Source organism: Scardinius erythrophthalmus (genome assembly GCF_964197995.2).
Source record: "Scardinius erythrophthalmus genome assembly, chromosome: 3".
Taxonomy (NCBI): Eukaryota; Metazoa; Chordata; class Actinopteri; order Cypriniformes; family Leuciscidae; genus Scardinius; species Scardinius erythrophthalmus.
This window is the reverse complement of record NC_138223.1, coordinates 48,780,654-48,852,742: the sequence shown is the minus strand read 5'-3', so window position 1 is coordinate 48,852,742 and position 72,089 is coordinate 48,780,654. Positions and strand designations below refer to the sequence as shown.

At 38.1% G+C, this 72,089-nt stretch overlaps 2 protein-coding genes across 4 annotated transcripts; both read left to right on the top strand.

Annotated features, from left to right (window-relative positions):
• The first annotated feature begins 44,148 nt into the window (after positions 1-44,148).
• On the top strand, positions 44,149-45,547 carry cldn31 (claudin 31). The gene is made up of 2 exons (XM_081361191.1): positions 44,149-44,250; positions 44,871-45,547. The coding sequence occupies exon 2, from the start codon at positions 44,890-44,892 to the stop codon at positions 45,541-45,543; it is 654 nt and encodes a 217-aa protein (XP_081217317.1). The 5' UTR covers positions 44,149-44,250; positions 44,871-44,889; the 3' UTR covers positions 45,544-45,547.
• Positions 45,548-48,527: 2,980 nt separating this feature from the next.
• On the top strand, positions 48,528-68,379 carry slc25a10b (solute carrier family 25 member 10b). 3 transcript variants are annotated; one of them, XM_081361183.1, is made up of 13 exons: positions 48,528-48,946; positions 52,568-52,687; positions 57,414-57,528; positions 61,813-61,861; positions 61,956-61,997; positions 62,084-62,127; positions 62,211-62,281; positions 63,286-63,378; positions 64,281-64,358; positions 64,458-64,514; positions 66,373-66,462; positions 66,548-66,708; positions 66,846-68,379. In XM_081361183.1, exons 1-12 carry the CDS (start codon positions 48,854-48,856, stop codon positions 66,599-66,601), a joined length of 906 nt encoding a protein of 301 aa, XP_081217309.1. In that variant the 5' UTR covers positions 48,528-48,853; the 3' UTR covers positions 66,602-66,708; positions 66,846-68,379. The 3 variants fall into 3 exon arrangements, with proteins under 3 accessions (XP_081217309.1, XP_081217311.1, XP_081217310.1); XM_081361185.1 differs by lacking the exons at positions 66,548-66,708; positions 66,846-68,379 and having other exon boundaries at positions 48,546-48,946; positions 64,435-64,514; positions 66,373-66,396; XM_081361184.1 differs by having other exon boundaries at positions 48,547-48,946; positions 66,373-68,379.
• The last annotated feature ends 3,710 nt before the right edge of the window (positions 68,380-72,089 follow it).

Below are 72,089 nucleotides of genomic sequence, written 5' to 3'. Positions count from 1 at the left end.
ATATATATATATATAAGGATAGATGTAAACAAAATCTTAAAAGGTCATTATAAGCCTTCTCTTTAAATAATTTTATTATGCTTTATTAGTGACACATTTGGGAAGAGAATATATTCCAAATCTGAAAATACAGTATGAGAACAATTAACTGCACAATTACTAGAAATGTTTACCTTGGATATTGTACAATTTGCAAGCAAAATTTGTGGAAAAAAACAACAAACCAGTTATATATTGTCCTTGCATTTTTGTGGCTCAGTCACACACCTGAATGAAAGGCTCATTACGTATGCAGCCTCATTATGCGGGCCCCATTGACTCCACAGGTGTGAATCACGCCCACCCGCATATGGCCTTTCCAAACAAAAAGTGTGGTAACACTTTAGAATACTGTATCTTACTTACTGCATAACTAATAAGGAATTATTGAGGAACTAATAGATAATTATTTATTAACACTTAAGTCACTACTGTTAACTACTAAGGAAGATGTGTTACCTAATTAGTATGTAATAGAATTGTATGATTGTGTTAAGTTTCAGTTAGTTAATCAATAACTAATGAATTATGTCATAACTCTTGAAGAACTATTATTAATTATCTATTAATTAATGTGCAAGAAAAATAACTAAGAAGTAACTACTAATGAACAGTCATACACAGTAGTCACTACAATAAAGCGTTTTATTTTAGCAGTGGAGTGGTGGATGAAGTACACAAATCAAGTACTTGAGTAAAAGTACAGATAACCCAATACAATATTACTCCAGTAAAATGATAAACTATTGGCCTATTCATTTTCAAAATTACCTTAGTAAATGTACAAAGGTAATTACTTGAAAAGTAAAAAGCACTGATCAATGTTTTTTATTTTATTTTCTAGCCAGTTTTAGTCATTCTTCAGCACTAATAAGAAAGATAAGTGCAGACATTTACTAGGCTATATATTGATCTGCAAATAAGCAAACTTTTTATTTAATTAGCAAAATGTATCATAATGTATGATAACTTATCTATTTTACAAAGGTTTAGATAATACCGTTAATAATGTGTTTTTTACAGTAAGTTTGATTTGAGTCAGAAGTATGTGGTAATTCTGTATTAATTACTAATGAGTTTCCTTTATTCTCACTTTAGAATACTGTTCCAGGTTCCAAGTAATTCCTGAAGAATTATCTAATAATTATTTGTTAATTACCAATTAATTTCCTTATGTTCACTTTAGAATACTGTTTCAGGTTATAAGTAGCCTAATTCCTGGATAATTATTTGATAATTATTTATTAATTACTAATGAGTTCCCTATATTCTCACTTTAGAATACTGTTCCAGGTTCTAAGTAATTCCTGAAGAATTATCTAATAATTATTTGTTAATTACCAATTAATTTCCTTATATGTTCACTTTAGAATACTGTTTCAGGTTATAAGTAGCCTAATTCATGGATAATTATTTGATAATTATTTATTAATTACTAATGAGTTCCCTATATTCTCACTTTAGAATACTGTTCCAGGTTCTAAGTAATTCCTGCAGAATTATTTGATAATTATTTATGAATTACAAATAAGTTCCCTATATTTTCAGTTTCCCTCAGTCATTGCCTCAAACATGAATTTACTCAATGGCATTCTATGCTGAGGAAAACAGACACACACTGTACTGTATATAAAATATAAAAACTAATCTGAGGTTAGTTTTGTATGACTGTTCATTAGTAGTTACTTCTTAGTTATTTTTCTTGAACCTTAATTAGTAGATAATTAGTAGTAGTTCTTCAAGAGTTATGACAAAATTCATTAGTTATTGATTAACTAACTGTTACTTAACACAATCATAAAAATATATTACATACTGATTAGTTAACACATCTTCCTTAGTAGTTAACAGTAGTGAAGAAGTAGTTAATGAATAATTACCTATTAGTTCTTCAATAATTACTTATTAGTTATGCAGTAAGTAAGATACAGTATTCTAAAGTGTTACCAAAAGTGTTTTACAAGATTTAAATCAATGTATTGTGTTATGTGAATGATTAGGCAGGATGATTTTCACATAATTTTGAAGAAAAAATTCTAGGCAACGTCATCCATTTGTCAAAAGTCTTATTTACATATATTTAGAATGTGTTTTATGGCCTTATTTCAGAAACTTTAGTTTTTTGTTTTTGAAAAAACCATGCATAAACATTATTCTATCAAAAATACAAACATGTACATGCAAGTTGTTCATATATTATGGTAGCCCTGTTTGTGCTAAATAGAGTGAATATACACCTTTGCCATTAATATGTTTATAAGCAACTGAAAAAAGCACAAATGTCAGGGCATGTCAGAACATCTCAAGGACCCCAAAAACCCCTCAGACCCCAGAGGGTTAAGGCCATCTTGCATCCAAGACCTGGCCATGTGCCCAAGGTGCCTTCCAACATGGCAAGGTCTACAGTCCTGCAGGCATTTCATCCTCCACCATATGTGTCGGCAGAAGAAGAGAGACTCCACGTGCTTTGTCCTGTCAGAGCACTGACTATTTACCTTGAGAGGTCCTCTTCTTGGAGGAGGTCGGACCAACTGTTAGTGTGTTTTGGGTCACCTAAGAAGGGGATCCCTGCATCCATTTATGTCATAAATCATTCAGCCTAATTCATTCCTCTACACTCTCAGAAAATAAACAATCAGTAATTGGATTGTTCAGGCTATTGCCTCGGCCTACAAGGTGCGCAATTTGCCTTCACCTTTGGCCGTAAGGGCTCATTCTACTAGAGGCATGGCGTCCTCTAGGGCCCTCCTCTCGGGAGTGCCCCTCCAGGAGATTTGGGAGGCAGTCGGTTGGGCTAGCCCACACACTTTTATCAGGTTTTATAATCTGAACCTCCCTAGTACGCCTGGCGCACAAATGCTCTCGTCCTAGCTTAGACCAAACTGAAACACATTAGAGTTAAACCTCTATTAATTCTAAATAAAACCTTATGTAGTAGACGTCTGACAGAAATAAAGTCAGTCTGGTTAGTAATAAGTGAAGCTGGTAATGCTGTTTGTGGAGTTGTTTAATCCTCCTCTGCTGAGATCTTCACAGATTTAATGTCTTCTTTTCTCTTCAGTTGATTTCATCTGAGGATGTGGCTGAAATTACTCCATATTTAATATACACAGGTTTTGTGGCTCAGATAAGGTCCAGTTCTGGTTTATTTCTTTGCTCTTGGCTGACATGTGGCATTGCTATGCAGAGGTGTAAAGTCCAGGTTCAGAAAGTAAAAGTCCTCCTCAGTATTTTGTTCCAATCACCTGGATTTGCTAATTCAGACAGGAGAGAGAACTAATTAGTGAAATCAGCTGACTGAGTTCATGGGTGGAATAAACATATGGCAGGACTTTTACTCTTTGGCCCCTGGATTACCCACTTCTGGTCTCTGGTAACAATGCAACATGATCAGAGCAATCCAGGATTTATATAGCATGAGTTCTTTCAGCATTTTAATTAGTCTAATCTGGAGTATTTAATATGAATAACAAAATCTGTGTACAGTAAGTTTCAAAAACACATCATTGTGAAAGTGTAGCACTGTGATAATCATTTTACCTTGATTCCTTGATTATCTTGCTTTCATAATCATTGGAAGCCAAAATGAAAATCGAAATCAATTACGATTACAATTAATCGCACAGCCCTTATCTCCCCACATGACAGCTCTACTATTTATGGCACATTTTGTTTTTTTTCTCGCCGTTTAAGTTTCAAACTCTGTTTTGCTCTGTTTGTTCCTCCTCAGGATATGGCCTTTTTACTCTTGGAATTTTTTTTTTCAACATTCATGTGGATTAAAGGAGCAAACATTCAGCGTCAGAGTTAAAGAAGTGTATCGTGCAACCCTCCACAACCCCAACTATATTTTAACGTTAGCTTAGCTGTCCTTAGTTGCTAGGCCCCAACATGCTTGCAAATAACTTATTTGAAGACTGAGGTCTCCGCGTTGACGGCATTGTGTTGAGAATATAGATAAACTCTTATCAGGGAGTTTTGAACAAAGTTGTGCAGGTGACCGATTTCATGATACTAACCATTCGTGAAGTCCTGGTAAACTCAGTCAGCCGTCTTCTCCATCAGTAACATCTGTCAATGATGACATTTTCATGGGAATAAAATATTGATAAACACTCAGTGTTTATTTACACAGAGGATTCTTCACTTTTCAACGTAGAAAGTGTTCATTTAAACACTTCAAATGCGGTTTATATGGGAGCCACTGGCTGTGTTAATTTAACTAATGGTGTTAATTGCCGGATTTCAGTTTTGCTGTGTGCCGCAACCATATCACCCTGTAGCCCAAGACTGGTCACCCACTGAATCTGAGCAGGGCTGAGTCTGTCAGTATCTGGATGAGAGACCTGGGAAAACTAGGTTGCTGCTGGAAGAGGTGTTAGTGAGGCCAGCAGGGGGCGCTGCTCAACCTGTGGTCTGTGTGTGTCCTAACGTCCCAGTAAAGTGATGGGGACACTATACTGTCAAAGAGCACCGTCCTTCAGATGAGACATTAAACCGACATTAAACTCTCTGTCGTCATTAAAAATCCCATGGCACTTCTAGTAAAGAGTAGGGGTATAACCCCGGTGCCCTGGCCACATTCCCTCCATTGTCCTTTATCAGTCATGGCCTATATATACTGTATGCTATATATATATATATATGCCTCATTCATACATTCATTCAGTTAAATTATTTCTGCTTTGAATTGATGTGTTATTTAGTTTATTTTGAGCTTATGGCTGGAAGGGTATTTGTACAGATTACATTTGCTTTAGGAACCAGATGATGTTTCCCATTGGTGCCGTAACCCGTCCCGACTGCTGCATCACCGCAGGACTCCATTCACTTTTCAATTTCATTTTCACTGAAAAAAATATAAAATATAAAATGTTTGATATGCCTCAATAAACAAACACACACACACACACACACACACACACACACACACACACACACACACACACACACATGTCTGGTTTACTATCTTTGTGGGGACTACATAGAGGTAATAGTTTTTATACGGTATAAACTGTCTACCCATCACAGAATATATACATGTAATATAAAATGTAAAGATGTTTTATGGGGTGAGAAAACTTAACATAATTCAAGATGTATTATTTGGAATCTGGAATTACATATATATGTATATTTTTGTATATATCTGTATATATTTTGTATATATTTTCCCATTAGTGTTATTGTAACTATTGTTACGTTATGTTTATTTTTCTTTGTGTTAGGTTATTTACGTTGCTGTTTAATTTAGTTAAATTGGGTTTTGTTTGTTATGGGCCTTGGGTCTCTCTGACGAGAATACCACTTTATTAATTTATCTTTTTTGTTCAAATTAATTCTACTTTGTTATATCCCAGATAGCAACATTGCTTCTGCCCACATCTGGCACACATGGAAAGATGATCTGGCCCACATGCTGCGGTCCTTGGGCGGCTCACTCCTGTTTGCCAGATCTGGACCACAAGTAGGCCATAGCAATGCCACATCACCTGATCTCATTTCACTTTAGCTTTCTTTGCTGCTGCAAATGTGTTTGACAAACACACCGTCATACACAGCAAAAACTCCAGTGTTAAATTAACACTCCTGGGAGTGTATATGAGTCCACTCTCAAAAGTGTAAAGTGTTAAAATATGAGTGTTAAATGAACACTCAAGAGTGTTAAAGTTAATGAGGCAATCAAGTGATTAATTTAGTGATGATTGAGCATTATTGAAGACACCTGATGTTAACAAGCAGAATCACTGAAGGAGAAAATCACAAATTGTAAGTTACCGTTATGGCGATCAGTGTTTGCTTTAGTTGGGCTCTAGACCATTATATATTTACTTTAGATTTAGTTTGTCTGCTGATATTGATTTATAACAGTCAGATGAACAAAGAAAAATGTGATCGGATGGTGTTGGTTATGTTTTGACATAATCATGTTGTGATCCTTAAAACAAAACTTATTGAGATAGTTTGGTTTAACTTGTTAATTACAGCAGCTCTGTGATTCTACATTATAATTTTCAGTATTTTTCATATAATCCACAAATATTTCATAACCTTTGTTCTGATCAAAAAACTTTCTAGTAAATTTATTTAAAACACAGACATCAAGAATCAGCCTGTGAATCTCAACAATGGTGACAATAATAAAGCATGTTGCAGTGGCTGCCACCAATCACAACTCATTAATGGCTCCCATCATGCATTGCGGTATGAATAAATTAGGATCTGAATTGTCTATGTAATGTACTTTTCCTAATTGAATATTCTGCTCCTCACCATTGTTGAGATGTATAGACTGAATCTTGACATCTGTATGTGCCTAAAAATATGATTTTATTTTTTTCAAATCAAATTTTAAGATATCCTTTGTATTACATCTAAAATTCTGGATATTTATGCAGATTCACAGTTATGCTGTAACCAACAACATAAATCTAAGTCAGAATCAGGGTCTTAATGAGTTCAGTGATCAAGTTCAAATGATGATTGTCATAATATAACCAACACCATCAGATCACTTTTTTTTTCTTTGTTCATCTGGCAGTTATAAGATATAACAGTCAAACAAAATCTAAAGTAAATGTATAAGGGTCTAGAGCCCAACTAAAGCAACCACCCATCACCATAACGGTGGCTTACAATTTGTGATTTCCTCCTTCAGTGATTCTGCTTGTTAACATCAGGTGTCTTCAATAATGCTCAATCATCACTAAATTAATCACTTAATTATCTCATTAACTTTAACACTCTTGAGTGTTAATTTAACACTCATATTTTAACACTTTACACTTTTGAGAGTGGACTCATATACACTCCCAGGAGTGTTAATTTAACACTGGAGTTTTTGCTGTGTAGCAGCCAGAAAAGACAAAAGATATAATAAGAGTTAAGAGCCCAACTAATGGAAACACTAATCACTGTTATGGTGACTTCAAATGAAACACATTAGAGTTAAACACCTGTTAATTCTCAATAAAAGCTGACAGAAACAAAGTCAGTCTAGTTAGTAATAAGTGAAGCTGGTAATGCTGTTTGTGGAGTTGCTTAATCCTCCTCTGCTGAGATCTTCACAGATTTAATGTCTTCTTTTCTCTTCAGTTGATTTCATCTAAGACTGTGGCTGAAGTCAGTTGTAGTTCTTGTGTTTCTGCTCGTCTATTTTTCTGTTCTCTTCTTTCTTTCAGTGATTCTGCTTGTTAACAGGCTTATTAAGGCTGAGATGACTCCATATTTAATATACACAGACTTTGTGGCTCAGATAAGGTCCAGTTCTGGTTTATTTCTTTGCTCTTGGCTGACATGTGGCATTGCTATGGCCTGCTTGTGGCCCAGATCTGGCAAACAGGAGCGACCCGCCCAAGGGCCGTCATTCCACGCTGCATGTGGGACAGATCATCTTTACACGTGTGCCAAATGTGGGCCAGATCATCTATACACGTGTGCCAGATGTGGGCCAGATCATCTTTACACGTGTGCCAGATGTGGGCCAGATCATCTTTACACATGTGCCAGATGTGGGCCAGATCATCTTTTCACGTGTGCCACACAGCAAAAACTCCAGTGTTAAATTAACACTCCTGGGAGTGTATATGAGTCCACGCTCAAGAGTGTAAAGTGTTAAAATATGAGTGTTAAATTAACACTCAAGAGTGTTAAAGTTAATGAGATAATTAAGTGATTAATTTAGTGATGATTGAGCATTATTGAAGACACCTGATGTTAACTAGCAGAATCACTGAAGGAGAAAATCACAAATTGTAAGTTACCATTATGGTGATTGGTGTTTGCTTTAGTTGGGCTCTTGAACCTTTTATGTTTACTTTATATTTTGCTTGTCTGCTGTTATTAATTTATAACAGTCAGATGAACAAAGAAAAAATGTGATCTGATGGTGTTGGTTATGTTTTGACATAATCATGTTGTGATCTGAAAAACTAATTAAACTAACTCTAAACATATTGAGATAGTTTGGTTTAACTAGTTAATTACAACAGCTCTGTGATTCTACAGCATATGATTTTCAGTATTTTTCATATAATCGAAAATATTTAATAAACATTATTCTTATCAACAGACTTTCAAATGAATTTATTGAGAAACACAGACATCAATAATCAGCCTGTGAATCTCAACAATGGTGACAATAATAAAGCATGTTGCAGTGGCTGCCACCAATCACAACTCATTAATGGCTCCCATCATGCATTGCGGTATGAATAAATTATGATCTGAATTGTCTATGTAATTTAATTTTCCCTACTTGAATATTCTGCTTGTCACCATTGTTGAGATGCATAGACTGAATCTTGACATCTGTGTGTGCCTAAAATAAATATTTTTTTTTTAAAAACAACTTTTAAGAAATCCTTTGTATTATATCTAAAATTCTGGATATCTATGCAGAATCACAGTTATGCTGTAACCAACAATATAAATTTAAGTCAGAAATAAGGATCTTAATGAGTTCAGTGATCAAGTTCAAATGATGATTGTCATAATATAACCAACACCATCAGATCACATTTTTTCTTTGTTCATCTGACTGTTATAAATCAATAACAGCAGACAAGCAAAATTTAAAGTAAACATATAAGGATCAAGAGCCCAACTAAAGCAAACATTGATCGTCATAACGGTAACTTACAATTTGTGATTTTCTCCTTCAGTGATTCTGCTAGTTAACATCAGGTGTCTTCAATAATGCTCAATCATCACTAAATTAATCACTTAATTATCTCATTAACTTCAACACTCTTGAGTGTTAATTTAACACTCATATTTTAACACTTTACACTCTTGAGTGTGGACTCATATACACTCCCAGGAGTGTTAATTTAACACTGGAGTTTTTGCTGTGCAGATGTGGGCCAGATCATCTTTTCACGTGTGCCAGATGTGGGCCAGATCATCTTTTTACGTGTGCCAGATGTGGGCAGAAACAATGTTGCTATCTGGGTATCATTTTCATTTGGGCTGTGGGTCCTTCTTAACTGAGTTATTGTTATTTACTTTTGTGAATCACAATAAATTTATATTATAATTTATTGTATTTGCCATGGTCCTTTTGATCTGACGGCCTGTGGAATGTTTCTTTAACTTATTGCGTCTTACCCCTAGCGGACGTAATACTGTTAAATGGCCTGTTAAAGGAGTCAGCTTCACTCATGATTAGATGCAGATATTGCTTTCATTTGTAATAAACATTTATTAAAGTTTCACAAGCTGAAGGGAATTTAAGAAAATGTTAATTTTGTAGGAAGCAGTGATAAATATAGTAATTATAAAGATAATGTTACTCACATTTCTGGACAGCATTCACAGCTTAATCCCAGATTGTCATAGATGTCTTTCAAAAAGTCCAAACATTTGCAGCACGTGTCAACCTTTCCTTCCACATCCACACTGGTGCTGTCGTGACATCTGCAACTGCATCCGTTAGCGCAGTTGTCCTGGCAGTTCTCACATCCTTCTCTGCTTTTCCCACAACCCATGACTCGCAAATTTAACTTCACAATCTGAAGCAGTGAGCAGATCTGGAAAATATTCTCAATATATGAGTGATCAGAATGTCATTGAAGTAAAAGGTCCTTAAGGAGGACAATCAGCATGTGTGTGTCTGACCAACCTTATATTCCCAAACTTTAGGCCTATTTATAATTATCACATGGGTTCAGGGAGTTCACAGACTTGCCAACCCGATGGTGATCATTAAGTCGAATCTTCATTTCGATAATGTACTAACATGTTTGGTTTCAATGTAAAGGAACATCATGTTTAGTTAACATTCCTATAGGCATTTTTTTCTCAGTCCAGTTTACAATCACATATCTTATGGGCTGTAACTGACAGTAAGTTTATTGCACACAGAAAAAAACAAGCAGAATCACCAAAGGGAAAAAAAAAATCACAAGTTTAAGTCACCATTATGGTGATCCGTGTTTGCTTTGGTTGGGCTTTTGTCCCGTAAATCTTGAAATTTAGATTTTTTCTGGCTGCTGTAACTTAGTTATAACAGCCAGGTGAACAAAAGAGAGAAGGTGATCTGATGGTGTTGGTTATGTTTTTGACCTGAATCACTGAACTCATTAGATCCTAATCCCTGATTTAGGTTTACTTTATTGATTATAGCAGCACTGTCTTGGTACAGCATAATATTTTAGCATTTGCAATCTAATTCAATGGATTTCTTAAAATTTGTTCTGATACAAAACCCTTAAAAAAATTATTTAGACCATTTTTAAAAACCTGCACTTTGAAACACATTTTTAAAACTGTGTTTTCAGGCACCCAAATTCTGCTGTCATGTAAATGAACAGCCAAACAGATAAATGTTTTTATGTTTTTAGTTGAAAATGGTGTTGTGTAAACAGCCTCTTACACTGGGGTTTTGCTGTGTACCTTTTAGGAAAACGTATTGGAAACAAAAAATAAAACTTTGTTGAGAACCACTGAGAACATGACAAAAAAAAAAAAAATTATATATATATATATATATATATATACATATATATATATATATATATATATATATATATATATATATATATATATATATAATCTAGCTGCGGTATTCAGTATTAACTAGATGTATGTGAGTGTCATATTAGGTTATTTAGTTTACACTGACCTGTATATTTTGATGTTGTCGTGTCTTTTGCAGTCACTCAGAGTCTCTCAGCATTTGTCTGACTGTACGAACTGAATAAGAGTAACTGAAGGTGTATGAGGAAATGCTTTTGTTTTTGATTACGTTCTGTACTCTCCGTTACCTCTTAACACGTACCTCTTGTTGATTATGTACATTATGCAAATAAAGTTACAGTCAAATAATGAAAAATAACAAATGAATTTAAAACTGAAATTCAACAAACATCAATGCTACTTAGTTCACAATATGAAATGATTGTTTATTGTCATAAAGCCAAAAAGACCAAAATGAAAATAAAAAAAACATACTCTTTAATTTCTTTAGATTGTAAATCTAGAGATAGATCAACTAAAAATGCCTTGAGGTAAATTTCTGTAGGTTTTAGGAAATTAAGTCTCACAACATTCTTGAGCTTTGAGGGTTTCAACAAATGTCTTTGGCTTTGTCTGGATATTTCATTTGATTTTGCAACCGTGTCTATTTTGTGATCAGCCTTTTTTGTTGCAGTTACGAGCTGAACTTTAACAGTATGTTTTTCATTTAGTTCCCGAGATCAGTTACACTGCAAAAATGATTTTACTCTGTATTTTTGTCTTGTTTTCAGTAAAAATTTCTAAACATTCTTAAATCAAGACACATTTACTTGAGAAGCAAAGTGACTTAAGATATTAATTCTAGTTTTCTGAAAAATGAATCACATGATGTGAGTTTTTGCAAGGCGTTTTCAGGACTGGCGTTAAGTTATTTCTTATCAAGTGAAACAATATTCATCACAGTCAGAATTGTAGTTGCACAAAATATTTAAGAAAACTTAAATTTTACACATTTAAGTTTGAATTTATTTAATTAGCAGATTTAAATGGTAAACTGTAGAAGCATGTCAGAAATAATCATTACATCAACAGAAAAGCCTGTTTATGGATATGTTTATCATGTTTGTGAGGATAGACATTCCTCAGCTAACAGGGATCGTTCTCATAACTTTGGCTTACACAAAGTTCTCTCATAAGAAATTAATTTAAACAAGTTGAACAAGTTTTGAACTAGTTTTGAACAAATGTTCTTCCAGTAATGAGTGTTTGTGCATCATTATTTGGTCTTTAACAGGGGCGGACTGGGACCAAAAATCGGCCCTGGCATTTTGGCCCAGACCGGCCCACCACCACATAAGATCACAAATACCACCCGTCCTTGCGCTCCCCTGAATATGTATACCAACTCCTACTCTGTAAAACTACTAACACCATGTAATGTGTAAGCAAGAATCAGTGAGAGTTGACACATTCAAAAAATTGGTGTTGAATAAATTGTAAACTTACCCAATCAAAAAGGATGCATGTGAAATCTTAAAAAAATCCTTAAAAAAAATCAGGAGAGGACATATTGTCTGTGTGTGTGTGACAGAGAGAGAGAGAGAGAGAGAGAGAGAGAGAGAGAGAGAGAGAGAGAGAGAGAGAGAGAGAGAGAGAGAGAGAGAGAGAGACAGAGAAGTATGGTAAAAGATTGATCAGTGATTGATAAAAGTAGCAGTTTATAAACTGACATGAGAAATGATTGATCCGATGATCACTGTTTTCCAAACAAATTGGTGTTGAATAAATGTTAAACTCAGAAAAGTCAAAAGGAGCCCTGTGAACCCCTTAGATGAATCCTTAAAACTCAAGACTGTGACAGAGAGAAAGTAATTATGATAAATTATTGATCCTAGGATAAGTGTCTTTAGCATTAGATAAACTGCCAACTTACCAAGTAAAAAGGATGCAGGTGAACTCCTCCTCCAATAAAGAACAAGTGATGGCATCCTGTGTGTGAGGGAGAAAGAGAGAGAAAGGAAATACACACGATAAATGATTGATCAAATGATAAATGCTTTCCAAAGTATAACACTGAATAAACTGTAAACTCACTTAGTCAAAAGGATGCTTGTGAACTCCTTGGATGAACCTTTAAAAACAAAAGAGCATTGTGTGTGTGTGTGTGTGTGTGTGTGTGTGAGAGAGAGAGAGAGAGAGAGAGAGAGAGAGAGAGAGAGAGAGAGAGAGAGAGAGAGAGAGAGAGAGTAGTAGTAGTAGTTATGATAAATGATTGCTCAGATGATCAGTGTCTCCTATAGATAAAAGTAAAATTGAATTACTGTAAACTCACGGAGTGAGAGAGAGAGGGAGAGGTTCAGGCTTAAAGGGGGGGTGAAATGCTATTTCATGCATACTGAGTTTTTTACACTGGTAAAGAGTTGGATTCCCATGCTAAACATGGACAAAGTTTCAAAAACTAAGTTGTACGTTTGAAGGAGTATTTTTGTTCCAAAAATGCTCCTTCCGGTTTGTCACAAGTTTCGGAAAGTTTTTTTCGAGTATGGCTCTGTCTTACGTAAGATAGGGCGGAATTTCCTTATATGGGTCCTAAGGGCACTTCTCCGGTAAGAGAGTAAGAGAGCAAGAGAGTGAAAGCAGTTCGCCATCAAAGCGCCCTGCCCGGCTTTTGGGAAGTCAATGTCACCAAAGAAGTGTGTTTTTGGTTGCCAGGGCAAGACAACCCTGCACAGATTCCCAAAGAACCCAGCGTTAAGGGACCAGTGGATGGAGTTTGTTTTCCTGAGCATAAACGGAGTTGTGTAAAGACTGTTGTTCCCTGCATTTCGACGATGATTGTTTTATAAACAAAGCCCAGATCTACGGATTTGCAGATCGTCTAATGCTTAAGGATCGAGCAGTCACAATGATAAAGGTTCGCGGTCGTGCGTTGGAACCAGACGGTGAGTAAAACTGTTTGTTGAACAAATGTCTCTGTGTGTTGTCACTAGCTTGGCGCGTTAGCACAGCTAAGCTTCGCCCACAGGGCCCGCCCCCAGCCGCTCGTTTTTTTCCGGAAAGACTCGGTACAGCCTATCTTTATGTTAAAAATTTAATAAAACAAAATACTTTTTGGAGATATGAGGGATGCAATATTACTCTATAGGTACTCAAGATTAACAGGAGATTGAGTGAAAATGAGCATTTCACCCCCCCTTTAAAGGAAACATAAGACAGCTGCTACATTGCAATGCATATTTTCATAATTATTTCAAAAACATCTTACCTTATTAAGCTACAAGAGCAGCTTTCTCAATAATTCACTCTTCTCAGCGACCCTATCGAGTCCAATGCCATGAGAATGTATTTTTCAGTGGCCATCATCATAAATGCCTCCAGTTTGTTTGCTGACAAAGTGCCCCTAAGTCTGCTTTTGATGAATTTGAGTGTTGAGAACGTTCTTTCACAGGCCACCTGTAAACTGTAAGCAGGAACTTATATGCATATCCACCTGACAACATGTTGAACCGCCTGAGTATTTCATTGCAGCACAGAATTGAGTGGTGTACATTGACCTCGTACGCTCTCTCTGCATCACTTAGAGGCTCATCTTGAGCCATCTCTTCAGCCCTGCTTTTTTTTTTCTTTGCTCTTTTCTGAGGCAATGCAGTCTCTACCTTAATGTCTGTTCCTTCCTCCCTTTCTTCAATGTTTTTATTTGTCCATTTCACAAACGTGTCCGCCGCTGCCTTCACACTTGAGAAATCCCTTGCTATGCGTTTGAGGCTCTCTTGTGTGGAAATCATCATTCGATGGGTCCATCCTTTCTGTCTGGAGGTACTCGGAGAGTGAAGTGGTTTGGTCAAATGGCCAAATGGCTTCCAGTGTGAACCATACATCAGTGAAAAGGCCATTCTCTGGCTTTCCAAAATGTCCAAACACTTTTTTGAGTGCCTCATGTTTGGCCCACACTGTTAGACCTTACCGGGTTTTTTTACAGTAAAATACTGGCAACACTGTTGCCAGTAATTTACTGTAAAAATGCACTAAAATTCGAGTTAACTAATTACACTTGCAGAAACCGACTGCCTTAAATTGACCAACTGTCATTTAAATGTATTAACTAGAATTTATAAATCATTAACAACGTGAGCAAAGTATTGCTGTGAACTTCTTTAATTTGAAACCACAAAAAAACTTTGGTAAATAAAGAGATTTCCACTGGACCAGCAACTACACAGTCACCGCCTGTTAAATAAAGCAACATGCAGCATATCATCAATGTTTGTAGATCTTCTCCTGGACTGAAGCTCAGGCTCTACTCTTCTGCACAATGGTGACCCAAAAAATACATTTTACAGTAAACTACTGGCAACAGTGTTGCCAGTATAAACCTGTTTTATAACTTACAGTTTATTACTGTAAAATACATTTTGTGGGTGTGTCTTTTTATCTTGCACTGTTAACCCTTTCAACCCCACAGGGAAATCCACACTACAAAGAGTAAAAGGTGATTGTTGAGCATTAGTGATGAACACCTGCTGTTAGAACAGAAAATAGAGAAACACAAGAACTACAACTGACTTCCAGCCATTACACATTATTACACTTATTATTAACCAGCATGACTTTATTTCTGTCATACATCTACAGAAGTTGTTATTGAGATGTTTAATTGAAAATGTTTGGTTTGAAGTTACCGTTATAGAGATCAGTGTTTGCTTTAGTTGGGATGCTGATGCTAAAACATTAGTGTTCCTTTTGCTGCTTGAGCTGCTTTTTGTGCAAATCACACTTGTGTGCACACAGAGTTAGTGAATGATTGCGGTTGTAATGATTGTGATGACAGAATCATTATAGCCTGTTCATTCACTAAGGAGTTCATTCTCACTCGTTCAGAGTTTAATCCTCAATCAAAAGTGTTACATTACCACTACTGTGGAACCACAACAATAAATTACAATGACTCTTTTTTTTTAACACATGTGTAAACAAAAGAAACAGAGCTACACTTTCTTTCAGAAACACAGAGATATCACAAATTAGCACATGAATCTCAACAATGGTGGCAATATTTTTATTTTATTTTTATTCATGCAGCAGTGCATGCTGGGAGTTTTATACTATCCTGGAACCCAGCATGCATTGCGACATGAAACTTTTGATTGTCACCATTGTTAAGATTCATGTGCTGATTGTTGATGTGTGTGTGTGTGTGTGTGTGTGTGTCTGAGTAAAGCAGGAGTTAAAAATGTTTTAATGCTCTATATGCTTACGATTTTCTTCATTGATTACAGAAATATTGATTTCATGTTGTAGATTCACTGATATACGCTAAATATGAAATACCCAACAATTCAAAGAATATATACAGAAAAGATCAAAGAACATGTTCACAGACATGTGCAGGATAATTGTGACATCATCACAAATGCCTAAAACATCTGATGATCTTCCTCTTGGCTCTTTCTTGCCATAACAAATGTGTTTTATAAACTCACTGTTACAACAGTCAGAGAGAGATGAATGGTAAGAAGTCAAGGGACAAGACACCAACTAAAGCAAATACTGATCTCTATCATGGTGACAACAAACTTTATTATTAACTAAATCTCTGTTAATTCTCAACAAAAACTTTTGTACATGTATGAAAGAAATAATCGTAAACTGGTTTCACACTCTGTGGCTGGAAGTCAATTGTAGTTTTTGTGTTTCTCTTTTTTCTGTTCTTGTTTCTCTGTCCTTCAGTGATTCTGCTTATCAGGTGTTCATCAGTGTCTCAATTCACTCACTTCTTTTCATTCACTTTGTCAAGGGGACTATATTAGTGAACTAATGTAGGGAATAGTGAATGAGGTTATAGGGTGTGATTGGGAAAACAGCCTCTGAGTGTCGATTTTGAGCACTGTTAATTCACAGTATATTCCTGTAGGCTAGTTTTATTTTCTACGGTATATTACTGTTTTAATGGAAAATGGTATGATATTGTCAGAATCTGGCCTTTTTTTACAGCAAGGGTTAACAGTGCACCATCTTGTCTCACCAATTGGAGAGAGGCGCCTGTGGCTTTTTTCTTGACTTTGCTTCTCCCACAAATTAACCCTCTGGTAAGACTCCCTGATGAACACCGCTATGTCGTTTAGAAAATTAAACAGTGTTCCACTTTCAATGACTGTCTGAGTAGTGTCAGCAAGCACAAGATTGAGTACATGTGCATAGCACCACACATGCACATGAGTGGGAGATTGGTAGGTGCGGAAGTGCGGAAAATCCTTTGTATTGGCCCTGCATATTGGACGCCCCATCAGTTGAATTGCCTATACATAGGGCCTTGTCTAAACCAAGTTGCTCCAAGACCTCTGAGAGTAGGTTGACAAAGTATTGCCCAGTGGATGCTTGACACCTCACTAAAGCCACAAGCCTCTCATGCACAGTGTCAGTAACATATCTCAAGATCACTGAGCATTGATCCTGAGTAGTTATGTCTTGTGTGGTATCCAGCTGAACAGAGAACATTCCAGCTTTCCGGACATCATTAGCAATGAACTCTTTAATAAGATGCCCAATGGTATCAATTGTATAATTGATAGTGCTTTTAGAAAGTAGGGTGATTAGTGACCCTCTATCCCTCGTTCCACTTGATTGGTGCATTTTTTTGCTCTTCTCTATACAATCATTGAGATGCTCTTTGAGGCAGATATCACACTTCCCTAACAAATGATTAATTCCAAGAAGTTACCATGATCTATGGAGCTAAGACATCTGATTTCCAGCTAACATGCTGCTGATGTCTGCTTTGGAGCACCTCAAGAAAAAAGCTTCGGCACAGTTTTGATGTGCTACACTTTTTTCATGCTCCTCTGTGCGCTGGTGCTTATGTCTCCATTCTGACATTCCAGTCATAAATATGCTGGTGTCAGTTGTCTTCCGAAAAGCCATACACACATAACAAAACAATGCATGATGTCTCTCGGAATATGTGAGCCACTTCCTGTTGGTTCCGTATTTACACGTGATTACCTTCTGCACTACAGGTTTTTTGCTATCTGCTATCTCAACCTGGCTCAACAAGAAATGAGGAGAAACTAGGGTGATTTTTTTTAACATAACGATGCAATCAGGTCCAGCATTATTGGATCCTCTGACAAAGAGGTACACAAAACTGCACTGGCATAACAATATGATGTAGGAAACAGACAAATAATTGCTCATTTAGTAAACAAATACAGCTGTGTATATGTCTCAGTTTCATTTCTGTATACTGTCAATGAACACCTACCTAATAAATAAGGAACAATAGGCTACTGCAAGCTGATTCACTGTATGTTGATGAATGATGATTCTAAATAATCCCTAAAAAGGTCTATATTATTTATGTTAAGTCACTTATGTTATACTGTAGCCTTCTGATGCAATATATATATATATATATATATATATATATATATATATATATATATATATATATATATATATATATACAGTGGGGAGAACAAGTATTTGATACACTGCCGATTTTGCAGGTTTTCCTACTTACAAAGCATGTAGAGGTCTGTATTTTTAGCGCAATTTTCCACCGGACAAAATTGCGATTGTTAACTCATGATTTCTGTTCTGTCTGTGCGCACCAAACTTGTACTTCTATCTACTCCTCAACCAGACCACCTAGAGACTTCGGGTTTTCGGCATTATGTTAAGGAAGGTCTAATCTCGGGAACGCACAAAAAAAATCCAGGAAAAGATTTACTATCTCTTACGCCGCCTTCACACTGGCAGTTGAAATCAGCTCTGTAATACGCAATACGCCCCCAGCGGACGTCGTACACAACGGTGAAAAGCGTCGGAAGCACTGATCTATATAGAATGACATTATATATATATGTCATTATATAGATCAGTGGTCGGAAGCCTCGGAAGCGAGTATATTTAAATATTGAATTATTTAATTGTATTAACTGCCCTAATAACGTTAAAACATCATGAAAATAAAAAAATGACATGACAACTAATCGTTATAAAATCATTATTTATTTTATTAAAAGTTAAGAATCCAGGTTTGTTTATCAGTACCATAGCAACGCTAACTTCCGTTGGGATTTTCGGATAGAAACCGTCCGTAGCCTTTCGCAAGAGTTCAATTTTTTGAACGCATCCGGATGGCCAACGGACACGATTTTTTCCGCACCGCACTCGTTCGCACCTGGTTCGGACCCATTCGCATGCGGTCTGCGAAATCTCCATAGGAAATGAATGACTTCCGGTCGTTTCGCTGCCGTATCGGAGCTGATTTCAACTGCCAGTGTGAAGGCGGCGTTTGTGTTGTGATCCCATGACGTCAGAAAATTGCGCTAAAACACTCACTGAGTTTTTATTACTTGTTTATCATAGGTACTCTTCAACTGTGAGTGACAGAATCTAAAACAAAAATCCAGAAAATCATGTCACCGGTCGAGGGTGGGCGCCAGATGACCAGCCGCTTCAACCCCCGACTCACGTGCCATCGCGAGGAGCCGACACCACAGAGAACACAGGAGGCTAGGGTTAGGGTTAGGGTTTTTATTGAGTCTTTATTGAGTAAAGCACATTAAAACAAACTCGGATGCAGCCGTCGTGCCCCTCCCCCTCACAGAGCTTGAACAGGGGAAGTAATGATTTCACAGCGGGGCCAGCTCTCTTCACAGGGCTCAGGCGGACAGAGAGGAAGCAAGGAACTTCACAGTAGAACTGGCTCTCTTCACAGGGCTCAGGCGGGCAGAGAGAGGTAAGGATTTCACAGTAAAACTGACTCTCTTCACAGGGCTCAGGTGGGCAGAGAGAGGTAAGGATTCAACAGCGGAGCTGGCTCTCTTCACAGGGCTCAGGCGGGCAGAGAGAGGTAAGGATTTCACAGTAAAACTGACTCTCTTCACAGGGCTCAGGTAGAAAGAGAGAAGTAAGGATTCAACAGCGGAGCTAACTCTCTTCACAGGGCTCAGGCGGGCAGAGAGACGGTGAGGATTCAACAGCGGAGCTGGCTCTCTTCACAGGACTCAGGTGGACAGAGGGAGGTAAGGATTCAACAGCGGGGCTGACTCTCTTCACAGGGCTCAGGCGGACAGAGAGAGGTAAGGATTCAACAGCGGAGCTGACTCTCTTCACAGGGCTCAGGCGGGCAGAGAGAAGGTGAAGGTTCAACAGCAGAGCTGGCTCTCTTCACAGGGCTCAGGTGGGCAGACAGAAGAAAGGACTCAACAGCGGAGCTGGCTCTCTTCACAGGGCTCAGGCGGGCAGAGAGAGGTAAGGATTCAACAGCAAAGCTGACTCTCTTCACAGGGCTCAGGCGGGCAGAGAGAGGTACGGATTCAACAGCGGAGCTGGCTCTCTTCACAGGGCTCAGGCGGACAGAGAGAGGTAAGGATTCAACAGCGGGGCTGACTCTCTTCACAGGGCTCAGGCGGGCAGAGAGAGGTAAGGATTCAACAGAACTGATACTTTACAAACCCAAGCAGGTAATAAGGGAAAGAAGATCAGGATTTCACCACTAGTTGACTTCCTTAATAGGCCTCAAGCAGACAAATATACGGACGATGTTTCCACAGCCAGGACCGATTCCCCAATGCCGCCGCAATACACTTCCACTCGTGTTCCACTGTAACCCACACAAATCATCACACGTGATTATATCAATATACAGCACTGCAAAGTCTCATCACTCACAGAATAGGGCGTTGGCATGGGATCTGGTTCACTGTGCTTCACTACAGTCTCCTCGATTTTTCCCAATGAAGCGTGGGACCTTCAAACCTTCTCCAAAAAGACAATTTTATATGCCATGAAGTCTCATCACATTCTCCAAGATATTCCTCATATCGTAATTTAAACATAGAAAATTTAAACATCCTTCTCCAAATGACAACGTGTCCAAATCGCTGTCGCGTTCACTCTCTCCTGCACCTGTTTTGAATTATTCATTTATAATTCTCCGTCTTTGCCTGGAGTTCCCGGAACCGGAGTCTTCCGGGTCCCATACCGGAAATACTTCCCCTCGGAAACCTCGGCCGCGATTAAAGGTTCCGCCTCTCCTATATTCGTCACCCCGTTGACAATCACATTGTATGATTTTTAAATAATTACTTTGCATTTTATTGCATGACATAAGTATTTGATCACCTACCAACCAGTAAGAATTCTGCCTCTCACAGACTTGTTAGTTTTTCTTTAAGAAGCCCTCCTGTTCTCTACTCATTACCTGTATTAAAGCAACACTATGTATTTTTTCAACCTTCATAATATATTTCCAAGACCCTTGTGATGGTACATCGACTTACAATAGGTTGAATGACACGTCTGCCATAGCTTGACGGGGTCTGTATCGCTTTTACTGGCACTACGTAACTTCGGCAACCCGAGCACAAAAAGAACTACAAAATTCGACTGCTTTACGGCATATGTCACTTCCCCCACCACTTCCTCAAATACGGATGTGAGAGGCTAACCAGCGTTTGTTTATTGCTTGATATTATAATATTGACGAAAAATGGCTATTACCTACCACAAAAACATTGAATTGAATTAGCATTCTGTAAAACAGTAGCCAATAGGCTACTATAATGACGCTGGCTTAAAAACGTGAGCTACGCGATCTTTTGGCATTTGAAAAAAAATAAAACCCATGAAATTATATTCATATAACATGCTGAAATATATGCCAATGTACCTGGGATGAATACATTTCACACGCAATGCAGGCAGTCTGCCCAAGACGTGAGAACTCCTTCTGCAGAGTTTGGGGGTATCGGCTTGTCAACAAATGCACGTGTATCCCCTGGTGTAACCAAGACAGATTTTACGACAGTAGTAGAAGACAATACTGTTTCCCAACTGTAGGGGGACCCCAAGAGCAAAAGTTACCTGGTGTTGCTTTAACTGCACCTGTTTGAAATCGTTACCTGTATAAAAGACACCTGTCCACACACTCAATCAAACAGACTCCAACCTATCCACAATGGCAAAGACCAGAGAGCTGTGTAAAGACATCAGGGATAAAATTATAGACCTGCACAAGGCTGGGGTGGGCTACAGGATAATAGGCAAACAGCTTGGTGAGAAGGCAACAACTGTTGGTGCAATTATTAGAAAATGGAAGAAGTTCAAGATGACGGTCAATCTCCCTCGGTCTGGGGCACCATGCAAGATCTTACCTCGTGGGGCATCAATGATCATGAGGAAGGTGAGGGATCAGCCCAGAACTACACGGCAGGACCTGGTCAATGACCTGAAGAGAGCTGGGACCACAGTCTCAAAGAAAACCATTAGTAACACACTACGCCGTCATGGATTAAAATCCTTCAGCACACACAAGGTCCCCCTGCTCAAGCCAGCGCATGTCCAGGCCCGTCTGAAGTTTGCCAATGACCATCTGGATGATCCAGAGGAGGAATGGGAGAAGGTCATGTGGTCTGATGAGACAAAAATAGAGCTTTTTGGTCTAAACTCCACTCGCCATTTTTGGAGGACGAAGAAGGATGAGTACAACCCCAAGAACACCATCCCAACCGTGAAGCATGTAGGTGGAAACTTCATTCTTTGGGGATGCTTTTCTGCAAAGGGGACAGGACGACTGCACCGTATTGAGGGGAGGATGGATCGGGCCATGTATCGCGAGATCTTGGACAACAACCTCCTTCCCTCAGTAAGAGCATTGAAGATGGGTCGTAGCTGGGTCTTCCAGCATGACAACGCCCCGTAACACACAGCCAGGGCAACTAAGGAGTGGCTCCGTAAGAAGCATCTCAAGGTCCTGGAGTGACCGAGCCAGTCTACAGACCTGAACCCAATAGAAAATCTTTGGAGGGAGCTGAAAGTCCGTATTGCCCAGCGACAGCCCCGAAACCTGAAGGATCTGGAGAAGGTCTGTATGGAGGAGTGGGCCAAAATCCCTGCTGCAGTGTGTGCAAACCTGGTCAAGAACTACAGGAAACGTATGATCTCTGTAATTGCAAACAAAGGTTTCTGTACCAAATATTAAGTTCTGCTTTTCTGATGTGTCAAATACTTATGTCATGCAATAAAATGCAAATTAATTACTTAAAAATCATACAATGTGATTTTCTGGATTTTTGTTTTAGATTCCGTCACTCACAGTTGAAGAGTCCCTATGATAAAAATTACAGACTTCTACGTGCTTTGTAAGTGGGAAAACGTGCAAAATCGGCAGTGTATCAAATTTACTGTGTATATATAGATATTGAATAAAGTTATCAAACAGTCTGCACTGCATAAATTATAAATTACATATAGATTAATCCTTATTAAAGCTACGAAAGTTATTCAGTCAATAGCAGTAAGTAATTCTCTCTGTCCCCTTTGTTCTTTGATTAATTTTACTGACAGACAGCATCTCACTCGTGTCTCACTCTCTCACAACTCTTTACGTAAATTTTAGACTTTATTTACCTTATTTTCCACGACAACAAGGGTGACGCCATTACGTTCGTTTTGTCATCTTACTTCCGGATGAGAGGGACTTCAACTTCCGGCTGAAAGGACGTACTCTAGTTTCTAGAAGTAATTATATAGTTGTAACGGTAAAATATGTCAAGTATTATATAGCTGCCATAACAATTGGATTAAGAGGATAGAACAATTTTTATGTAAGCAGGCCAGCTACACTGTTAAAAAAAAAAACTGTGAAATTTACGGTAAAAAACCGGCAGCTGTGGTTGCCAGTATTTTACCATAGATAAAAATATGGTGGCAACCTTTTATGTTTTACAGGACTTAAATTTACGGGCAAAAAAACACAATGTAAAAAAAAAACTGTGAAATTTATGGTAAAAAAACATCAGCTTGGTTGCCAGTATTTTACCGTAAGAAATATGGTAGCAACCTTACTTTGGACCTAAATTTACAAAAAAAAAAAAAAAAAAAAACAGCGGGATTTAAATGTGTGGTAAAAAACATCAGCTGTGGTTCCAGTACTTCCATAAAAAATACAGTACAACCCTTATATTTCATAAACCGATAAACATTATCATTCAATTTCACTAAAGTACTAAAGTCTGCTTTATATCTTTGTAATATACTGATAACCACCATAATAACACACGTGGTAAAAAAGAAAAGCACATGATGATTTAAAGTATACCATTAGTTTTCCATAAACTGAGGCACATGTTAATGTAAAGAAGGTGCACAGTGTCATACACACAAATACAAAACACCATCATGGTGACACACACAGGACTCCAAATAATGCCATAAACATTCATTAATCAATATATGATGTAATATAAACCCCAAATTGTATACTGATAACAAAAACTAAGAAGAATTCCCAGGGAATTCTGGGAATGTCAATTTAGAGAAACAAGAAGAAAAAAACAGAACAGAAAAAAAGAGAAGCGACGAGCAGAAACACAAGAACTACAACTGACTTCAGCCACAGCCTCAGATGAAATCAACTGAAGAGAAAAGAAGACATTAAATCTGTGAAGATCTCAGCAGAGGAGGATTAAACAACTCCACAAACAGCATTACCAGCTTCACTTATTACTAACCAGACTGACTTTATTTCTGGCAGACGTCTACAGAAGTTTTTATTGAGAATTAACAGGTGTTTAACTCTAATGCGTTTCATTTGAAGTCATCATAACAGTGATTAGTGTTTCCATTAGTTGGGCTCTTAACTCTTATTTTAAACTTTTGACTCTTTTGGCCACTGTAATAGTGTCAAACACATTTGCAGCAGCAAAGAAAGCTAAAGTGCAACACGATCAGGTGATTATGGTTATCTGGCTTTCCACGTGTCCCAGATGTGGGCCGGATCTGGGCCGACACAATGATGCTATGTGGGTGCTGCTCCTTTACACACTGCCACTCCTGTTCCCACTAATGCCACTCCTTTAGCCTTAGTCAACATCCTCATTGTTTCATCCTCCCTTATATTTTCTTCCTCTTTCCTTATCCTTTCTTCCTCTTCTAACTTCTTTCTCTCTTCTTCCTCGCTCTGCTTCTTCTCTTCTTCCTCTATTTTATTACTCTGTGTTATTGAACACAGGATAACCGCCTTTACACTTTCTAACTAGCTCATTAATCTGCTTGTTTTTTTTAAGAAACTCCTCTATAGATGTTTTTAACTGATCTCCTTGTAGTAGTATAGGATTTTCCCTTTGTGTCGGTTACCCTTATATGGAAATGTGTAGATGGTATAATTAAGGCCTGTGTATTTTAATGCGTAGACATGAGGCACTAGAACGTAGGCTTTGTCATGCCCGCCCCTCTTCCGGTCTCCAGTGTCACTATAGTTGAGGAAGGTGGCGGAGGTTATGCGTGGTTTCGTGTGTTTTAAAGTGTCTATAGGATGCGTGTTCTTTCTATTTTGAAGTGGTTGCTGTAGCCGTTCCGGTGACGTATCCTGGGAGTTGCGTCGAGCACTCCCTAAGCACTACCTAAGCTTTTAGGTATGTAGGCTATCGCAATGTGTTATGATGTTTCTGTTTTGCTTAGTCGCATTTAATGTTTGTTAGTGTGTGTTTTTAGTGGAACATTCGTGATTGCATGCAAACACCTTGATATGCATGATTTTCTTAGGGGTATGTATGAGTTAGTGTTTGCTTTATATTCCTTGATTGGAGCATTTCTTTGATCATTATGTTTTGTTTTGCAGTCTCCAGCGTATCACGTGGTGGTTGACTGCAGGTAGCGCTGCTGTTTCCCTTAACTTGGGTTATTTTTCCTGTTTAGAAATTTTATTATGATTGTTTTCATTAGGTTATTTCTGTACTGAAGTTTTGATTTGATCAGTGTAACTTGGGCCGTAAGGACCGAGAAGTGAGACCTATCACTTCTGCTACTAAAGATTGCTTTATTAATAATCTTCCTGATCAGTTTCATCATCTCAGCATCCCAGATAGCTTAGAAGAACTAGATATTACAACAGAAACGTTTAACTCTCTCTTTTCCAGCACTTTAGACACAGTTGCTCCGTTGCGCTTAAAGCTAGGGTAGGTAATCCTGTTCAGAAAAAAAAAACATTCCAAATTTGTTTAAACTGTCTTTATATACCAATACATAATTAAAATGTAAGTACTCTGAAAAAGAAAGTATAAAAATCGAGTGTCTGTAGACCTCTCACGACTGTTGTAAACACAGGTCATTATTTCCATTCACTCCACCCCCTCCCTTCTGGGCTCCTTCCAAAGCCACGCCCCCAAAACACATGAACGCGACGCCAAATGCTCAGGCTCAGCTGGAAGACGCATTTATTTACCTGAGACGAGTTGAGAGGAACGAGAGCAGTGCATGCAGTGACATGTCAGAATCACATGTAATAAAATACCTAACTTTATCAGTATGAATATATACAAATAAGATGGCTTTTAGTACTCACTATCAAGCTAGCATATCGATACTGGTAAAGTTTAAAATATATTTTGTTTGATTCGGTAACGAGCTATATTTAGGCTATAGGTAACGAGCTATATTTATAAGGCAAAGCTAGGTTGCATTGATACACGTTTTTCCATTACCATCAGTTAAACTGTGATGAAGGTGAATTTCGTGTAAGAGTCATAACATATACGCTGTTTTGCATGTAAGAGTTTCCATGATGAAAACATTGTTGACTCTGATGAGGACTAACGTTACACTCCGGTGACAAGTACCGCATCGTCGGTTCGAGGACAGGTCCACTCCGGGGTCGGGGACGAAGCAGAGGAGGTCGTTCAAGAGTGCGGGCAGGGTCCGAGGAAGTAGTTTAGCAAAGTAGCAAAGCTGGCATTGGTACTTTTTGCTGCATTTTCTCTGCCATTGTGCCGCAAACTCCTGCTTACTCGGTGTAGTGAGCTGAATATTTCCGGGAACGGTGACGTGATGATGAGTGCACGCAGGGCTGTGCACGCAGTGGTGCTCGGGCACGAGACATGAAGGCATCTGATTGGTTCTTTACATTCGCACCGAATGGCAGTGATTGGTCAGAGTTTTTACTGTCCTGCAGCTGCTACAGAGGTCAGATTTTTTCCATTCCTTTTTCTGAACACATAATGTATTGACTACTATCAGAATGGAAGGACCATTTCACCCAGTATAAAAAAAAATGTTTCTGAACAGGATTACCTACCCTACCTTTAAAGAAGATTAAAGAAAATAGTCCAACACCGTGGTACAACGAGCACACTCGGGCCCTTAAGAGAGCAGCCAGAAAAATGGAGCGCAACTGGAAGAAAACAAAACTAGAGGTATTTCGCATTTCATGGAAGGAGAGCTCAATTACTTACAGAGAGGCTTTAAAAGCTGCTAGATCTGCTTATTTTTCAACCCTGTTAGAAGAAAATAAACATTATCCTAGGTATTTATTTGAAACGGTGGCTAAACTAACGAAAAATAAAGCTTCAAGCCCAGTAGTTTCCAAGCAACACAGCAGTAATGACTTTATGAACTTCATCACTTATAAGATTGATAATATCAGGGAGAAAATTATAACTATGCAACCGTCTACTACAGTATCGCATCAGGCAGTGCATTGTAGTCTCCCTGAGGAAAAATTTGATTCATTCGTTGCTATAGGAGAGGAAGAATTTACTAAACTCGTTAAATCATCTAAAGCTACAACATGTATGTTAGACACTATACCGACTAAGCTACTGAAAGAGATGCTTCCTGAGGTCATAGATCCTCTTCTTTATATCATTAATTCATCTTTGTCTCTAGGATACGTACCAAAAAACTTTAAGCTGGCTATGATTAAACCGCTTGTTAAAAAAACGCAACTTGATCCTTCAGAATTAGTCAATTACAGGCCGATCTCTAATCTACCTTTTCTGTCAAAGATATTAGAAAAGGCAGTATCCTCACAACTGTGTTCCTTTCTTGAAAGAAATGATATCTGCGAGGATTTCCAGTCAGGATTTAGACCGTACCATAGTACCGAGACAGCTCTCGTTAGAGTCACAAATGATTTGCTCTTATCATCCGATCGTGGTTGTATCTCGCTATTAGTGTTACTCGATCTTAGTGCTTCATTTGACACCATTGACCACAACGTTCTTTTAAATAGATTAGAACATTATGTTGGCATCAGTGATGCGCGGGTTGATCCGAAATGAGCGGGTGCCTGCGGTCACCCGCGGTTACGAGTCATCCAAAAATATTTTTAATTATATTCGGGTTGCGGTCGGTCGGGTCGTTTGAAATAAAGATGCCAATTAAACCTTTGTAATTTATATAGTACTATAGTAATCTCCGCTCATCACTCACGGAACTGTTCACCCCTCCGCTCCCCCGCTCAAAGCTACATCAGGCCGCTCCGCTCATTATCGCTCAGCGCTCAACGCAGTTTGCTCCGTGCTCCACTCAAATCGACCCCGCTCGCTCCAAAAAAGGAAAAAAAATCTACATGTATATCACTTTTAGCTTAGACCACAGCCTTACCTCCTAAAGAACTAATGAGCAACAACAACATTTTTCAAATAGAAATGTTTTATTTCAAATTACAAATTAGGCCTATGTAAGAAGGAATAGCCTACAAAGTCCTGTAAAATTAAACGAATAAATGGGCCTCATAATATAAATAACAATTATATAAACAAAAATATAGCTTACATAAAAATTTTAAAAGTAAATTTACTATTAGGCCAGAATTTTGATAAGTGAACTTTTGCGCAACGCGCACGATTAAAATTTAAATGGGCCTATCCTATATCCATTGTAGGCCTACACACAAACTGCTGTAAAATAAAACGAATAAATGGGCCTAATAATATAAATAAAATTTATATAAACAAAAAATATATATAAAAAATATACGTAAACGTTTTAAAAGTAGACTAAATTAACTATTAGGCCAACATTCTTATAACTGAATTTCTGCGCAGCGCGCAGGATTACAATTTAAAAATGGGCTTGTATCAATTGTTATTGATGGGCTTGTATCAATATTACGCTATATTTAATTTACACTTTGTTACATGTTACCGTACTCAATTTGCTAACCTTTTGCTTTCTTCCCAGCGTGTTCACATAGCACACTGCATGTTTTCGAGAGATGTGTCTTTTTAGATTCCAAAATGAATCTTTACTGACTGAAACGATTTCTCCACATTCGTTTTCTTCTACAGTTAGTTTTATATTATAGTACACCTGTATGACTTCTTATTTTCCTTTTTGAAGTAGGCTACTTTTTGAACTTCATTATTGAGCCGAGTTTTGACTGAAAATAGAATCCATCTTGCAGTCATCAACAGTAGACTGAGTCAGGCTAGACTGAGCATGCTTCAGAATCGTGGTGTGCGCGGAGCGAAATTGGAGGGGGAAATAGGGCGACGCTCCGTCCTTTTAAAAATGCCGCTCTGCGCTCTGTCCAAGATCCGCCCGCTCGGTTTCCCCGCTCGCTCCCTCTCCACTCCGCTCACATGCTCCACAATTTTCTATGAAATACATAGGCCTACACTTTATTGGCTGAATAACTGGCGCGAAGATGACGCACGAGCTCAGTCTGCAGGTAGAGATGGAGGCGGCAAGAGAAAAGGCGAAGACTGGGGAGTGGAAGCTCCGCAAATACACACAAAGTGTGGGAGACATTTGCCGAAATAATGAAAGATGATGACCAAAGTGCTGGCTTTGTCATGTGTACTTCTTGCTATGCATTTACTACTTTTAAAAAATGCGGGTCAGGAAGCGGGTCGGGTACAATATTTTCTTCTTTTTTTTTTGCGGTCCGAGTTGCGGGCAGGTTAGTTGAAAACGTTGGTCGGGTGCGGGTTGTTTATACATTGACCTGTGCATCACTGGTTGGCATTACGGGAAATGCACTAGCATGGTTTAAATCATACTTATCTGACCGTTATCAGTTTGTAGCAGTAAATGATGCTATGTCTCATCGATCACAAGTTCAGTATGCACTGTAAAAAATAAAATCGTAAAAAAACAGTCATTGACTGTCAGCTACGGCTGCCAAACAAAAACCGTAAAAATAAAGTAAAATATCCTAATTTAAATTAAGTGCAAAAAACTTTTACAGAAATTTTCCTTAAATGTTTTACGGAAAAACAGTGTTATTTTACAGCTATTTCCTGAATTATTACGATCAAACACCTTCATTGTAAAAAAATCCCATAAATAACAGTCAAATGACTGTCAGCAATGGCTACCATACAAAAACTGTAAAATTAATGTAAAATATCCTAATTTAAATAAGTGCAAAATACTTTTACAGAAATCTTCATTAATCTTTTTTAACAGAAACACACAGTTAATTCACATTTTTTCTGATTTTTTACTGAAAAACATGCAGTTAATTATATGCATGATTTGCTGTGACTATACGTCACTACATCAGCAACTACACAGCTACTGTCTGTTAAATAAAGCAACATGCAGCACATCATCTGTGTTTCTCTGCTCATCCTAAACTGAACCTCAGGCTCTACTCTTCAACACAATGGTGACACACGAAACACACCATACAGAAACACTTTAAACCCCAACAGAACATTAAACACTACCAGATCTCTCAGGATCTCAGCATCTTCACTTATTACAATCCAGACTTTATTTATTTCATACTAACATTCTTATTGAGAATTAACAGAGGTTTAGAAGTTGAAGCTTTATTGAAAATAATAAAGTTTGATGTCACCATGATGGAGATTAGTGTTTGTTTTAGTTGGGCTCTTGACCTTTTAGTGTTTAACGTAAGTTTTTCTCTGGCTGCTTAAACTGTGTGTCTTTGATGCATGTTATGGTAGGAATCCAAGAGAAACTCAGATCAGATGATGTTAGTCACTTTTCAGTGATAATAGTCATCATGTAGTGTTCTGCTCATTGATACCACCTGAAGTGTAAATCTGATTAAGTAATTAAATATTAGTTGTTAATTTATGCATGAAAAAACTGCTATAGAAGATCCTGCAGTGCTGTGATACTCAGATTTTATGATGTCATTATACAGAAAATGTTTTGACAAGATCATGTAGACTCACTCAGACATCAAGAATCAGCGTATGAATCACAACAATGGTGACAACGAAAAAAAAATCTGAATTACTATAAAGTCACAAAAAGGCTTTGTTGGTTGTCACCATTGTTGAGATTCATATGTTGATTCTTGATGTCTATACTACAAAAAAAAATTAACCAGCTCAAAACTTTTTCCATATAATATATATCTTTTTAAATTTCAGATTATTACAATATTGTTGCCAAGGATCATGTGAGAAATTATGACATTATAGACTTTGTATAAAACTAAATTCCTTCTACATTTTTGTACTTCCGGGGGCGCGGCCTGCTGCTGACCCTGTGTCTCGCTTTTGTCTCGTGGCGTTTTTGTTTGTGTATTGAAGTTATTTTATTTGTTTTTATTTTTGTTCTTTTAAACTGGAAGCAGTATGAATGTGTACATGATCAGCGTGGTGGCGGCGCTGTTTGTACTGGTGCTGGTGGGCGAGGCCTTTGAAGATCAACTGGCTTCTATGGTGTCGAGTCTGACTTATTCAAGAGACTTCTTGCTATCCTTACGTCATAACAATAATTATGCTGTCGAAGTGGAGATTCCATCAAGTATATGTCTGCATAAAAAAAGGAGATCAAGGACTAAGAAGCGAGGGTCAAGAGGAGGAATTCGCAATAGACTGCGGAGGCGAGGACGCCGTCATCCCCTACCAGTGATCACGCTGTCTAACGTAAGATCTCTTAATAACAAGATGAATGAGGTTGCACTCCGAGTTAAACAAGAGGAGGAATTCAGGAGTAGTAATCTCATCTGTTTTACGGAAACATGGCTAAATGAAGATCATATTGTGGACATCGAGGGATTTACCACTATACGAACCGACAGAGACAAGGTAAAATCCCAGAAATCGGTGGGTGGGGGACTCTGTATGTACGTTGATAAGAGCTGGTCATCTCAGTTTACGATAATTGAACAGACTTGTACCCCGGACTATGAGACTTTGGGTGTATCTTTTAGACCATTTTATCTGCCGCGGGAATTTGGTCGAATAACCATATTCCTAGTGTATGTACCAGGACCTAATAAAAGCCTGGCAGCGGAGCATATTGCTGAGTGCTTTACTAGGATCCTAACAAAATCGGCAGATCAACCAGTCTTCATATTAGGGGATTTTAATACACTTTCATTAACAGAGACTCTTCCACACTTGCAGCAATATATTGATTGTCCAACCCGTTTCTCACGCACACTGGATTTGTGTTATGGTAACATTGACGACGCATACAAGGCAGTATGTAGAGCACCGATTTGCAGATCGGATCATAATGTTATCCATCTACTGCCAACATACAGACAACGCGTTAGAAGAGACAAACCAGTGGAAAAGAGAATTCAGGTTTGGAGTAAGGATAAAGAAGACATGTTAAAAGACTGTTTTTGCACTACAAACTGGGATGTATTTTTTTGACTCATGTAGAGACCCTCACGAATCAACTGACTGTATTACCTCTTATATACAATTTTGTGAAGAAACAGTTATTGACACTAAAGTGGTTAAAGTATTCTCAAATAATAAGCCATGGCTCTCTAAAGATTTAAAGAAACTCCTTAATGAAAAGAATCGGGCATTTCGTGAAAATAATCATGAGGGTTTTAAAATTAAAAGGAAGGAATTGAGAGCCATGATACAAAAAGCAAAAATTGACTTTAAATGTAAGGTAGAGGATCAGTTAGCGAATCAAGATGCAAGGAGTGCTTGGCAAGGCTTGAACAAGATGATGAGGCGTGACTCGAGAGATGTAAATAATGATATTATTATAGGGATAGATGGTTTTAAATGGGTAAACGATTTGAATCTATTTTATGGAAGATATGATGAAGCTGATAATAGAAATAAGATTAAAGAAATCAGTGATAGGATTCCAGTGGGGCCGCCTATTTGTTTGACAAGTGATCAGATCAGAAGGTCTCTTAAGTGCATTAGGCCCTATAAAGCACCAGGTCCAGATGGCCTTAAGGGCAGAGTTTTAAAGATATGTGTAAATGAACTAACTAATCCCTTAACAAAATTGTTTCAGTTTTTATTAGACTTACAGATAGTACCAAATGCATGGAAGTTATCATTTATACGACCCCTTTCTAAAAAAGTGAGAGCGAAAAATCTAGAGGACTTTCGTCCTGTGGCTCTCACATCAATACTTGCTAAATGCATGGAAAGGGTAGTTAGTTATCACCTGAAACCATACATTTCAGAGCAATTAGATGTATTGCAATTTGCATATAAACCGCAAAGAGGGACAGAGGATGCAATACTCACTATGGTTGATACAATTGCTAGCCATTTACAACAAGCGAAGGCTTATGTGCGTGTTCTTTTTATTGATTACTCCTCTGCCTTTAATACCATGCAGATACATCTACTCTTGGAACGTTTCTTTGTTCTTGGTGTAAATGGAAGAATAGTACATTGGATAAAGAATTTTTTAACAAATAGACCACAGCGAGTATGTGTACGGGGGTTTAAATCAGATATTATGTTTTTAAACACGGGGGCACCCCAAGGATGTGTCCTGTCACCTCTGTTGTTTTCTGTCTATACAAGTGATATAAGAGTGCAGCATGAGAATTATAAATTATACAAATATGCAGATGATATGGCACTTGTGGCACTTTTATGGAAAGACTGTGTACACTTTGAGTACGAGGAGCAGGTTTTGAGACTAGAAAAATGGTGTGAAGCAAGTTCTTTATTGATAAATGTAAATAAAACAAAAGAGTTGATTTTAAATTATTCAGAGCCTGTAACAGAAATCATGTTATGTGATCAAACAGTTGAAATTGTGAAGACTTTTAAGTATTTGGGAACCATGATTGACTGTAAATTGAATTTTTCTGATAATGTGAATCTTATTTGTAAGAAAGCAAATCAAAGGCTTTTCTTGCTAAGGAAACTGAGAGAATTTTCTGTAAGTCAGGCTGTTCTGCAAAGAGTTTATATAAGTTTAATTGAGAGTGTTTTAGGGTATAATATAACTGTGTGGTTTGGGCGAGTTACATCTGTGAATAAAGTAAAATTAGACAGAATTACAAGAGTAGCAGGAAAAATTATAGGATCTAAGCAGAAATCAGTTGCAGAGTTATATCAAATTGCGGTTCATAGAAAAGCTTGGCCTATAGCAAGAGACACAACACACCCCTTGAATCATGTTTTTGAATTATTACCATCACGTCGTCGCTACAGAGTACCAAAAGCGACCAAAGCAATATATAAACAAACTTTTGTACCAAATGCAATAAGTCTTTTGAATAAGAGGAATGAAATGTGAATATTTTAATTATTGATGTATATTGTGTATTGTGTATTGTTCATTGTTTTGTGATTGTATGGCGAGACCAAAGACCAATTTTCAGCTAAGGCTGAATAATAAAGTTCTTCTACTACTCTACATATTATGTAATCTAAAATAATATATTCAGAGATTTGGCTGTCATATCAGTGAATCAGATCATCACGATGACTGTAACATCACTGATGAATGACCAAGATCATCTGATATTTCACCTGCATTTATTGCTATAATAAATGTGTATTAAATACACAGTTAAAGCAGCCAGAGAAAACTAATGTTAAAAACTCACGGGTCATGAGCCCAACTAAAGCAGACACTGATCTCAATCATGGTGATATCAAATTTATTTTAAAGCTGTCAGCTGCGGCTGTCAAACAAAAACCGTAAACATAAAGTAAAATATCCTATTTTAGAAGTGCAAAAAACTTTTACAGAAATTTTCCTTCAATGTTTTACAGAAAAACACTGTTATTTTACAGCTATTTCCTGAATTATTACGATTGTAAAAAATTATTTGCATGTGAGAAATTATGACATTATAGACTTTGTATAAAGCTAAATTCCATCTACATGTAATCTAAGCTAATATGTTCATATTTTTGACTGTCATATCAGAGAATCAAACTATCATATGACGACATCATCAAAGAATGACCAAAATCATCTGAAACTTTCTCCAGCATTTATTGCTATAATAAATGTGCATCAAATACACAGTTAAAGCAACCAGAGAAAAACGTAAGCTAAAAATTGAAGTCATGAGCCCAACTAAAGCAGACACTAATCTCAATCATGGTGACATCAAATTTATTTTAAAGTTTTTTACAATGTATTTAAATTAGCATATTTTACTTTAATTTTAGGGTTTTTGTTTGGCAGCCGCAGCTGCCAGTCATTTGACCCTTTTTTTACGATTTTTTTTACAATGAAGGTATTTGATCATAATAATGCAGGAAATACCTGTAAAATAACAGTGTTTTTCAGTTTATTTAATTTAGGATGTTTTACAGTTTTTTGGGGAGCTGACAGTCATTTGACCATTTTATCATTTAACTGTTTTGTTTCTGTTAAATTACAGATTATATTTGTAATTTTACATACATTTTTATGTAATTTAAGAAAACAGAAAAAATACTGTATGAAAAATACAATAAATTTTCTGTATAAAAAGTGTGAATTACTGTAATTTGTCATTAATATCACAATACCTAAAATAACAGCTGAATTTTTATTTTACAGATATTATTTGTAATTTTACAGTGTTTTGAGAACAATTTAGAATGAAAGAAAATGATCGTCAAAAAATCACAGTTATTTTCTGTAAAATTAGGATTTTTTTTTACAGTGTGGCGTACCACAAGGCTCAGTACTAGGACCGCTGCTGTTCACTCTGTACATGCTACCATTAGGAGATATCATTAGGAAACATGGAATTAGCTTTCACTGTTATGCTGACGATACTCAGCTGTATATTTCTTCAAAACCTAACGAAACTTATCAATTCACAAAATTAACAGAATGCATAGCGGATATAAAAAATTGGATGACTCGTAATTTCCTACTTCTAAATTCTGAAAAAACAGAGTTTCTAAATATTGGACAAAAAACTTCCTCACGTAATAACCTAGAATACTGTCTAACACTTGATGGCTGCTCTGTTAAGTCTTCGTCGTCGGTTAGGAACCTGGGTGTGCTCTTTGATACCAATCTTTCATTTGAAAGTCACGTGTCTAGTATCTGTAAAACTGCATTTTTCCATCTTAAAAATATATCTAAATTACGCCATATGCTCTCATTGACAAATGCGGAACAATTAGTTCATGCGTTCATGACCTCAAGGCTAGATTATTGTAATGCTCTACTGGGTGGTTGCCCTGCACGCTTAATAAACAAACTACAGCTGGTTCAAAATGCAGCAGCTCGAGTTCTTACCAGAACCAGGAAGTATGACCATATTAGCCCAGTTCTGTCAAAACTGCACTGGCTCCCTATTAAACATCGCATAAATTTTAAAAAAAATTGCTGATTACTTACAAAGCACTAAATGGTTTAGCTCCGCAGTACTTGAGCGAGCTCTTAACGCATTATAGTCCGTCACGTCTATTGCGATCTCAAAATTCCGGCCAGTTACTAATACCTAGAATATCAGATCCTAGATCCTAGAATAGATCCTTTTCCTATTTAGCACCAAAACTCTGGAACAGTCTTCCTACCATTGTCCGGGAAGCAGACACACTCTGTCAGTTCAAAGCTAGATTAAAGACACATCTCTTTGACCTAGCATTCACATAATACATTATAGACTTCTATAATTTAATGTTAGGCTGCATAGATTAGGTCAGCCGGAACCGGGAACACTTCCCATAAATCCTAATGTACTCGTTACATCATGAGAAGAATAGCATCTACGCTAATTTTAGTGTTTATCCCGAGGTTTTCCTGCAGCCTGCCGGATCCAGGCCGTATCCAGATCTGACGCAGGACCTTCGCCTGGACCGATGACAACGCAGTGCTGAAGTGCCAACTAGTCTCTCCCTATGGAGGATCCCTCTACCACTATACAGATAAGGCGTTGTCAGGAAAATTTGTTTCGTGTTCCTACCCCAAAGCAACAAAATAAAATTCTTGATCAAAATTTATAAGGAAAGACAAGTACTTTGTTTAGGCTTGGCTTGTAGGGAATTCCAAACCTGCGTATATTCAAACGCACATAACTATAGAACCCATTCTAAATGCGCATGTGAACGCCATCAGCGTTTCTCACAGGTTCGCGTTTAAAGTCTGTGTAGAGGGAATGGTGACGTCTTAGCGGCCCCTAATTTAATAACAAATGATCGTTGCGACGGAAGCGAATCAATCAAAACTAACTTTAGATGGAAAATAACTTAACTCTGCTATAAAGCCAAAAAATCTCTGTTACCTTAAATTATATGCTTATCTCTGTAAAGCTGCTTTGAAACAATCTACATTGTTAAAAGCGCTATATAAATGAAGATGACTTGACTTGACTAGTGCGTCCATCTACCATTTTGTAGTGCGTCCATCTAACCTGTTGCGTAATCTGGGCTGGGGGTTTTGCCAGTGAGGTAGGACGTGTTATTCATGCAACTGAATCTGTCAATCATTATATTTTGTTTCTTATGTGAATGATTTGATTATTTTTTATTTGTACCGGACCCACTAAATTTCTCCTTTTTCCCTAGTTTGAGCCAAGGCTGGGTGCGCTGAGGGGGAGGCTAGTCCCCTGGGTGAAGCACATTGCTGTGAGTTTGGAGCACCAGGGTATGAGCACCTCTTCCTATTGTTTGCTGTGCACGCACGTGGTTGAGAGCACAATTTATTCCAGCTAGTTTGCCACCCCTAAGGTAAGCTTTAGCCTTGCAGTTTCTTTCTTTTTGGTAAATGAACTAATTTTGTTATATCTTTTGGTGGGGAAGGTACAGTATTTTCTTTCAATTTTGAGGTTGGTTTGACTTGATTTGGCCTCTTCATTACGGATGTCTGGAGAGGTGTCCTTTTAACGTTGTGATTTTTTTCTCCAAAGTTCTCCTGAATCCATTTAATTGTGTGTTTCTGTTCCTTTGTGAATCTATCGTCCAGTCTCATGACCAGCAGAAACGCGTGTGGACCAGGAGCAGACATGTAGACACACTTCACTATTTCCTCCTTCACTTGATCTTCACTGATTGATGTGTCACACAGTCCTGGAGTGTCGATCACTGAGATGTTTCGATCTTCTACCGTCTGCTGATGTTGTTGGCATCTCCCAGTCACAGATTCAGCAGAAAATTCTTCTTTAAAAACCTTTCGTCCCAGGATTGTGTTTCCTGTTGCGCTCTTTCCAGACCCAGTTTTACCAACCATCACAATCCTGAGATCTGTGTGCTCACCGGGTTTAGAGTGCACAGACAGCTTTATAGCAGAAAAAATAAGATCAAACTACATTTTAAGAAATGTGTCATGATATTTGGGAAAGGTGTAATAAAATGCTATTTCTTACCTGCAGGCTTTGATTGTTGTTCTGTCGCTGTCAGTTGTTTCTTCTGGTCCCATTTTCCTGTTCCACTTGGTTTCCAGCATTTTTCTGGTTTCTGGACTGTTTTCTTCGTTTTTTTTTTTTTTTTTATGTGTTTCTCAGTGATTTTACTGATTGTTTGACCCCCTCCTCTTCATCATTCTTGTTTTCTTGTGGAACTCTAGAACATCTGTCTTAATCTATTTAAGTTCTCTACTTATGATAAATAAAAAATTTCTTTTCAGACACAACATTTGTTGTGCTCTTCTCCTTTAATAGTTGCATTTTATTTATTTCCTGAATGTCTTGTTTTGGTCTTGTCTCATGTCTCTGTCATGTTTCCTGTTGTGATGTGATTCCCAGTTATAGTCATGTGATCCTGCCATGTGTTTCCTTGTCTGATGTGTCATGTTGTCATTGGTTCATTGTTCACAGGTGTCCCTTGTCTTGTCATTAGTCTTGTGTGTATTAAGCCCTCATGCCACGTGTCCTTAGGCTTGTTCGACTTCATGCAGCTCTGCGCAGACCGATCGGCGGCTGACTTGAAGCAGTGCGTGGCGGTTATAAATTTTGTCCAACTTGATACAGCGCTGACGCCACGTGACTGTGACGTGTGCCATCAAAGTACCGCGAGAGCGATTTGAGAGTAGCCGGAGAACTCAGCCAGCGCAGCTTCTCAAGAGCGGCTGCACGAGGGCTGATGACGACACAGCTGTTCCACGATTGGCCGGATTCACCGCATGACAACGATCATGTGTGTTTTGTGTTTATTCGAACACCTTTAGTTCCTCTAAAGCTCTCAAATCAGTTTTTTATAACAGTAAACACTCTTTTCATGTAGTTACGATGTTATATTGTGTCATGTTTATCAAATTAAAACTGATTAAAAAACGTAGACTCCACTTCACTGATAGTAGCATATGTTGAACTCTATTCTTGTTGAAACATACTCTGTATAAAACCGTACATAAAGTATTGAATGAAAATGTCTCTGAAACATCTGTGTATTATTAGGCAAATATTGCATTTATTTCACTTCAGCTGTGGTAAAGTATGCAAACACCACGTGAGCGGTCACTACGGGAACCAGAAAGTGTCCGACTTCACGTCTCCGTTTGCAGCTCCTCCCCGCCTGCACGCGGCAACTCTCGCCGATCGGTAACATCCAGCCGCAGCCGATGTCCAACACACATCTTGTCAAGTATTATTTCCCTGTAACCACTGTGGTAAGCACCATGTCCATGTCCTTGTTTTATGTTTGATCACATGTTGTAAATAAACTGAACTTGGGTTCTCTACAAACTTGCCTTCAGTGGATGAACATTACACTGAACCAATTTTTTGCTTGCTGTATTTTTCTATCATTTTCTTCCTGTTTTTTTTTTTACCTTTCTTTTCTTTTCCGCTCTTTATTTGGTACTGAAAGTAAATCTCTTTTACATTCGGTTTTATTTTATCAATCTTCACAAGAAGCTTTTATGTTAGTTGGTAGTGATGGGCAAATGAAGCTTTGGTGAAGCACTGAACCACTGAGAATAATTGTTTTGAAAATGGGTTCATTACTCGAAGCTTCAGTAACAGTGACAGAGGATGTGCTGGGAAAATATGGCACAAGTTGGGTGTGCTTTTGTAACTATGGCCAGGGGGTATGTGGGATAGGGAACACTCAATTTTTATTAAGGAACAATATTTTTTCCACACTTTTTGGACTGAGTCTGTTTCTTTTTTGCTCACAACTATAGCTATTACTATAGGCTACTGATAGTTTCAGTCCTATAACTCTACTTTTAGCCTAATATGTAATAATAATATTTAACAGCCAGCGCTCATACCTTATCAGGAGCGATCAGAATAAAGTGTTCACACATGTCAGAACGACCTCTCTTCCTAGATGCTTCCATAGTAATGAAAATAAATACAAACAAACTAATGCTTGTCATAGTAGAGTCTACTACGAACCAAACACAATGTTGTGCATTAAAGTTTTTATGCTTTGAGCGCTACAGTTCAGACTGGAAACGAGGCGATGCCAGTTGCAGTGGCAGCACTGACTGGTTTGCATGTGGCGGTAGCGCTGTGAACCACTCAGGAGATTCATTCAGAAAATGAAGCAGTTGCTGCTTCGGACATCATGTCACGTGATTTTTCTGTACTAAAGCAACCTTCGGAGCAGTGGTTCAAATGGGATTGTAGTTAATAGTTTGAAGCACATATCAAAGCTTCAGTGTCAGACTGTCACCACTATTGGTTGGATCAATCACAGTTTTACTGTTGATCACATGATAATCATTCATGCAGTGGTTGACTAGATCCCACAATTTTAGACTAATCTGAAAATCCATCTATTCTCTCTTTGACATTTTTTTCTTCTCTTCCAGTAGCCAGCACCATTGTGAACCTCAAAGCTTGATTTCCAAAGATCTCCTCTATCTTTTCCACAACATCCCTTTCATCCTCTTCAAAGTTCTCCAGGTTTACGATGAGCAGGAAGACGTGAGGACCAGGATCAGAGAGATCCAGACTCTTCATCATCTGCTTCTTCATCTCTTCATCAGTCAGTTGAGTGTTGAAGAATCCTGGAGTGTCGATGATGGAGATGTTTCTGTCTTCTACTCCTCCTCTCTGTATCTCACTCTCTCTAGTTCTGCTCTCTTTAAACGCCTCTCGACCCAGCATTGCATTTCCTGTTGAACTCTTTCCAACTCCACAGACTCCCAGTAACACAATCCTCAGATCTTGTGAATCACCTGTCAAACAGATCATGTCATTAACCCGATGTTGTTGCCATCTGTTGGTTACAATGATGAACAGCACCTACTACTGTGTTCTGTTACACTTTCTGATTGATGTACATCACATTGCTTTCATTGATCATCAGGCTTTACACTATTAGGAGCACCACATCTGTCAGATCATGATTACACCGTGGAAAGTTAATTGGCATTTTTTATTCTCCAAGCTGCTGCAAATAACACCAGAAACATCAGTAGTGCCAGTTCTGAATAAATGTAATGGATGATTCATTTTAGCTATTCAGGTTCGCTAAGTTAGTGAGCACTGACATGTGAGTTAGTGAGAATACAAACATTGTGAATGATGCCAACTTTTTTTATCCACTAACAAGCTGTGTCACATTCCTTTAGTTCAAGGATGGTGATACAAACTTGGCATTGAATACAGATGACAATCCCTCATCATTAATTTGGTAACATCATACAGGATTTTAATCATGATACATAATTAAAAACCCAGATAGCAAGCAACCATTGAAATAATTTTAAATCAATATGAATGTATCAATGTTAAATGCACTGATTAAACATCACTTGAAAAAAATCTTGAAAATGAAACACATTTCTGTGTGGCTTTAAGTCAGCCATAATTGTTGTGTTTCATTTTCTGAGAGTGTAAGCATGACGCATGACAGTGAACCAGCATCACATTGTAATATTAATTTAATGCCATTAACATTGATTTTTTTGATGACATTGCAACATTTTTTTTCAACATTAATTGCAGGTGTAAAAGTGATGTTGCTTCAATGTGGTTAACATTGACATATTAATATTGATTTAACATTATTTCAATGGTTGCTTGCTATCTGGGATACTAATGTAGATTATCTTCAGTGTTTACTTTCTGATTAACACCAGCATCAAAAAGCACAGTATACAGTATGATTAATTTTACTCATAGTGTAAAAAAAATACAAAATTCAGACACCACACATTATTGCTCCTCCGTGAGAGATACAAGACCGGTGCGTCTCACTGTGTCGCTCATTAGTAATCACGTCACCGGCCTCGCGCCGTTCTCCCACAGCCCTCAGCCTCGTCCTGCTCGCCACACAGACCAAAGGTAGAACACGTGTCTCTCGAAACAGGTAGAAATACACATACAAATGTGGGGGAAACAAGCCAAATCTCTTTCTATATAAACAACGAGCCAATTCTATAAAAACATTCTTTGATCTTTCTGTATATTTGACTTTTAAAGTGCATATGAGTCATCATGCGTAGATAAAATGGATGAAATAGTTTTTGTTGTATTTGTACAGTTACAAACACAACAACACTGTAAATTAACAGATTAAAATGTTTTGTACTGCAAGTGAATAGTGAAAAATTGGAAGGAAAATACTGGTTTTCAATCCTCAAAATAATAGCAAGTTGCATGTGATTGAAAAAGGACATATTGTGCCCCTTTTCACAAGATGTAATATAAATCTATGGTGTCCCCAGAATGTGTCTGTGAAATTCCAGCTCAAAACACCCCCCATATCATTCATTATAGCTTGTCAAATTTGCCTCTTTTTGGGTGTGAGCAAAAACGCTCCATTTTGTGTGTGTGTCCCTTTAAATGCAAATGAGCTGCTGCTCCCCGCCTCCATTCAGGAGAGGGTCGATCCTTAAAGGGGCATTCCACCCATTTGAACATTGTTTTTTTATTTAAAGTGGGTCATATATGTAGTCGAAATGTAAAATAAATTTTGAATTTGGTGCCTTCGTGACCGAGGAAAGACAAAAAATAACTTCAGGACGCATTTGTATGAAAGACAACAACTCCCACAATGCACCACATTGCACAGCTCCGCAAGCCACTCCCACTAATCCAGAACAGCACATATCTGCCTATAAGAGAAATCACTCTTCCGTCTACAAGGCTAGCTACCACCAGAGCTTGAAATTCATTTCACATTCACACAAAATGTCTAGTTAGTTGGCGAACTCATTAATGCATTACTCCTCGTTTGTATTTCTTTCGAAAAGGTGAATTATTGCATGGTACCTGGATGTTCAGTCAGAACATATGCGGTGCGAAACTAGGATAGATCTCAACACAAACGTCCGTGTCCTCGTCTGATTCAGAGATTTCGTCCAGGAGAAATTGTCATCGTGCTGCAGACGGACTCTATCTCTGTGTTCGTAGCGGTTCGTAGCTGCATAGTGAGATCACCGGCGCCACCAGTCCGCCCTAACTCGAGCCAGTCCGGGCTCCTCGTCCGCGGCAGGCAGGGCTTCTGCCTCGGCTGCTCTTCGCTATAATGCGGCTTGTAAAGGTAGCCACAAACACCTGATTCAAGCATCAGACTTCCGAAATCCTCTTCCTCTATATCATATTGAGCACTCTCCTCCGCTATTGTCATAACTGTACTGTACATCTGTCTCCACAGCGCCTGTTAGCTTAGCTTCAAACAAGATGGAGGATATTGCTTTCAGTTTCAGAGCGTAAAGTCCCACCCACTGATAACGGATTTCTCCCGTCTCAGGGGAAAATGAGAGAGTGTTGCACGACCATTCAATAGTATGACTGGGTTTCTAACAATGCAAAGCTTAATGCAAATGGGTGGAGTGTCCCTTTAACACGAGCTTTGGATACTATACTATACTATAACAAAACATGCAAATCTCACTCATCCAAAATCTCAGAAATAACCAGTAGCGAGTGCAGCCTTGTGGAGAGACTCAGGAAGAGTTTGCAACTTTTAGACGCACCTGGGCGTTTCTGAATGATTAGTGGATTCATTTATGTAGTTGTTGTGGAGTTACATTGATTCATCTCATTGACTTTCATGTACCATCATGTTTAACTTTTACACAAGTTGACACAGTTCCCTTAGGTTTTTATAAGATAGATGTGAATTTTTTTGGTCAAAATACCAGGCACCGCGAGTGGAAATGTGCAGATTAATGGGCGGTAATATTATAATAAGATCCCCTTCCTACTTCTGGACGGCTTATTTAATGGCATGCTTGCAGAGAAAGGCTTACCAAAACAAAGTTACTGGGTTTTCACGTTTTCTGGGTTGGTAGATGCACTTAAACACTAAGGGTGTAACGGATCGCAGTTGAACTTTGTCAGTTAGGCTAGTATTTTATGATGTAGTCAGATAAACTACATCAACCCCCCCCCCCACCCCCTCTACTAAAAAACTACTACCCCCCCTCCCCCCATATATATATATATATATATAATTTGTATTTATTTTTTTTCTGATCCAAAACCATAAATTATCGGAACCTGAATTTTGTGATTCATTCCACCACTATTAAAAAGTCCGATTTTCATGATATGTCCCCTTTAATTTCTTCTTGCTATGATAGTCATTGATCTGCTAATGAATAGTCTCTCATGACTCCATACTGCCACCTACGGCTTTGGTATGAACAGAGAAACACATTTGTGTGTCTTTTAGTTGCAATGTGGCCTTCATATGAATGCACAGTGTATGTATTTGTGGTGTGTATGTGTATGTGTGTTTGTGTGTGTGTGTGTGTGTATGTATGTGGGTGTGTGTGGGGGGGGGCTTGCATAAGTGCTTGCCGTATTTATGTGTGTGTTCACATAATGATGAGATGATGTTGTCCGTCGCTCAGATGCTGATCTACTCCCACATGTGAGAACAAAGAGAGTGTTTCTACACACACAGATGAAAGTTTGACAACATCAGCTCGACACACAGACGCTCCTCAGACACTGTAAGTACTGAAGATATATAATATAAATTATGTATAAATATATGGTAACACTTTATTTCGATAGTCCACTTTAGACATTCTAACTATAAGTATCTTTGCAACATGTCAACTAACTCTCATTAGAGTATTAATAGACTGTCTGCTTAATATTTGTTAACACTTAATTGTGATGCAAGTAACTTGGCAACTGCAAGCCAACTTATTCTACTAACCTGAACCCTAACACGTAACCATAACCTGACAGTCTACTACTTACAGCTTACTAATACTCTAATGAGAGTTAGTTGACATGTAGTTGAAAAGTTACTTATAGATAGTAGAATGTCTAAAGTGGAAATAAAGTGGAACCAAATAGGTATACAGTATATACATGCAAATATATCTTAAATATAAACATGCATGTGTATTTATATATACAAAATAATTACACACAGTACACACATATATTATGTAAACACAAACCTTTATTTTGGATACGATTAATCACGATTAATGTTTGCCTAGCACACATTTTTATATATTTTCATAAAACTCTTTCCCAAACTTAGCAAATGTACACACACACTAAAAGGAAACTTTTTTTTTTTGTCCTGTATTTTAAACTCCATTGTCTTTCACAGAGTGAATCAATCATTGGTCATGGCGAACACGAGTCTTCAGGTGATGGGTCTGGTGCTGGGCATCGCAGGCTGGGGTTTCGGGGTCCTGGTCTGCGCCGCCCCCTGGTGGCGTGTGTCTGCTTTCGTGGGGGGCGAGCTGGTGGTGTCGCAGGTGCTGTCGGAGGGGCTGTGGATGACGTGTCTGTCGGAGCGGGGCCGTCTGCAGTGTAAAGCCTACGACTCGGGCCTCGCGCTCACAGCCTCCGTCCAGATGTGCCGCGGCCTGTGCGTGCTGTCGCTGTTCCTGTGTCTGCTAGCGGTCCCGCTCAGCGTAATCGGGCTGAAGTGCACACGTTGCCTCGGCAACGCTCACGAATCCAAGGCTCGGATGGCGCAGGTCGGAGCGGTGCTTTTCCTCCTAGCTGCGTTTTTCTACCTAGTGCCGGTGGCTTGGACCGTGTACGTCGTAATTCGGGATTTCTACGACCCGAGTGTCGCCGCGCCGCTCAAACGTGAACTCGGGTCGGCGCTCTACCTGGGATGGGGCGTGATCGCGCTGATGCTGGTGGGCGGGGCTGTGCTATATTTAGGCTCCGCCTCCCCTGGAGCTCCAGCTATTCCTGTTTTTGGACGAGGAGGAAAAGCGAACCCTCCCTCCACGGCAGAGAGCAAACCGGAGAAAGTCTTTGTGTAAAAGGTGACATCAACCTGGAAAAAGTGGTCGCATAGAAGGTTTAATCTTCAGAAATTGTCATGTCATTCAAAAACTGTATGCGGTTATTGTTTTCCATGGAACACAAATGGAGAGTTTTGCATCAAATTTATGCAGCTCCTGTGATTTAACTCTTATTATCCATTCTCATGGATTCTTAAATTTCATTTTTGTTTTTCTACTTTTTTTGTGCTAGAAATAAATAACACATGGGTTTGGAACGACATGAAGGCAAATTTTCATTTAGACAGTCCAACTGCATTAAGAAATCTGACTCTGTCCTTCATAGACTGAATTTGGGTACATTTACTGTTCATAAAGCCTTTAGCGATTATTTTGATTTCTAATGAATCTTTTATAGGAGGTCAATTTAAGTTCTGTAATTAGTTTACTCTTTTTTTTTTCTTTTTTTTTTTGCTGTTGTTGTTGCATAACAGTCTCGCATATTGTTTTTGTTTGTCTTTTTTCCAATGCTCAGTATAATTAATGATTATATCTCATGTGATTTATTTATTGATGTGTTACTGTGCATTATTTGTCTAATAAACCTCATGTAATAATATAGACTGACTATGTGCACATGTACATGTTGATGTGTGTTGACAACATGCGTTGGCAGAAAATCACACAACACAATAGCAGAATACAGCGCAGGGACAATAGACACAGTGTCCACTGTGAGCCCGATGATGTCATCACAGTGGAATATGAGCTTGTGTTCCATAGAACTCCTTCAGAATCATCCGTCACGAGAGGAGGAGGAATGCAGAAACATCAACACTTCAGAGACACCAGGAGAGAGTGAAGGGTCTGTTAGTTCTGAACGGGGTTCATTTCAAACCCTTGGTGGTTTAAGCAGGAACATTATTGATGAGGAGGGATTTATAGGCCCGATGAAGTGTCTTGACAATTCCAGCATTATTTAGTGCGTTGACGTAATTTCCCCTGAAAAGAAGGGGCGGGACATATTGAGCAGCTCCTCCCTTTTTTAAATTAGCCAATAGCATTTCAATATATCACAGAGCTGTTGAGCTCAGTAAAGCCGCAGTTTTCCTACTAACCGTTTCTCATCCATATCACTTTAAAATACATCATTTTGTGTTGAATTCAAATGGATCCGATATGTTTTCTGGTCCACGGTGACTCGCTCATAGGATCAGATCTGTGTATCGTGTCTCTAGATCGGAGCTGCGGAGATTCACGTGACACTAACATGAAACCTTCATTCGCCCCGGTGGAAATCATATTTACACTGTCTGAATCGTTCTCTATCCCCTATATAGTGCATTATGTGCCTTTCAGTAAATGTGTGAACAACTGACCGATTTTAGCTACAGCTTCTGCATTCATTTATAGTGAAGGGGGCGGAGCTTCAGATTCTGGAGAGCATCTGATTGGACAGAAAATTTGATAAGAAGCAGAAGTGCAGAGTGATATCAAATTCATTGATCCCTATTGGCGGAAGTGAGAGACTGGCGGAAGTTATAATTACTTACATCTTCTAAATGCGAATTGTGTCATTGTTTTGGAGCAAACTAGCTTATGGATAACTATAGAGGTTTGTTTCCACCACAGAATCTCACAATTGTGAGTTTACATCTCGCAATTCGGACTTTTTTCTCAGAATTTCGAGGTATAAAGTCAGTATTGCCTGTAATTGCGTGATATAAAGTTGCAATTGCATGTTTTAAAGTCAGAATTGCGAAGTATAAACTTGCAGCTGCGACTTTATATCATGCAATTCTGACTTTATACCTACTAATTGTGAGTTATGTTAGAATAGCAAAAAATAAACATGCAATTCTGAGAAATAAAAAAAGTCTGAATACAAAGTTGCAATCACTTTTTTTATTTTTTATTCTGTGGCAGAAACTAGCTTAGATAACCGTAGATAACAGTAAACGTACTAAAAGCCAAAAGACTTCAAGCGTTTCAGCCGCAGTAACTGAAGTACTGCAAATGTCCACAAGATGACAGTCAAGCGCAAGATCTCATAGTACAGTATTTTATACATTTGTATTTAAACAGAAATAAACTTCTATTATTTTTTCTTTTCAGCATTTCTTTTCAGTTTGTCGTTGTCTTTGATTTAGATTTTACGTTAATTATTATACAAGCACAAAAAGAGTATAAAGGTCTCAGTTAAATATTAATAATTATATGTAATTATTGACTAGTTTATGGATATGTTATATATTTTGTGCATGGTTTCGCCACCTGAAATCGGAGTTCTGATGGCAACAAATCCCTTAAGCAAATAATAATAATAATAATAATAATAATAATAATAAAGAAATGTTTTCTTCATGGAACTGGCAGCTGATAAAGAGACTTTAGATTGTCAGGTTAACCTTTCAATGTTAAAGTACTTGACTTTTAGACAGACGATAAATATTATATGGTAATAGATGGTAAATTATATGTTTTTTTTTTACTATATGTTAAAACAATTAATATTATATGGTAAATATATGGCCTACCCTACATTATAAATTGACATTTTACATTCAGTCAGCCATGTCTCCGTTTATTGTTTTGTTGTTGTTGCATAACAGTCTCACATATTGCTTTTGTTAGTCTTTTTTTTCCCAATGCTTAGTATAATTAATGATTATATATTTATTAATTGATGTTTATTGATTAATTTATTTACCTGATTTTTTAGACAGCCTATATGGTAATAGGCCTACATAACAAATGGACATTTTATAGAGATACAGTCATTCAAGCAGTCAGTCAGCCATGTCTCAAGAACAAACGTTTACTGGCCCACTAAACATTTTACACAACACTATTGCAACTCTATTGTGCCAATGCAGTGGCTCCACTCCTGCTCTAGAAGTTGCGCGTGAATGAGGAAGGGCCTCGTCTTAAAGTGACAGTGCAGTAACTCAGCGCGCTCCCGAGTCCATGCGTCCTCTCAGCGGCTACTGTCCCTTTAAGAGTCCAGCCCTCGTTCTCAATGAACACCGAACACTCGGATTGATGTTTCTTTCTCTCTCTTTTTTTGTGCGTTTGTAATGTGTGTGTGCCAGTAGGAGGATCTGGCGCACCGGGAGGCCGTTCCAGATTCCTCGCGAGCAATTGGCTGCTCGTGAACTTTGCGACGCTTTGTTTGTCCGCGCGCACCGGTCACGCACTCGGCATGTCTCGAGCACATCGGAAACATCACCGTTCCGTTCTTGACCTCGCGGAAGATTAGCGAGATCATCCACGCACGCAGCAACGCGCAGCACGGGACGCGTCGCTCGCAACCAGCACGAGAGAAGAGAAGTTAACGGGGACCGGAGAGATGATGGCGGAGAAACGCATGTCGCGCTGGTATTTCGGTGGGATCGCGTCGTGTGGAGCCGCTTGCTGCACGCACCCGCTGGACCTGATCAAGGTGAGTGTGTGTGTGTGTGTGTGTGTGTGTGTGTGTGTGTGTGGATGGTTAGTTAAGGTAGAATGACAGATAATCGGTCTAATCTTCATCCCCAGAGGAGCACATGACTTGTGTGTGGCTTTGAAGAGAAAACTGTGCATAGTTTCCTCATTTTGATAATTGATATTTAAACATATTGAGAGCCCGAAAACACCGGCCAGACTGACCATTTTAAAACTATTAACATAATTCTGCTAGTCTGTTCTAAAATATTTACTGAATGTTTAACGTCAGATAAATCAGACAATATTTGGTCATTGTAAATAAGTGTGTGTGTTCCAGAATCTACCGACACACACTTGTCTAATTGCAATGAATGTTTGTTTATAGCTTATATCTGATCATTTGGATAATCTTTGGCCATTTTAACACTATGGACACAATAGGCTACTTGTAGTTTTTCAGATCCAATATTTGCCAACATAATTTACCAAATATCATCAGATAATATTTGGTCACTCTATCAGTATAATGCAAGTATTTTGTCCCAAAATCTACTGACAGCCTTGTTAGATGCTAATGAATATTTAACAACTGTAATATTTGGCCATTTTAACAATTTGCCGAATTGTAACAAACATTTTACATTCAATAAATCACATAATATTTGGCCATTTTAACACTATCAACATATAAATGCTTATTTATTGCAAAATCTATGTAAAACCTTGTGAAGATGTTAGGTCTGATAAATCGGTTAATATTTGACCATTTTAACAATATCTACATAATAATCCTTGAAATAATTTTGTCTTTCCCAAATCTACTGACAACCTTGTCAAAATTATGATATACATTTTTAATTTAATTTTGTGTAAAATAAGTGTTTGTTTGACTTTTTTTTATCAAAGCAATTTTCTACATATTTAGGTTAAATGAAAAGTATTTAAATGAATTATATAAATATAGTGACTAAATTCATCCTGCACTTCAGTTAAATCATTGACAGGCAGATGCCAATAGTCTGAGGTCTGATTTGGGATCAGTTTATTGTCCTCATGTGATGTCGTGTGTGACTAAACCAGAAGAATGTGTGTGTGTGTGTGATCACATTATAACAGGACGGATGTCAGTCCGACTCCCAAAAACTTCCTGAAACTGTTGAAGGGCGTTTAAATACGGTGTTGTAGTTCACAGACGCTCACGCTCGAGTTTCTCCGTTGTTCTTGTAATGGATGTGAGGCTTATAATAGAGTTGGATGTGTGTGTTAATTGTTTTCCAGAACTGTACTGAAGTATTTCACACACACAGTGGGAATGAAAGGCTGTAAATGTTCTGCATGCTGTACTTTTATATTAAAGGCCAGTGGTATTTTAGGATCAGCTCTCGCTGCTTTATGGGACAGGAAGTGTTCATTCACTATCAGTGTGTGTGTGTGTGTGTGTGTGTGTGTTCATGCATGCTTTTGTCCAGATTCGTCATGAGTCGCACACGTGTGAGATCGGCACATGTCTGCCATCTGTGTGTGTCCAGTTGAGTCCGGTTTGCTGAACTTTGAGTATCTAGTCTTGCTTTGACCTTCAGTGTGTGTGTGTGTGTCTGCTCCATAAGACTGTAGTTTTACTGTGTGTTTTTCCCTCAGTTTCACAGAGGAAAGTATCAGGTGGCTGGAAAGCACCGGCAATGAATGAAACACGAATGAATGAATTTAAAGAGGGAGAGCGAGTTTATTGAGTTTATTTATTGAGCAATCCGTCATTTCTCCGTCTCAGATCTTCTGAGGGCTCTCGTGTGTTTGAGAAGATAACAGGCTGAATGATCTCAGATTGTCTGCTATTCACTAAAACCAAACAAAAGCCACAGATAAGTGCCCTTCAAACAAACACACACACACACACACACACACACACTGGCTGAAGTTTAAAACAGTGTGTTGTGAGTTCAGAAGTGGTGCTTGACCCGGTTACCCTTCAGACAACTGTGTGTTTAAAGAGAGACAGCGTGAGTCCAATCTGAGCGTGACCTTTGACCTTTATAAATCATCTGCAAACGCTTTCGTTTGGTAACATTAGTAAACTACGTTAGTGAACACGAACTAACGATGAAAAACATTATTGACATTTACTAGTAAATTATTAAAATCAGAAGTTGTATCTGATAATATTATTTAACGGACCACAGCTGACATTACAGATACAGTTATATGTTTATGAACTGATATGAATAAAGATTAATAAGTGCAATAACACATGAATTGCTCATTGTTAATGTTAGTATTGCATTAATGTGAACTAATGGAATCGTATTATAAAGTTTTAATGGTCTGCGAATAAACAGGTAAAACAGGTTGATACAAGTTGCAAACACATTTCTGTAAATATTGATATTGTAATATTTCCCCTCTACATTCTGCACACTTGATCTTCTGTTTATCGCTGACCTGTAAAACTCCTGTTCTCTCGCTTTAGAGTTACAGTGGCGTTATTAAACTGTATACAATAACAAAGAACATCTTTGAGCAGAATGAAATGTGAAGTTATTGTTGGCCACTATTCAAACCCTGTGGGTGTGTGTGTGTGTGTGTGTGTGTGTGTGTGTGAGAGAGAGAGAGAGAGAGAGAGGTTTTGTAATAACCTGTTGCGTGTTGTGCAGGTATTTATGTAATGCTTGAATGAGAACATTGTTGCACATTTTACACACTTGAACTCAACATCAGTATAACAGGAACTGTGTGTCTATTTGGATAGATAATATTTACTATGCATAAATATATATAATTTAATTTAATTTTTTATTTTTTTCTGAAAATTACACACTTTTATTGACCGCAAGGATACATTAAATTTACCAAAAGTGACAAATACATTTATAATGTTACAAAATATTCTATTTTAAATAAATGCTGTTCTTTTGAACTTTCTATTCATTAAACAATCCTGAAAAATAAAAAGTATCACGGTTTCCACAAAAATATGAAGCAGTGCAACTGTTTTCAACACTGATAATAATCATAAATGTGTCTTGATCATCAGATCATCATATTAGAGTGATTTCTGAAGGATCACGTGACACTGAAGACTGGAGTAATGATGCTGAATTCAGCTTTGACCACAGGAATACATTACACTTTACTGTATATTCACATAGAAAACAGTGCAGTAATATTTCACAATAATACTGTTTTTAATGTATTTCTGATAAAGATAAATGCAGGCTTGGTGAACAGAAGAGAAAAACATACATAAAACACACACACACACACACACACACACACACACACACACACACACACACACACACACACACACATCACTCAACTGACTCATTTATATAGGCTGTATATTTTAAACCAGACACAAAATCTGTTTAACACTTACATTTAGCAGACACTTTTATCCAAAACAAATTACATTGCATTTCAAGGTCCACATTTTACATTGTTATCAGTTCTTGCTTTCACTGGGAATCGAACCCAAGACCTTGGCTTTGCAAGCGCCAACGCTCTACTGTTTTGTGTTGTGTGTGTTTTTGTTTCATTTTGTATTGTATTTTGTGTCCGTTTCATTTCCATGTGAAGGAAAATGCTGTTTGTTGTTGTTTTTTGTGGTGACGAAGATGATGATGATGATGATGTTGAACAGGTGCACCTGCAGACGCAGCAGGAAGTGAAGATGAGGATGGTTGGCATGGCGATGCACGTGGTGAAGAGCGACGGTGTGCTGGCGCTCTACAACGGCCTCAGCGCTTCCCTCTGCAGACAGGTCAGATCCCAATACCTTTCATATCCGGCGGGGGGAATTCTGGGAAAACTGAACGCCTGTGAAACTGGAGACACGAAATGTCACCAGCCACTTTCCCACAGACAGCCTTTGCCTTGAATTGAATGTGTTTTTTTTCCGTGAGAGAGAGAGAGAGAGAGAGAGAGAGAGAGAGAGAGAGAGAGAGAGAGAGAGAGAGAGAGATCATAATCTGGCACAAACTTGAAATTGATAAGTACATCCAATTAATCAAAAAAGAAGAATCTCATATCTGGCTCAAAATCAATAAACAGCTCAGTCAAACTACAAAAGATATATTCTTATGTGCTCTTTATATTCCTCCCTCTGAATCTCCTTACTATAACGAGAACATCTTTGAGACCCTCCACAGCCAAATCAACCACTTCCAGGCCCAGGGAAGTGTGCTGATGTGTGGGGATCTCAACGCCAGAACAGGATCCCTACCCGACTACACCACAGACAACGGGAATAATTATATATTTGGACAGAGCTTTCAGCAAAACAGTGTTAACTTTTCAAGGACTAACTCTGATGCTCAGGTGAATAAAACCGGCAGGCTTCTACTTGAGCTCTGTCGAAGCCTCGGTCTGTACCTCGTCAACGGCAGGGCGAGAGGGGACTCTCTAGGGCAGGGTTCACCAATCTCGGTCCTGGAGGGCCGCTGTCCTGCAGAGTTTAGCTCCAACCAGCTCCAACACACCTGTTTGAAAGTTTCTAGTATGCCTAGTGAGACCTTGATTAGCTGGTTCAGGTGTGTTTAATTGGGGTTGGAGCTAAACTCTGCAGGACAGCGGCCCTCCAGGACCGAGATTGGTGAACCCTGCTCTAGGGAGATACACCTACAGCTCATCTCATGGTTGCTCAACAGTTGACTACATGATCACAGACTTAGATATATTCTCTTTCAGAGCATTCACGGTCAAACCACTAACACCCCTATCAGATCACAGCCAAATTACTCTGTATCTAAAAAGGGAAGAAAATACTAACATACACCCACAACCCAGTAAGCTGTACAACATCCAAAACATCTACAGATGGGCTCAAAACAGCACTGAACAATACCTGACCGCACTCGACCACCCCCAAGTGTGCTTTCTCATGGATAACTTCATAGATTATGATTATCCTCATAATGAAGATGGCGTAAATCTGGCTGTAGAAAACATAAATTACATATTTGATTATCTGGCAACAATATCTAATCTTAAAACCACTAAGAAAAACCATAAGCAAAAACAAAAGAATGAAAAATGGTTTGATTCGGATTGTAAAAGAGTAAAGAAAAATTTAAGACAGCTTGCAAACCAAAAACACAGACAACCAGACAATTCAGATTTACGTCTTCATTATTGTGAGGAGCTTAAAACATATAAAAACACACTCAGAAAGAAGAAAGAACAGTACATCCAAAATCAGCTCAAAACTATTGAAGATTCTGTCCAATCAAACAGTTTCTGGGACAACTGGAATCACCTAAACAATAAGAAACATGAATAAATTACAATACAAGACGGAGACACTTGGAAAAATCACTTTGAACAACTTTATAGCAAATTAGACATGAATATAAAACAAACACAAATATATGAAAAATTAAACCATATAGAAAACATAATTGGCAAACACCAAAATCCACTAGACTACCCAATCACAGAAGAAGAGCTGATGGATAAAATACAGGCTCTGCCAACAAAAAAGGCAAGAGGACCAGACGGCATCCTTAACGAGATGCTGAAAAATATAAACCCCAAATTCAAATTGGCTATCATGAAACTGTTCAACTTGGTTCTGAGTGTTGGCCATTTCCCTGACACCTGGAATAGAGGACTCATAACGCCCATATTCAAGAGTGGAGACACATCAGACCCCAACAATTACAGAGGCATCTGTGTGAGCAGCAATCTGGGGAAGCTGTTCTGCAGCATCATCAACACGAGACTCGTCCACTTCCTCACAGAGCACAGTGTCCTGAGCAAAAGCCAGATCGGATTCCTACCAAATTTTAGAACATCAGACCATATATTCACCCTGCATACCCTGATCGATAAATACATCAACCAAAACAAAACCAAAATATTCGCCTGCTTTGTAGACTTCCAGAAGGCCTTTGATTCGATTTGGCACGAAGGCCTTCTTTCTAAACTTCTAGAATCAGGTATTGGGGGCAAAACATACAACATTATAAAAACAATGTACTCAAACAATCAATGTGCAATTAAAATTGGCAATAAACAAACCGAGTTCTTCACTCAAGGGCGGGGTGTGAGACAGGGCTGCCCACTATCACCGACCCTCTTCAACATCTACATTAATGAACTGGCAAAACTCCTGGAAGAATCGGCAGCTCCTGGCCTCACACTTCACGACTCCTCTATAAAGCTCCTGCTGTATGCGGATGATCTGGTCCTGCTGTCTCCAACAGAAGAGGGTCTACAGCAGAACCTGGACACCCTGCATCAGTTCTGTCAGACCTGGGCCCTGACCGTCAACCCAACCAAAACTAAAGTAATAACGTTTCAGAAAAGACCCAGATGTCAGGGAAAGGGACACAAGTTCACCCTTGGTATGACCAAACTTGATCATGTCACAAGCTACACATACCTCGGGCTGAAGATAAGTGCAAATGGAAACCTTAATTTGGCCGTGAATGAACTGAAAGAGAAAGCAAGAAGGGCCTTCTATGCCATCAAAAAATCTATCCAAATTGAAATACCAATCAGAATCTGGCTCAAAATATTCCAATCAGTCATAGAACCAATTGCATTATATGGCAGTGAAGTTTGGGGTCCTCTCCTAAATCACCAATTCGACAAATGGGACAAAAATCCGATAGAAACCCTGCATGCCGAGTTCTGTAAGAGTATCCTGAGAGTACAGAGGAACACGCCGAACAACGCATGCAGGGCAGAATTAGGCCAATATCCTCTCCTAATGCATGTGGAGAAACGAGCCATCAAATTTTGGAAACATCTAAAAATGAGTGACCCCAACTCTTATCATTATAAAGCCCTTAAGAACCATGAGATGAACCCTGAGAAGAGCCCGCTCATTCAGCTGGTCCTGAGGCTCCACACACAGACTAACACCACTAACACTAATCAGCCTCAGGACACTGACACCCTCATCCACACAATCCGGCCCAACCACATTATAAAAGCTCAGCGAGAGCATTACCTGACCTACTGGACTCAAACAACACAAAAACAGAGTAAACTAGAATGTTATTTGGCCCTAAACAGAGACTACACAACCGCAGAATACCTGAGTGCAGTGAAGGACTGCTCACTCAGAAGAAGAATGACGAGGTACAGACTGAGCAACCACAGCCTGACTGTGGAGACGGGCAGATACAGGCAGAGCTGGCTGCCCCGAGAGAGACGCCTCTGCCCGTACTGTGCCCAGGGAGAGGTGGAGACAGAGCAACACTTCCTCACCAGCTGTCCCAACTATGAGGACATTAGAGGGACTTCTACACACAATTTGAAAAACTTTGCCCTAACTTCCTAAAATTGAACAACAAAACACAATTCCAACACCTATTAGGTGAAAAAAGAGATTGTATGGCACTAGCGGCAAGATACATCGATGCCTGTCACAAAAAGAGAGCGTTGACGACTATTCAGTGATGCGCTCACACACACACACACACACGCTCGTACACAAAACAAACACACAAACATTTATACACTGAATTCTAAGTTGTTCATAAACTGTTTTACTATTTTTATTTATTATTTTTATTGAATTATTATTATTTTCTGTACAAAATGTTGTAAATCATTATATGTTGTTTTCATGCTTTGGCAATATGAATGTATTTTTGAGAGAGAGAGAGAGAGAGAGAGAGAGAGAGAGAGAGAGAGAGAGAGAGAGAGGGGTCATGTGATCAGGATAATACAGTGGTTCGAACGAGCTTTAGACACTGATGTAAAACTCAAAGAGTTTGAGTGGTAAAGAAGCGGACACAAATTAATTAACTTCGTTTATTTACTGAAAATCTGCTTGGTTTGCCTGAGTTTTGGAAAAAATGCTGCCAAAGATGCAGATGACAAAACAAAACTGAGTTATGAACGTTCACTGTGACAGTGCAGAACGATAGTGAGGACGTCATCTTTATCAACAGAACAGATCTACAGAACGGCATGAACGTTCACCGTGACAGTGCAGAAAGCCTGAACAATGGTGAGGAAGTCGAGCTTTCAAATAAACGACATGCAATACTCACCAGAATGACACATTCACTAACACATTTTGCCCAACATTTTTTCAAACGAATAATAAGTGTAATTCAGATGCAGATCTGGTAAAATGACAGAGTTTCAAGGTGTTTCAGTGCTGCGTGTGAATGATAACAATAGCTATACAACAAAACTATAGGTGTAAAACTCCTAGAAGAGAAGCTGTGGTTGTGAGAAACATTAGTCCAGTGACTTAACTTTGTGAAAGTGGCCATTATGAAGTGTTGGATTACACATGTTTCCGTATAGTCAACCATTATGAAACTCCTCCACATTATTTCCCGTCTGTGATCCTGTAGAGAAGCCGTTCATGTTCCCAGTCTGTGTTTATTCATGAAACTCAGGATCTTCAGTGTAAAGTGTGAAATCTCTCATGGTTAAGTGTGAGATTAAGGGCTTAAGAGTAATGTTAGTGTGTACAGGCTAAACCTCTCTAACACAGATGATACACGCGTGTCTCTCTGCAGATGTCGTATTCTCTGACGCGGTTCGCCATCTACGAGACGGTGCGAGACATGATGGGCAGCGGCAGTCAGGGACCCATGCCTTTCTACCAGAAAGTCCTGCTGGGCGCGTTTGGAGGTGAACACACACACCAGCACACAATCACACACCAGTGATCACCTTATGATGAGATGCGATCATAACTAGATTTAGAAGTAAGATCCTGAAGCTTTATTTATGTAGCAACTTTTACAAAGTGCTTTACAGAAGAGAAGTACATTCACAGAAAAGAAAAAAAAGATAATAAAAAGCTTTTTAATTTGGTACAGCCAACAAATTACCACACAGAGAGAGAGAGAGAGAGAGAGATAAACATGAACGGGCACATAAACACACAATGATGTCTGAATACCCGTCACGGCAAGTATTCTCTTGGTTAGCGTGTGTCATAAGTAAACAGTTGAGAAAGAGTTTATTCAGTCTTAAAGTGACAGCACACACCAAATAATCCTGCTGTTGTCCGTGTCATTAATGTTAATAAAACAACAAAATGCAGCTTTAACAAAGATATTAATTTCTACATGAATAAATATTACATTGTGTTATATTACATTTAGGCTTAATTAGTAATTTACTGTTCCTGAATACTACCGTTAGACTTTAGCATTCATCTCTGCTTGTAATTTGTTTTATTACATTATTTGTTTTTATTTTATCAGTTAGGCTAGTAGTTTTTGATGTGGTATCGAAGAACTTCAAATGAGCTTTAAGTAATAAATGAAAAGTGAACTTACATTTTACTAGAAGTAAGAGGATCTTGGATTCAGTTCTGAAGGACACAGCCAGCCAGTGAAGGGATCTGAGTGTTGTGAGTAATGTGACTCTAGTTTTAGAGCGAGTTCGCATTCGTGCAGATGCGGTCTGAACTCTTTTTAGTGTTTAATAGAGAGAGCTCTTTGGTAACCCAGCAAAAACACTATTGCAGTTATCAAGTCTAGACGTAACAAATGCATGAACGAGTGTCTCACTGTCAGAAGGGGAGAGAAAGTCACGTACTGTGGATATGTCTGAGGTGATAATATGATGTTTTTTTAAAACTGAGGTCATGTCAATCACGATTCCCAAGTTCCTGACCTGATTCCTGGCTGTTAGTGATAAAGAGTCAAGATATGGAGCAATAGATGTTCGCCGCGCGTCATTACCGATAACAAGCACCTCTGTCTTATCTGTGTTTAGCTGTAGCTCTGAGACATCAACAATGTTATGCTCTCTAATCTATGCAGGACAGTTCGGTGAAAATTGCATTGTGGGAATCTGGTGCAAGTGAAAGATAGAGTTGAGTGTCATCTGCATACTGGTGAAATTAAATATGGCATTTAATGAGCCTATTAAGCATGTATTGGTTAAATATTAGAGGAAGGAAACTCAGAGGTAATGAGCAGAAGAGTCAGTTGTATGTCACATTGTAGTTTATATAGATTTAAGGAGGCAGTGCTTAGAAATAGAGAATAAGAACTTGGCTGACGACCTCAACCTTCATCCTTCCCTCGCACTTTGTAACACATCTTTCCCTCGCGGGTCAAAATGACCCGAAGCCCTAAAATTATACTTTTTTTTTTTTTGTCCAGAAAACGTATTTTACGTCATTTTGATTTATATTTTTCTTTCTTTTTTATGCAATTTTTTTGGGGAGATTTTTATTTTATTGTATTTACCTTTGAATTACTAGATTTGATCAATAAATAAATAGTAATTTAAGCACATTCCTCACATTCGTTCAACTTCAATTTAAAATAACTCACAAGTTCAAGGATAACCCTTTTAATTCAGCTCAAAATATCTCACATTGGGTGTCTTTGCTATGGAAGCTTGTTTCCGCCACTGAATAAAACATTTTAAAAGATAATTGCGACTTTTTATCTCACAATTGCGAGTTTACATCTCGCAATTCTGACTTTATTTCTCAGAATTGCGTGAAATAAAGTCAGAATTCTGAGATATGAAGTCAAAATTGCGAGATATAGTCGCAATTGCGTCTTATAAAGTCAGAATTCTGACTTTTTTTCACGCAATTCTGACTTTATATCTCGCAATTCTGACATCTTTTCTCAGAATTGTGAGATATAAAGTCCAATTCTAAGGGGAAAAAAAAAAGACGGACTTTTTTTTTTTTTTTTACCTTAGAATAGTTTATATCTCACAATTCTGACTTTATAACACGCAATTGCAACTTTATATCATGCAATTCTGACTTTATATCTCCAAATTGCGATATAAAGTCAGAATTCTGAGATATAAAGTCAGAATTGCGTGATATAAAGTCGCAATTGCGAGAAAAAAAGTCAGAATTCTGACTTTATAACACAATTGTGACATTATTTCACGCAATTCTGACTTTAAAACACGCAATTGCGACTTTATTTCACGCAATTCTGACTTAATATCTCGCAATTCTGAGAAATAAAGTCAGAATTGCGAGATGTAAACTCGCAATTGTGAGATAAAAGTCGCAATTATCTGGTTTTTTTTTTTTTTGTTTTTTTTTTTGTGGTGGAAACAAGCTTCTATACTTTGCCGATCTCTTGCGGAAAAAAATATATAACATGATATTTCATGAGTCTAGCCACTAGATGGCCTTAAATCTCTATATGGATCAAATGAGCTGTTCCGCTGGGTCCTAAAGTCTGTTTGTCTTCAGTTTGCATTTAGATACGCATGTAGACATTATAAAATAATTTTTAGTTTTAATTTTGAGCATTTTTAGATTTTTCTATGTGTACTGAAGCATTCCTCGCATCCCATTCATTCCTAAGGGGTTGAATTGACCCCGCAAGGGAAGGATTTTTTACTTTTTACAATTTCCACCACAAAACTCCTCGAATCCATAAAAAAAGATAAAATGTGTGTATTCATGGTTCAAGTGCAAAAAAGTCCTAGGGTCTTGGACCCCTCTGATGAACACTTTAAAAGTTCAAAATGACCAGAGGAAAGGATGTAAATGATGTATCCAGGTATAGGAACTCGCCCCAGACTCTAGACTAGAGTGTCACTAGTCCTAATACAATAATCATAACTATACAAAGAACTAAGAGCCATTAAAGACAAAGGGTGAGAGTCTCAGTAATCCGACTCATTTGACTTACAATAAAGAGAACAGGACTGGCAGGAACCGCTTGATAAAATCTTTGCTTAACCGAATCAGTCATCTGATGTCGTCATCTTTAATGCTAAATACAATGTACTTCCCCATAGTTTTTTTATGTGATGTTCTGTAAGGATGTAAGATCAACAGATCTTAAACAGATTCTTACATTTGTAATTCCACAAGGGACAAAAAAACTGAGCCTTGAGGAACACCACAACGTAAAGCCTGACCGACCCAGACTTGATAGACCGACCCAGATCTGAAGTCGGTCGAGTATAATCACATGATCAACAGTGTCAAAAGCAGCACTCAGGAAACTTGCTGATCCATAATCTTTTAGATCTGAGTCCCAAATAACTTTCAGAACGTTTAAAACCCTAATCAAGACTGTTTCTGTGCTTCGCCTGAAAGCCAGACTGAAATATCTCTCTAAGTTTATTGGTGTTGAGAGTTATTAATCTGTATGGACACTCTCTTTATAATTGTTTTGCCAAGACATGGTTGATTAGAGATTGGTTTGTAGTTCCTGAGCACAGAAGAATCAAGGCTGTTTTTCTTCAGCCTAACAATTGCAGTTTTACAAATTTATGGGAAAAGTTTTTGCTGAAGGGACTGAATAGTGATATTCAGGATGTCTGGTAATAAGAAGTTCATAACAGTTTTGAGAAATGTAGTGGGTTCATAGAGCAAAATTACAGCAATTGAAAGTGTGGTAAATGTGCAAGAGACCCATTGTGTTTATCGCTCGCAATTCACTTAGAAACTGCTTGAGCTTATTTAGACAACATGCTGTATGAAATTTTATAAATGCATGCATAACTGTTATTTTAGTGTAGTTCATTTACTATTATAGTTTTTATTAAATATGAACTCGTTTTGCTTAAAATGTTGTAATTTTGTTTTTGTAACTTTTTGTTAGTTTCATTATGTATATTCGACCGATATATAGTTTATATATATTATGAAGTAAATATTGTATATTAGTTTTTATTTCAGTTTTATTTATTTTTAGATTTTCATTTGAAAGTTTGTCTTGTTTTTTTTTTTTGTAATTTTTGTTTATTTTTGTTTATATGTATTTATTTATTTTTAACTAATAAAAATGACAACAATACAAAATTAAAATAAGGGTTTTTTTTTACATATTTTATTTTTTTGTTAATGTTTATTTCATTTCAAGTAACGAAAATGTTTATTTTTAGTTAACGATAATAACCCTGATGCATATATAAATCAAAATATATTGCGATATCCTCACAGTCTGTGTTTCTCTGCAGGATTCACCGGCGGCTTCATCGGGACTCCAGCGGACATGGTGAACGTTCGGTGTGTATTGAGTGGTTTGTGTTACTGATGTGTGTGTTTTTTAGCTCAATCTGTGTGTCTTCTGGTGATTACTTCATGTTGTTTATGTCTTCAGGATGCAGAACGACATGAAGCTTCCTGCAGATCAGAGGAGAAAGTGAGTGTGTCTCGATCTAAAAACAGTCTTTACACTCCAGACAGTCATGATGTGATTGACCTGAATCATTTGTGTGTGTGTCGCAGCTATAAACACGCGCTGGACGGACTCTTCAGGGTCTGGCGGGAAGGTAAAGCACACTCCTGGATCTCTGACTGTCATTACCCTCTGTACATGTGTGAATGTCTCTCTCTAAACATGCTTTTCTCTCAGAGGGAACCAGGAAGCTGTTCTCAGGAGCCACTATGGCGTCCAGCAGAGGAGCTCTCGTCACTGTCGGACAGGTGAGGGAGCAGTGCATGCTGGGAGGATATCAAATATCTGTTACTGATTATCCTTAATACATGCAATTAATTCTGTAGAATTGAGATTTACCCCAAAATAAGTGCCTAAAGAGTCTAAAGTCTATCAGGGGGTGGTTTTATTCCCACACAGATGGATACCTAAACGCTTGAATGCACTGTGAACTGCATTCACTTTTTTAATTGAGTGTTCATCAGAGAAGTCCAAGACCCCATGACTTTTGTCACACTTGAACCACAAATACAGAAATAAATATAATGGATTCGAGGAGTTTTGTGGTTGAAATTTAGTACTTCCCTCGCGGGTCAATTTGACCCCCTGCGAGGAATGCTTCAGTACACATAGAAAAACCTAAAAATGCTCAAAATTCAAACTAAAAATGCTAAATTTTAACAAAAAAATATATTATAATGTCTACATGTTGTATCTGAATGAATACTGAAGTGACTGTAGGACCCAGGGGAAACGGCTCTTTTGCTCATATAGACTAGAGCTATAAGGCCATCTAGTGGCAAGAGTCATGAAATATCATGTTATATTATTATTAGTCCACAAGAGGTCAGCAAAGACACCCAATGGAAGATATTTTGAGCTGAATTAAAACGTTTAGGCATGAAATTGAGTTATTTTGAATTTAAGTTGAAAGAATGTGAGGAATGTGCTTAAATTATTAAATTACTATTTATTTATATTGATTCAATCTAGTAATTTAAAGATAACATATAAAATAACAAAAAATGTCCCTAAAAAAAAAATTGCATTAAAAAAAATAGAAAGAAATATTATCAGAATGAAATATAATACCGGTAAGCTTTCTGGACAAAAAAAAGTATAGTTTTAGGGCTTCAGGTCATTTTGACCCACGAGGGAAGGATGAGGGCATGTACCTGTTTATGATGATGAAATGATGCTAAACGTGTGTGTGTGTGTGTGTGTGTGTGTGTGTGTGTGTGTGTGTGTGTGTGTGTGTGTGTGTGTGTGTCAGCTGGCATGTTACGATCAGGCCAAGCAGCTGGTGTTGGGCACAGGACTCATGGGAGACAACATACTCACACACTTCCTGTCCAGCTTCATCGCTGTGAGTACCGGAGCCTCTGATTGGTCAATCATAGGATATTTGTGATAACTGATAGTTATTGGACAGTGTTGGTTATATTTACTTGTAAAAGTGTAATTGTTTTACATTTTAACTCTTTCCTCACCAAATGTCCGTGTTCTCACTGTTATACGGTAGGGGGCGCTATTACACATCTTCTGAAAGACAATCTCCTGATCGAAACACAGGAGAAGCAGCAGAAACATGCGATCTCATATGCAAGCAGATGCAAATGTAAAATAACGCGATCATTAACATTAAACAGCATATAAATCAAAACTGCCTAATGTTACTGAATGAAATGTGGACCCAGGAACAGCTTTAGGGCTGTTGATGGACTATATACACACACACACAGTCAAACCAAAAAGTATTCAGACACCAGATATAATTTTTTAAATTTTTTTTACTAGTGTGTGCAGGACACTATAGTTAATTTATGTAAGTGAGGAGAGCAAAATAAAATAAACTATGACATTATACCCAAATATTCTTCATACAGTGACTACCAGAAACATTTATACAAATCTGGGACCAAAAATGATTCTGACACTTTGAGCTGATCACATTTTGCTGAAGTGTTTATTCTTTAATTGCTAATGTGACATTTTCACCCTCAGACTGAACAAAATGAAGCATTGCTTGGTAATTGGTTGAGCTAAACTGGTATTATCTAATTGTGTAGTTAAATTTAACAGCTGACAGATATTCAACATTATTCATTTATGAGCCAGTCTGACAGAAGGATAGACAAAACCAGAGAAATATCAACTGATAACTTGTCATATTTTATTACCATTTTCTAAACCATAGCGAATAAACTGTGATAATGTGAGAAATGTTGAATGTTGTTTTGACTGCACATGTCATGTTTCTCTGTTCAGGGAGGTTGTGCGACGTTCCTCTGCCAGCCGCTGGACGTCATAAAGACGAGATTAATGAACTCCAAAGGAGAATACAGAGTGAGTTTTCCCTCTCTCTCTCTTTCTCTCTCTCTCTCTCTCTGATCATAGTTTCATTATGTTTATCACTAATTAGTAATATTTGTTTGTGTATATTAGGGTGTGATGCACTGCCTGTCTGAAACCGCCAGACTGGGACCACTCGCCTTCTACAAGGTACCAGTTTTGCTTTATTTTTCTTAATTTCTCAAAATAACATTGTGATCATGCTACACTTTTCTAAATGTCATAATCATTAGTTAACAAACAAGTATTCATTACATCAATGAGCTCATTATATCTGCATTCAATTATTAATTTGTTTAAATTAAATTCATTTCTGAAAATTAATTTAACATTTCTGAAATATTTCAGAATTTAATATTTGACATTTCTGAATAGGGCTGCACGATTTTGAGAAAAAACCTAATTGCGGTTTTTCTGACAAATATTGCGATTGCGGTGCGATTTTCGATTTTTTTGGTTTTATTTATTTTAAAGCTTGAGTAAGCAAACTGTACTTTTTATGTAATTTATGTAATAAATATAACCTTATTGTAAAGTGTTACTGATTAGTTATACACCGATTCAGACGTCTCCGTCCCGAGTTCACTGTTGGAAGATCAGTTGTTTTAACCATTCATTAAAATGAATCGGTTCAAAGGAGTCATTAGTTCGCGAATTGGACGTGTCATGCACGTTGTGTGATTATCCCAGCAGTTAGGACATGGACATCCAAGATTTCTGTCAGTGTCAACACAGAAAACATTTCATCACTGGATATTTTTTTCGTTTAAAGTTTTTTTTTTTTTTTTTTGTCAGTTAAATGTCCGGAACGCTTTTCAGTTCAATTTATTTAGCACAATTCACACCCAGCGATAATTCAGGAAAAAAAAATCTCCGAATGATCCACATGAAACTTTGGTCTTCCGACCTTTTATCACCGTGTCGATTTATTTTGATTAATATGTGCGAGGGAGAGAGAGCAAGACAGCGCTTAGTTTGGAGACGGTGAAGTCTTGTTTAGCCTACACTTTCGCCTGGCTCCGAAGAGAGAGAGAGAGAGAGAGAGAGAGCGCGCGCGCGACCGGCTCTCTCTCTCTCTGCTCGTTCTTTCAGTTAAACATGCGCCCTGTCACTCACAAGCGCAGCAGTTCATCTACATTACTCACCGATCAAATAAGACTTTGGCGGGACAAAAATTCACTTTGGCGGGCGCTAAAACAAGTTCAATGCAGAAAATTCATGCGTGAATTTAACTTAGTAGGCTACATGACCATGCACTCGCACAAATGCGACCACATAAAATTTTAACTCGCACATTCTCAAAAAATGGTCGCATATTCGACCATTTTGGTCGCAGTCTGGAACCCTGCCGTCGGTGGTGATTTTTAAGATGCTGGTATAGATTGGTAGTGTTTCCTCTGGATCTGGCCACGGCACGTCGACATATTTTAGCACTCTTTTGCTCCACGTCGTTCTTCGCGAATCCAAAATAAGTCCAAACAGCTGAAGTACAAGTGCTCCCCCGCTTCCTCTCCCGTCACCGAAGAAGTGCCTTCGGACATTTCTGCGCAGTTACAAGCTTTTTCTATTGGCACAATTCGAGGTACACGTTGTGTGTTAGCTGCTTTGCTGCTGCCAGAAAGCCGGTGCACTGCATACAACCTTGTAACTTTCCATTGCCATTTCTAATTGGCCAGCAAGCCAGGAACGCGAGATTCGACCATTTTGATTGGCTAATAGGTTTGTCACTCAAATGTCAGAGGCGGGGGAAAAAACCTCAGACTCCTGAGGTTAGGTTATTGCGGGAGTTAAAACCTCAATATCGATGCGATAAAGGTTAATCGTGCAGCCCTATTTCTGAAACACATAACTTAGACAGTTTCCTCTGATAACAGACTCTACATTGTATTGTGGACTCGTGTATTTGCTGTAAAGCTGCTTTGAAACGATGTGTATTGTGAAAAGCGCTTTACAAATAAATGTGAATAGAATTGAATCTTTACTGATGGTTTTGTGAATCGTCTGACAGGGTTTAGTTCCGGCCGGGATCCGCTTGATCCCTCACACCGTCCTGACGTTCGTCTTTCTGGAGCAGCTGAAGAAATACTTCGGCATCCTGGTGATCAGCTGAACTTTGACCTCTTGACCTTTCCCCTTTGGCCTCCTCTTGAAGCTGCGCTCACTGCTGTATTCCTTCTGGACAGTCTCTCTCTTTCTCACACTACACAGTCACGATAGACGTCACACACCGATCATAGCGAAAGAGGACTTCATCACTATCCGAGTGCCAAACTGGGACAACTGGACTCACTGAACTGGATCTTCTGGGAGAAGACGACTGGACGCTCATCCTCATCTCTTCAGGGTGAGGTTTAGATCATGGATGTTATCTATCAGGATAGATATGTTTGTAGATTATGAATGAATGATGATTCCAATTATTATTATTATTATTATTATTATTATTATTTAAAATGCTGTTCATAAATACTCCTATTGCAGATAAAGGGATAATTCACCCAGACGTAAACATTATCTCATCATTTACTCACAAACCTGTAGGATTAGGATCTCTTTTTGTTTTCTACATAATGTGTTCATGCAGCTCTTTTCCATTTAATAAATATGTATTGTTTCGTTAGGGTGAGTAAATTATGACATTTTTTGCGTGAACTATTCCTTTAAGACATAAAATGCACACACAAAACGGTCCATATTTACGGTTTTAAAGTTTGCTTGCAATTTGAATGAATTATGTTTTAATGATACAAATACTGTATTTTCAAAGATCTGTATTTGACACTGCACAGATATGTTTCTGAGTTTGATTGACAGATGTTAATTAGGGTCAGGGGTCACAGAAAACATTCAAGAGGACAGAAATAAACCGAGTTTTACTTTTATAACCAAAATGTGCAGCATCAGAGGAAAAGACAACAAGAAATGACTGACTGATGGGGATCCAACGGTTTTTTTTTGCAATGTGAAAGACGATTTGTCATTATATTTCCATTCTGTTCATCTCTGTTTGTAATAATTCAACAATCGACACGCGTCCTGCATCATTTGTGACAGAAATGAGCCACTGTAATTCCTGCAAATGTAGTTTTTTGTGTTTCAACGTAATGGGGCATTTAGTGAATAAGTTGCACAAATTACTTCTTATTACTAATTCAGTTTCACGGTTTGGTCCTAAATTTCTAGATTTATCTTAGTGTTTTACTTGAACTAAGCATGTAACAACAAACGTTTATCACATATTTACTTAACGTTTAAACTTAATATTCTAGATTAAGTTGGTAAACTACCATATTGGTAAATGCATACAGACAGTTTGATGAGTTGACACTAAGAATGAAATCTGAACACTGGAGAAGCCTTGTTTACCAGCAGTGACCAGCAGAGGGCGCTGTGTCATACAGTGAATGTGTGTGTGTGTGTGCGCTTGTGTTAAAGGGATAGTTCACCCAAAAATGAAAATAAGCCCATGATTTACTCACCGTCAATCCATCCTAGGTGTAAATGACAAATACGATCTGAGTTATATAAAAAAGGCTCTTCTAAGCTTTATAATGGCAGTGAATGGCTGTTTCTGTTTTGAAGTCCATCAAAGTTCATCTATCCATCATAAAAGATGCATTGATAGATGGATAGATGCACTTTTATGGACTTCAAAACAGAATCGGCCATTCACTGCCATTATAAAGCTTGGAAGAGCCAGGACATTTTTTAATATAACTCCGACTGCATTCGTCTGAAAGAACACCTAGGATGGATTGACGGCTAATTTTCATTTTTGGGTGAACTATCCCTTTAAGGGTTTGCAAGCGAGTTTGTGTTTACCTGGGTACGAAAAATGTTTGTCCACAAATTGAATTGTAATTTATGGTTTGGAAATGGAGTTGTTTGTTGCTTGAACAGAATGTAATTTAGCTGCTCCCTCTATCTCGAAAAAAGTGTGAATATGCGAACTAAATGAGAGATGAAAATGGTCTAAACTGCAATTTTGTCAAACAAAAATGGAAATAAAAGTACTAACACCAGAAAAAGTGTTTTTTCTTTAGCATGGAATGATTTGTATATTTATATTACTTGTATTTAACTCACACATATCAACAGATCTCTCAACATGTTTTCGTTCTGGTAATACAAGCAATGATCAGATGCAGAAGTGCATAACAGTGAATGCCGTATTTTGTCTCATCTCGAAACGGGAAACTCACGAATATATGCATGCTTGTTACCAGGGCAACCAAATATCTCAGACACCAAATAGTGCAACGCTGACCAAAATGCGACCAAAAAGGCGGCTACATGACATTTGCCTACTTCTGTAAAATAACCAATCACTGTCAGTGAAACCCATAGTAAAACCTTTGCAGTTTCACTTTAGTCTGTCGACAAGTGAAAAGGAGATTGATCTTAACACAGGTGAGAATTGAGTCTCCATTCATAATGTTCATAATGGTCATAATCTGTAGGCTGGAGATTTGTTCAGTTTTGTTTATTATGTTGATAAGTTTTATGTTGGTGATTAGTGATTATAGGCCTGGACATTACACACATTTTAGCCAAACAAGCATTGGACGTTATTTAAATGTGAATTATAGGCAATGTTATAAATAGTAAAAATGCTACAGTAAAAAAAAAAAGAAAAAAATCATTTTTTTTTTTTTTTTTTTTTTGCTTTTTTAACGTTTTTTAAATTAATTTATGAAGTCATTGTAAACTTTATTGTTACAAAGGCTATTATGTAGAAATATTACAATGCCATTATATTTTTTTTGCAGGAAACTAGCTTATTTTGTTGTAAATAAAAAAGCCTGACAATGTCTCTGCTAAATACAGTGCGTGCAGAATTATTAGGCACGTTGATTTTCTGATCATATTATTTTTCCAGGCACATTTTACCAATTCCAAACCACATTAATCATAATAACTGCTATTGATTTTGTATTTAATCATTTATAAGAAAGATATAATTGTTCATGAAGGCTGGAAATGAAAAACGCCTTATTTTCAGGTGTGCAGAATTATTAGGCAAGTTTTCTTTTACAGATAAAATAAGCCAAAAAAGAGATTTAACTCAGACTGAAAAGTAAAAAATTATTAAATGTCCATGAGAATAATGCAATACTAGAAATTGCAGTTAAGGCATGACCATTGGACAGTGAAATGCTCATTGGGTCATCATGACCAGGAAAGGATAAAAGCTCATCCGGTCTGACCGGCGTTAGCTTCTGTGGTTCAGCAAGCGCTCTGTGTTACAAACGGTCTGTCATATTCATTGTTGTCTGACACGAAACCATACAGCTCAATATCAGTTTATATTATGGCGTCCAAGCAATCATTAAAGTTGTGTGCTTTTCCCTGCCCTCATTATCTCACGGATGGGGATACACACAAACTTTGTGTGATGTGTCTGGGAGAGGAGCATGCTCTGTCAGCCTTCGAGGGGGCCAGCCGCGAAACAAGGCGCTCGTTCCAAAAGTTCATTAGACGAGCCCTTATTAACCTCAAGCACAGTACCTCCACCGAGGGGACTTCCATTCTCTCCCGACCTCCACAAAACTATATTCTGCAAGAGTATTTAGAGTATTTACTGCCAGTTATCTGTCCCCAGCCTCTGCATCCTCCCTGAAGTCCCCAATGCTGCCGACTAAGCCACTAAAAACATATCAGGCACTCGTTATAAGGTATTACTATGCCTTCATACTATGGCTATATTACAGGTACACCAAGATGACCTTCTGAGGGACCTGGGGTCTCATTTCTAAAACTGTGCGTAGGAACCTTACTAAAAGTGTACGTGCGCCCGAAAGCCAAAAATGGCGTAAGCAAAAAATAAAAAAATTCAAGTCAAGTCAAGTCAACTTTATTTATATAGCGCTTTTCACAATACAGATTGTATCAAAGCAGCTTCACAGTATTAAATAAAATAGTACATCAGTGTTTGTTTCTGGTGTAAAACATCCACGTTTGGTAATGCAGATCAATAGCACTGGTGAATCGATTAATCAATTTAAGCATCCCCAACTGAGCAAGCCAAAGGCAACAGTGGCAAGGATTCTAACAGTGGCAATTCAGATTTATAAAACCGTTCGTACGCCAGAACCTGCGCAGAATTCACTTTATATAAATCCCAGTCAGCGGAAGATTGTGCGTACATGCGTCTCCTCCCCGAAATAACCATATATGGAGCTTACAACGCCTAGTTTTACTATGCAGATCCTCATCTGCATATCATTTGCATATGATTATTCATCCACGTGATAACGTTTAACGGTACAAGACACATTACATTAATAAAAATCAAGTAGTTGCCTATCCTTGCCTTGTTTTTGAATAAATCAAATAGTGTAAAATACATTTCAGAGAAAGTTTTCCTCAATCTTTTCCACTGGCCAAATTTTATTTTTAATTGATTTATATTTTTTATGTAAACAGATAGGCCTTGGGCATTATTTGCACGAAACTATTTTCTCAGACAATCTGGTATTATCATGATAAGCAATTATCTCTGTGGTTAAAACATTAAAACAGCACGCCACAGGAAAAGTGTTCAAAAACATCGCATCCACAACAAATATTTCTATTGACTGAATTTGAATATAAAAATGTTGTAACTTCTCAGTAATGATTTCATGTTTAAGTGCTTAACTCCATTAATTTGAATGGCATATTTAATCTAAATGTTTATATCAGAAGTAAAACATAGTTTAAATCATTATTTTATTTATTTAAACTGTTATTTGCGTCAGTTTCACTAAACGGCCCAACGCGCTCGCTGGCGCGGACATTTAAGAAGGGATGGATATTTGCTTCAAGTGACAGGCTTGGTGAGTGGAATTATATTTGTATTATCTTTCTGTATATGTTTCATTTTCTTTTGATTTTCTGTCTAAAAGTGACCAAAAAGACACTTAACTCCAGCTCACCATCGGTGTCGCCAATTCCCTTTGTCTCCAGAATGTGCGTACGCACGGCTCAAAGTTTGCTTAAAGGTGCGCACATTCTCCCGTCAAGTTTTTTTTTTATAGATCACAACCTTTGCGTGGGAACTGGCGTATGTACGTTTCCAGCCCCGTTTTGTGCGTACGCACGCTTTATAAATGAGACCCCTGGAGACTAGTGAGGGGGCAGGGCCAGACGTGGTTCGAGAACTTTGTCGAGCCACCGATTTGTCTCTCTGACCTACTAAAGAGACCGCTTGTGCTATTGGGCGGTCGATGGCAGCGAATGTGGCATCGGAGAGACACCTTTGGTTAAATTGATCTGAAATCAAAGACAAGGATAAATTTTTCCTGCTGGACGCCCCGCTATAGTCTCCTGGCCTCTTCGGTGATGCGGCACCATAGTTGAGAGGTTTCAGGAGACTAAAAAGTAAGCGGAGGCCTTCAAACGTTTACCTCCTTCGCCCTCAACAGGCCTCTGGGGCTCAGCCGTCGAGCTCCTCATACCGAGCGCAGGAGAGTGTCGCTTCTCGCGCACACACATCCCCCCCCCCCCCAGGGCCTGTGGAGGTGTCATCAACTTTCATAGCACATAAACTGCCTGGAGATGATGGCAGTCTTCAATGCGTTGAGACACTTCGTTTCAGACCTAAGGGGCCATCACGTACATGTTCGCACAGACAACACGTTGGTGTTCTCCTATATAAATCACCAATGGGGTCTGCATTCACGTCCACTATGCAAACTGGCATACCAGATTCTCTTGTGGTCCCTAGGGAAATTTCTCTTCCTG

Coding starts and splice junctions, on each gene's coding strand:
- cldn31 (XM_081361191.1), top strand. CDS start 44,890: ATGGCGAACACGAGTCTTCAGGTGATGGGTCTGGTGCTGGGCATCGCA.
- slc25a10b (XM_081361183.1), top strand. CDS start 48,854: ATGATGGCGGAGAAACGCATGTCGCGCTGGTATTTCGGTGGGATCGCG. Junction 52,688..57,413: donor GCGCTTCCCTCTGCAGACAG/GTCAGATCCCAA, acceptor GTCTCTCTGCAG/ATGTCGTATTCTCTGACGCG. Junction 61,998..62,083: donor CCTGCAGATCAGAGGAGAAA/GTGAGTGTGTCT, acceptor TGTGTGTCGCAG/CTATAAACACGCGCTGGACG.